Source organism: Sander lucioperca, chromosome 14, assembly GCF_008315115.2.
Source record: "Sander lucioperca isolate FBNREF2018 chromosome 14, SLUC_FBN_1.2, whole genome shotgun sequence".
Taxonomy (NCBI): domain Eukaryota; kingdom Metazoa; phylum Chordata; class Actinopteri; order Perciformes; family Percidae; genus Sander; species Sander lucioperca.
This window is the reverse complement of record NC_050186.1, coordinates 18,075,857-18,147,945: the sequence shown is the minus strand read 5'-3', so window position 1 is coordinate 18,147,945 and position 72,089 is coordinate 18,075,857. Positions and strand designations below refer to the sequence as shown.

The following is a 72,089-nucleotide window of genomic DNA, read 5'->3' as shown; positions in this document are numbered from 1 at the left end:
TAATGCACAAAGATACCCCTAAACTCACTGCTGAGTCGGGCCATTTGCTCTCATCACAACTGGATCCATGAAAGAGAGCTAACACTAGCTTGACTTCTCTCCTGTGTAAAATGTGGTGCTGGTAATGACTTGTAATAACATGTATAACATGAATGCAAGCAATGTTTTGAAGGAATCATTGCTAACATTAGCAAGATAGGTTAACTAGCTTCCACTGGGACCAAAAACGAAGAAGTGAGGAAGCCTGTGGAGGCTTTTTTGGGAGCCATTTTTGAATGTGGTATCCAGTTCTCCTTTAATACATCCATGGTCCGAATTGAAGCAAGTTAGTCTAACTTACTTTCCAAGTGGAATACAAACTTAACAACACAATAGGTCCTCCCAAATGTTGAAGGAACAGAAATGGCCTCTCACGGTACATAACCAACACTATTTGGCCTTGTTGAAAAAAGGTGGGAAATGTCTTGTATAAAGTAGGACACCATTTCTCCAAAGCTCTACACAAAAGGACCTGGTCTAAATACTACAATACTATTAATATAAAAATGAACCTCAGCCACCGTTGCTATGGAGTAGGAGCCTGTCAGAGGAGCAAATCAGAGTTGTAGCAAATTCAAAAGGCTTCATTGTTGCAATTGCAGGCTTTAGTTGCTGAATTCATCCAAAATTGATTCTCAAAAGTGTAATCTTCAGCTTCCGTAACAGAATTATTTGCTAGGTGATTGGATGTTTCTTCTGAAATGCACCTTTGGGGTTTAGTTATTCTTCTTCCCCCTTAAGTTTCTATGTACCTGGGATTGAATATTCGACTTTTTGTTAATGTAACACAGTTGCTGACCTTCTGTACTGAAGATTCAACCGGGAGAATTTCATGCCCATCCAAGCCGTAGAAGTGCTCTAATTATGAGTCATGTAATGTCTATGGGAAAAATAAATTGAGTATTATGAATAGCACCCAAAATAGCTTTCCCACTGACGTTAGATACAATACGGCAACTGGATGGGAGGATGATAATGGCAGAAACTGGCAAAACAGTTTAGTTATTTAGTGGCATGTTATTTCATTTTTTTCCTGCTGATTCTGCTCAAGAGGTGCTTAGCCTCCTACGAGTGGATAGTAGGTATTACGATCATTGCTAGCATCTTTTTTGAAACACCTTTTAAGCTTAATAAGATGGATTTTTCGATCATCTTAGACTTTAGATGCTATGTGAAACAAGGCCCTATTCCACAGATGAAGAGAGAGAAAAAAATGACAGAGGAAGGAGCTGAGCAATGTCACAAATGTCATAAAGAAGAGGAATGAGTGTTGATTATGCTCCTGGCTTCTCTATTTCTAGTTATTCAGATATGTCGTAGATCTCACACACTCTTTAATGGCATTTTTCTGTGTTTTTAGGTATCAAGCGCTTTCTTTTTCTGATGCAGTTCTGAGCTCCCTGGTTCTCTTATTACCCAAAGCAAGTGGTAACGACTGACTGTAAATCACATTTGTAGTGTGGGAAAGAGTGGGTGTTAGAATGTGAATAATCTTTTATTCCTCTACTTCCGTGAAAAAGCGAATATATTTCTTCTTTCATTTCACAGGAACATCAGATAATATTCTAATGCTCTGGCTCCCTCTTTGTCTCTTCCTCTGCCGCCCTCCACAAACGGAGTTGTAAAAGCAAGGCAAAATAAGCAAGTCTAATACTCATTACAAGAATCTATATCAGGATGCCAAGTTGTTCAAAGAAAAGATCAGCGCTCGAGAGAACTTTCACTTGTGATGTCAGCCTCTTACTAGCAGTAGATTGTTCAGAATAGCTCAGAACATAAAAGACAAAACAAATCCTGGGTTGTTCTCCAAGCAGTCAAACCACAACATTAGAGTCATGAATTTCATTTTTTATCAACTCATAATGTTTGATGTATGCCACCGAGGATGGATGAGGTTTGTGTGTGTATATATATATATATATATATATATATATATATATATATATATATATATATATATATATATATATATATAAAACTGTAAATACAGAACATTGACTGATTTATCATAATCCTTCCAGCAGCAGACTGGACTGTCAAAAGTACAAGGAGTTACTGGTTGTGATAGCACAGCATGTGATTAATAATTTGCTGATTGCACTACAGCTGTTTCCACAACTGCAATATTCACTACTGCTAATATGAGATCTCTTAAATGTAATAGGGTCTACTGGTAGTGGGAAAACCCAGAGAATCGGACTGACTGAAGGAGCGTTTTCCAGCCCACAACTTCACTGATTGGGTTCACACCACTCTCATAGTGTCATTTACGGCTACAGAAGGCAGCTGTTTCCAGCAAAAAAAGCTACACAACCACTGTTTAGTTTCAGTTATATGTATTAAGTAGCAGATTTGATTGTTTCTTCACAGTCACCTTTTCTTTATTCTTTTGTTTGGTCCACAATGCAGAAATGTTTGGGGAGGAGCCGCTCAGCAGCATGGTGTATTTGTTATTTAATGTATTATGTCATCACTGACATCATGAGACAGAACCAAGTCATGGGGGTTTTCTGTGTGTAGTTAATTTTCAGGGCTGATTGAGAGCCCTATAAAAGCAGTGGCCTTTTGCTGTGATACAAACACGGGCTTAGGAAAGATTTGAGTGTTGAAAGGGGGTGAAAGCTTTGTCGGCTGAATGTTTCACCTCGCTGTATTTGCGGGGTTTTTCTGCGTGGTGTCCACCATTTTCTAGCTTCCTCTTGGATGCGTGCTTGCGATCTGGCACTTGGTCCTTATATTTTTATAGAGTCCAGCCCTCACATCCTGCTGTGGCTGGGGGCTACACACCCAGTGCCCAAAGGCTGATGCTCAGAAACGTCCTGAACACAGCAAAGGCTGATGCTCAGAAACGTCCCAAACAGCAAAATGAAAAGAAAAGAGAAAATATAGGCCTATGTTTTCTTTTCATTTTGATTTTCTCTTTTCTTTTTATTTTGCAGAAGGCAGTGTCTATGCAGATACAGACACCATTACACACTTCTAGTGCGTCATAAATGAGGATTAAGAGGGATTATTTTTGTACGAGTCTATGATCTATACATTGTTTTTTGGAAACTCCTACTCATTCTGCCTTTAGGTATAGGGCATGACAGTTTTTGTGTCACTATTGGCTTTGTTAGGATTGCTGTGTTCTAAAGTGCTGCAATAAACACACAGGACAATGTTTTCCAGTGTTGTATTTGAAATGAAAAATTTCATGTAGTGCTAAAGTCACTTCAAGCAATGACTATTCTGAGCTCAAACTTTCGGTTTATGCTCTCAGATGTTTTGTCTGGGCCTAGTTACAGATTACAGTTTTCAGTCCAAAATTGCTAAAGTTGTTATGTTTGGACCTTGACTCCACCCTGAGCCATAGCACCAAGTCATCTCACCCTAACCCCCACCACCCTCACACCCATCTAACTATACCCTACTTAGAGAAAATTGCATTTCTTGCAAAAGGCACTTAGAGAAAACCACTCCCTTGTAAAGTTCTAGTGGTTGCATGCAACTGCTTGTAAAAACAGACAGTGGCCTATTAGCACCAAATTAGGCTTTTACAGTGTTATGAAATGGGGAGGCTGTACACCCATTTAGTTTTGCCATGGCAAGTTGACACTTAGAGACAGGTAAATAGTGGTCATAGAACATAGTGTTCGTACTGAAATTTGTTTCTTTTTATTTCCATCCTTCTTCACCTTCATCTCTGCTCTCTGTCGCCATCTCCATGGTTTTTGATTGATATTCATCTCCATCTACAGCCTTGCTTTTGCTCGTGACGCCCACCCTTGACTGGTCCAATTTATACATACGAGGACAACCTTGCCTCTAAAAAGTATTGCAACTCTGCCCAGATGGCTTCAAATGATGTGTTGGGATAAATGTGGTTCCACAGGGAAAATGGTAAAACCTTTCCAGAAACAAAATTCTGTTTATTTTGATTGTCCCTAACTGCAAAAATCTTTTAACTTCAATCTTTAAATCAAGAAATTGTTGTCTACTATTCTAATCCACTTTTGTAAAAGATATCTCAGTAATAAGAAACGTGCAACCTGTTTCCAGTGAAAACAAACTTGTTAAAAAAAAAATATAAAGTTTTAATTATATTTCAGTAATTATGCCTTCCTCTGTCTTTTTCCAAGTTAAGTCGACACATTTTTAATTCTTGATTTGAATTGATAACCTTTATGCAGATCTTTGTGCACCTGTATTCAGAAAGGTGTGTAGGGTAATAAGTGATGAATCAATGTAAATCAGCTCATGCACTCACTCTCTACTTTCAGATATTTCAGCGATGATGATGAAGAAAGAAAAAGAAAAAGAAAGATGGTTGTAATCCTGCTGGAATGGCAGACTCTGCCACTAACATTATATAGACAGGTAACAACTGAATGTAAACACACTGAATGGCTATTGCTGAATAAAATGGCAACCATAAACAGTACTAGAAAAGTGGGTTTGATTTCATGAACATTTTAAGAATTTAATGGCTCGATAACAGAAAAAAACTTTCATCATACTGCAGATTTTTTTTAACTATGACTCCTCCTGGTATTGGAAAAATCTGCCTACTTTGATCTCTAAAACAAACACAACCTTCAACCTGTTTGCTTTCGAAGAAACCCCTGGTTTTAGAACGCCGATAGCGATGCACTTTAACCTTCATTCCAGTATTAATGCACAAACAAACCAGCAGGTTCATAATACAAACCAAAAAAATAGGACTGCATATTTATTAGCCTGTATAAATTAACTTCAGCTCCTTTGGTAAACATACCTGCTCTCTATTTTTCCTCTTATTCAGACTACCTTATGCATTTCAACCAGCTGGCTTACTGCTGAGAGACAGGCCTCATATATACACACACAGATGTGGAGCGTGGTTCTATTGTTACCAGAGTGGGGAAAAGTGCCCAGGGAGCAGAAAGGCGCCTTTGTTTCTCCTCTAGACAAGAAAGTGGGTGCACCATCACTTGAAACACTTCTTGTCTGGGCTGCATACCCAACATACCCTAATAAAGCTCTCAGGTTTTGTATTACATCCAATCAACATACCATGAGGGTGTGATTCAGACACACTTGAGCAAAGGATGGAGGATGAATCTGGGTTTCTGCTTCTAGTTTAGAAGGGAGATTCCACTCAAATTAATCCTCTTTCATCTGTGTTTTGTGTCAGCACTTGGTATGTACAGAGTGAGATTACTATCTAAGGGGAAAGTTCCGTAAGCTATATACAGTGCATGCAATATACCTCCTATGGCAAATGCTATAGCTTCATTTACTGGAAGAGAAGTGTGATAATGTTTTGTGGTAGAGGAGGTGTCATCAGACTGAACACCGGTTTTCGTGATCTATCTACATACTTTCACATAAAGTACACCTGTGTTTTTACATTGAGTAATAGGGAAGACTTCAAGTGTGTAATTGAGAATCGCTGGTATTCATGACTGTATGCAGGGATGGGAGACACATTAATCAAGACACAGACACACACAGACACACACACACACACACACACACAGGTTTACAAAGACACACAGATCTCTGTGGACTCTCAGCATTTTGTAATCAGTGCTGTGTGACAGGCAGGGCTAGGGCAGCATTTTTGTGACATGTGTTATGTCACACAGAGACGCTTTCTAATGAAGATGGATGTGATCACGCTTTGGATCAAATTAAAATAGACGAGACTAATGAAGTCTGACATCAGCTAAATCAAATCTGTGTGGTTATTTTTGGACTTTACAGGTAACAATACAGGATGTAATCAAAATTCCCTTTCCTTTTCTGTCTACTAATTTCCGCTGATTTTCCAATACTGCCAGAATTTCTATCTATGCCCCTGTTTTCCCCACCAAAGGTACTTTGAGTCATTTTAGCAGTATTGCCCATACATGTATTGGTCCATTGGAGTGTTTTTGGTGTATTCTTTTGCTGAGAAGTTGACAATTCTTCATTGCAGCTGCATTATAACGTGCTACTGTTGAACAAAGTACTGCATTTACTGTTCGTCTATCTAAAATACTGTAGGAGTGTTTTAGTTCCTCAATCAAAGAGCAAATGCTTTACACGTTTGCACTTTTTTTTTTTTTTTTTAAGACGAAGTACATCATACTTTAGTGGCAGCGGAGCTGGCTATACATGTGCCTACGTTTCATTTAAAGCAGTGAGATTACACCCTGTCTCTAGGGACTCTCAACACTCATTCTAGGAAATGTGGCTAAATGTAACTTTAAGTAGAAGTAGATGAGGTGGGTTGAGGGAAAGTGGGTGCACCAAGAAACATTAACTTCATCATGCACATCCCAAAATAACTCATAGAATGCATTAAAGCATCTCAAATTGCAGATACATTACATCGTAGTGTAGGTGTACCCCAAAGTGGAGTTTTCCTCTAACAGTTTGGTCTAATACAGTTGTTAGAGAAGCATGGTTGCTGCAATCATATGTCCTTTCTGTGTGGAGAAAGTGGTTAGACATTTCTCTTTCATAACTTAAAGGCAAAAAACAAGGCTGGAGTATGAATTTTAGGAACAGCTAATTTTTGTCCAGGGGGCCCTTAGCAGTTTAATCCACTCATGCAAAAATCTGTAACTTTCAAACTACAAAAAACCTTTGTATTTAGAAGTGGGGTGGATAAGTTATTTCAAGTTATTATTTTTGGCAGTTAAATTGTCATAGACCCTTATATGAACATTACAGAAGAATGATTGAAGTGATTAAATTAATTGCTTGAGCTTGTATTGTCAGGCAAGAGATGTAAATATGATCAGTTGCAATATACTGTATGTTGCAAGTAAAAAGTAAATTAACTTATTATGCGTTTCTTCAACTCTTCCATACAGATGACAACCCTGTCTCCAGTAATTTCATTTATAGACAACAAATTTGGAGCAGCACATACGTTACAAAGGACACGTAATGCTGCCTGGATTATTTTTCCATTAACATAATTAGGAAAATGTAGGTATTTAACCTATCTGGCAAGTCACAAAAATGTTAAATCTGAACATATATATATATATATATATATATATATATATATATATATATATATATGTGTGTATATATATATATATATATATATATATATATATATATATATGTATGTATGTATGTATGTATGTATGTATGTATGTATGTATGTATGTATGTATGTATATATATATATATATATATATATATATATATATATATATATATATATATGTATGTATGTATATATATATATATATATATATATATATATATATATATATATATATATATATGTATATATATGTGTATATATATATATATATATATATATATATATATATATATGTGTGTATATATATATATATATATGTGTGTATATATATATATATATATATATATATATATATATATATACACCGTATATAGTATCCCACAAAAGTGAATATACACCTCACATTTTTGTAAATATTTCATTATATCTTTTCATGGGACAACACTGAAGAAATGACATGTTGTTACAATGTAAAGTAGTAAGTGTACAGCTTGTATAACAGTGTAAATATGCTGTCCTGTGGTCTAATGAGACCAAGATAAACTTATTTGGTTCAGATGGTGTCAAGCATGTGTGGCGGCATCCAGGTGAGGAGTACTAAAGACAAATGTGTCTTGCATACAGTCAAGCATGGTGGTGGGAGTGTCATGGTCTGGGGCTGCATGAGTGCTGCCGGCACTGGGGAGCTACAGTTCCTTGAGGGAACCATGAATGCCAACATGTACTGTGACATACTGAAGCAGAGCATGATCTCCTCCCTTCGGAGACTGGGCCGCAGAGCAGTATTCCAACATGATAACGACCCCAAACACACCTCCAAGACGACCACTGCCTTGCTAAAGAAGCTGAGGGTAAAAGTGATGGACTGGCCAATCATGTCTTCAGACCTAAACCCTATTGAGCATCTGTGGGGCATCCTCAAACGGAAGGAGGCGGGGCGCAAGGTCTCTAACATCCACCATCTCCGTGATGTCGTCCTGTAGAAGTGGAAGAGGATTTCAGTGGCAACCTGTGAAGCTCTGGTGAACTCCATGCCCAAGAGGGTTAAGGCAGTGCTGGAAAATAATGGTGGCCACACAAAATATTGACACTAGGGACCCAATTTGGACATTTTCACTTCGGAGTGTACTCACTTTTGTTGCCAGCGGTTTAGACATTAATGGCTGTGTGTTGAGTTATTTTGAGGGGACAGCACATTCACACTGTTATATGCCACCACATTTTTATGGTAATGTTGAGGCACTTAGAGCTCTTGGTTATGGAAAGATCATAGCTTAATATAGAAAACGTTCACAGTGACTTGAGAAACAACGTGTATTACCACTTAACCAATACTATGATCTTTCTCTAACTTTAACCTTGAAAGCAGGTTGCCTGAATCTAACCACACACAGGAGTCTGGATGCAATGAGTAAGTTGGTCCTAATTGGGAAAACAATGTAGTGCTATATAAACGTAATTTCTTGGAGATAGGGTGGCAGTATAGTGATTAAAAACATTGGCCAGTTCATCTTTGTCACCAATATTTAAAAGGGAGACTGTCATTTTAGCTGAACAGTAGCCACCAATTTTCACAGCAATGTCTATCTTAAGGTAGCTAACATTAACCATCATAAGCTACTGGTTACCAGACCAAGTAAGAATGTACCAGCAAATCATTTGATTGTATTTCATTGAGCAAGGGTGTGTTTTATTGCTTTATCAATTCAACTCTTCATTTGTATGAGAAAGATTATGTTGTCAAAAGATACAGTCACGCTGTAATGCCGCCAAACAAAACACTATCTTTGACTTGCGCCAGTCAACAACACAGTGGTTGTACGAGGCAGCTTGTATTAAATGATGAATCAGGGTATAGCTAAGAACGAGCATGTGTACTCAAACATTTTAATTGGATAAATACAGGTTAGAGGTACTATCCCCCCCGTCAGCATGCTGCCTATCCATTCCAGCATTTACCACAAAAGTGGCTCTCTCATTCAAGACTTGTTATAAAGCCTGTTCCCAGCAGAAACATCTTTGTTTTTACTACCGTATCTTAGAGGCCTCGCACATACTGCACACATTGTGCTTTAAAATAGTTGCATAAGATGCTTTTAAATGTCATGCATTTTCTTCTAAAGTTAAAATTATTACTGTAACTTTTAAAACTCAGTACACAGACTACTGTCGGTCGAAAAGAAGCTAGTGGTGTTAAGTCAGTTATCCAGACATGCAGCTTTTCTCTGCTGTAACTGTGCTGATTTACATCCACTGTTCGGACTTTGGACTTCTGAAAAAGATGGGGTTTTAAGTAGTTTTATAAAAGCAGCTGAAGCAAAGCATCATGGTTGCTTAGTGGGTTAAGAAGCAAACCGGTTATCTGCAATATTAAATTCATTAAAAAGTAAAGTGAAAAAGGCACCTGGGGCTAAGAATAAATTGGATCCCAAGAGAGTAGCTTTTTACTCGTGCTGGTGCCAAAACAAAGTGATAGGTGGAGAGTCACAAAGTCAGTATCAACCACTTCTAAATAAGGTGTAACAAGATTCTACATTCAGCAATACAATGTCTTATGACAATATCATAAAAACATTAAAAAAAACATTGGGGAAATCTGACTGCTGCTGTGTATAATAAACTAACATTTAAGTAGTTTTTTTGTTTGTGATACATTTTCTGTTTGTTTAAAGGTTGGTGTAGATGATGCCATTGTTTAAAGTAAATAAATGCATTAATGCAATGGCAGAAATATTGAGAACATGACATATTCGTTATTTATTAAAACAGCGAATCAAAGGAACATGTAGTATTTCAGTCCTTACAAAAAGATGGAAAGATGTACTTGGTGTAGCAGCAGGATGCAGCACACACACACAATCTGCAGATGAACAATAAAAACACTCCAGCAAAAATTCACACACACGCATATAACCTCTCATAACCCCTTGCCTAGCTCAATTCCACCCACACACACACAGTTATACAGCAGCAGGCGGGATTAGAGCAGGATGTATGTGGCTGAGCCCAGCTGTGGTGAGCCAGCCAGTGGATGTGGTATATCAGTCTCTCAGCCCGCTAAATGAAAACTAAATGAAAGGCTCTCAGATGCTGTGAGCGTTGCGTAAGCGAGGCGCCGAGCAAGGTCCCGGGATAAGCTGATTACGTGGCAGACTCATATTCATTTCCCCATCCCTTAAAGAGCCAAGCGGTGTGGCTTAGCGAGACCAGTTCCTCTCTGCTCTGGCACCCAATCTGCTCCTATCCTCTCTTTGTTCCATATCTTTCTCTATTTCTTCTCTTTCTAACTCTAACTAAGTCAGTGTGTGTGGTCAGTGTGTGTCTATGTATGTGTGCTGCAAATTATCTCCTCTCACATGCTTCCCCTGACCGAAATGAGTCAAAGGCAGCTGCTAAATCTGCTTTGGATAGCTGCAGCAACAAGGCTAAAAAACATGTGCCACTGACACAACACACACACGGTTGTGTATATATATTAGGGCTGTCAGCATTAACGCGTTAATCGCGATGCGATTAAGGGCCGAGCATAATGCGTTCATTTTTTTTTATCGTATTAATCGCAATGCGCCATTTATTAATTTATTTTTACTTCACTCGGCTTTGCGTCGTGCCTAACAGGCTACTATTTTGACGTACTTCCTCATAACACATCCTGCTGCTGCAGGAATAGCAACGCGGATTTCGGTGCCTCATTCTGGTGCCACTGATATGTCTGCACTTCTCTCTAGTGCTCTGAAACAGACGTTGCAGGCAACAGAAACATTGCTGCACGTAACGCTAGTTAACACTATACTCGACAGCAGCTAATGTTAGCCTACCGCTAGCTAGTAGCTGGATTAAACACGGTTACAATGCTGACAGCTAACGCTAAACGGTGTAAAGTTTGTCTGTATTTCACTGTAGAGGATTCCGACACCGGGATGTAACAATCTGCAGCTGCTGTTGTCGGAAAAACACAGATGGTGCGTTCAATGAAACTGGTAATTTACAGCCTTATGCTGCATTCAAAGTTGTTGTTAAATGCCCTTTTCCCATCTGGTCGTTGTTTTTGTCATTCAACAGCTATTTACTAGTGAAATAAGTTATTGTTATAGTGATTACATTATTATTAAATCATTTAATTTTGACGGTATGGCCTTAGCAATAAACAAGCCGTTCTTTAATGTCGCCAACTGTTTAGTACCCTTCTTTTTTTTTAACTTTCTTAAAAAGTATCGGTTCAGGCACCGTTAAGGCACCGGTACCGTTTTAAAAGTACCGCTCTAGCACCGGTATCCAAAGCAAACAATTCCCAACCCTAATATTGACTCTAGATTCAAATGTGTGACTAGATTAAATATATAAGAAACAAATACAAATCTTAAAATCAAGTTCATAAAGTCATTTTCTTTGCATTCATTTGATTCTCAATCAAGATACACTGGTAAGAATTGCTGTCCATTGTTAATATGTACTTAAAAACAGTTCTGAAATGCAAAATAATAGAATTTTAATCATGTGATAAAACATGCTATTAATCGCGATTAACTATAGAAATTCAATGATTAATCGCGATTAAGAAAATGTAATCGTTTGACAGCCCTATATATATATATATATATATTCATGCTCATACACAGACATAAGCACAATACTTCACATGGCTTAGCCTAATGTAATATACACACCAAGGCTTTGCAGCTGTGAAGGTGTAAGCAACATGATGTTATCCAATTGTCAGCGTATGTCCTGTATGCCACCGCATGCCTGCTTGTGTGGTTAGTTCAACAGTAGCCGTGCTGTCAGGAGGTCAGAGTTGACGGCCCGGCAGTCTATGAAAGTGTCAAAGTGACTTGGTAATAATTGTTTATCTCCATGTGAAGAGAGAGAAGGAAGAGGGGCTGATGGGAGAGTGAGACTGTGACTGGAAATGATCTTTAACAGGTGGTAACACTTCGTCTGTCCTTTTTCTCTCATTATGGGATATGCCTATGTCAGTGTGTGTGTGTGTGTGTGTGTGTGTGTGTGTGTGTGTGTGTGTGTGCATGTGTGTGTGTGTGTGTGTGTGTGACACAGAGTCTGTTATTGTACAGCTAATCCTCCGCTGAGGCCACAGCGTGTAAACGGAACAACTGTGCTCACAGGACCAAGGAAACACCAGCGCTTCCTGGTTTACGTTTAAATCACAGTGAATAGTTCAGGAACAATGCCTCCATTTTGAGCACAAGGGGCAAATTGTCTTCTTGAGCATTTGGTCACACTACATGAACCACCATTAAAAAACTTCTTACATGTACACATTAGAAGAAAACAAAATCTTGCCATGACGGGATAAAGAGAAATAAGCGAGCCTAATGGCACACTGAGAAAATATTCTTGTTAACTATCATCCAGCTTGAACAAAACAATGAATATGTGTGTATGTATACATATATACATATATATAGTTTTGTTCAAGCTGGATGTTAGTTAACAAGAATACTTTCTCAATGTGCCATTAGGCTCGCTCATTTCTCTTTATCCCCTCAGCAGCACTTTGTATTTATAATAGAGAGAATAGGCGCTATCATCCCTGCAGTATAACATTCTGAGACACCTACCTCTGTAGATGGTTCAATTTATTTCAAGCATTTCCCCCTACTCTCCTGCTCACTATACTGTAGTTCCTCCCCAGCTGTAACCACACAGTATCCTGTGCAGAGTGAAGGGGCAAAAAGCTCAGAATATAGTAGAGAATAAGTAAAAACAATAGACATAACACAATAAAAGTAAACACAATTTGCAAAACAAATCATCAGCTATACATCAGTATATGTGCAGTAGTTGATACAAGATATTAAATCTCCTGGCATGGGGACGTTAAGTGCTATTTGTTCATTATATTAATTGCTCAAGGTACAAAGCGTAGGCTGCGAATGTATTATTTCTCAGGGGGTGACACACATAGTTGGCCTGTGGTAATTTAAAAAACATGAAAGATATTGCAGTTGACAGGGACCAAAAGAAAATTTATTTTATTTTTTCTGTTATATTATATAACAGAAAAATGGGTGCTCCAGTTTATTGCTATTTTGGTCCTAATTTTGTAGCTTTTGATAAAAAAAATTGTACTCACTTAAGTAATTGCTGAGATTTGCAAACGCAGCAACGACACTAAACCAAAGTCCCACAAGGGAAGAACCACGGGCGTGCAGACGATCAGAAAGGTTGTAAACAAGTCAACAGTTTAGATTATCTAAACCACTTTATTTGCAAGTAAAAAACAAAAGTGTATGAATCAATGATGATAATCCCTCATTGCACAGGAAAACTGTTTTGTATAGTGGAGAAAGGACTTTGTGGAGATGTCTTTCAGCACTTTATTGCATGACACCGGCATAATTTGCCTGCATTTGGCAAAAGTCGTTAACAAAAATGTTTTGTAAATTAAAAGCTTCTCCACTTCCATTAAAAAATATATATATATTAGCAACACTTTAAGAAACTTAAAGTATAAAACACTGCTAACACTGCTACCATGTACCCTTCAATATTAAAGTATCTGTTTAATCTACAATGATAATTAAGTATTACATTGTTTTCTTTTCTAAGTAAGACTTGGGGGTTTGTTCAAAATAACAGGGTGAGTACAATGCTATTATTACCAATATGCATGATAGCAGAAACCAGGTTGTATGAAACTGTGGTTTCCTTTTTTGTACTGTATTATCTAGTGTCTAGCCTGTCTGTGACTTTCCTTTTTCTCATTTTCCTACTACTGTGATTTAAGCTCTGTGTCACTGCTCTCATGACTCAAAGTCAAATTCCTGTACGTTTTGAATAGAAGAAAGATTTTTTTTTTTTTTTTTTTGGATTACGGTTCTGGGAAAATACTTTTCTGCTTTCCCTTTTCAATGTGTCTTCCATGCGACTGACACTGTGCTTTGTGTTTGCTGTTTGTTACCTGCCAGCCAGCCAGCCTATTCCCAGAGCAGTGACCACACTGTCACAGTAACAGGCCTTTATCCACACATACAGATTCACGTTCCCACCAACCTCCTCTGTCTCTTACCACTGCCCCGCTCTGTGCCGTCCGTGTCCATAGCAACTGAACAAAATAAGTTACTTATTATAGGAAAGGGGCTCAGCTGGCAGTTGGTTTTCAATGAGATTTGTCATATCCTCTTCCAAACAGGTTGACAACACACAGGGTACAGGAAGTCAGAGGTTGAGGCTCAGTTTTCAGTAATGAGTTTTCTTTTGTTCTATTACAAAATTGTTTTGTTTCCTGACGCTCAATACTACGCCAATGCTTATTTTTTTCAATGATTGTCATCTGATTTTTAACAGAAACAACTAGCTCCAACATATTTAAATCAGATTAAATTTGTAACAGTATAGTTCTGTGGTAATGCAGTTCTTGAAAAGTCTTATGGTGTGTTTATGCTCTAATGAAAGGTCCCAAAATCAGAGCTATAACAGCAGTAATTAATGATTTGACATTAATAAAGATACAGTATTTACAACTTATAAAACCTTTATAAAAGGATGACTTATGAGAAATATGTAGCTGTCTCAAAAATACAGATAAATACTAACCTCCCTGAGCACCCTCAGTTTCTACTTTGCATTATCTGCTGCTTTTATCTTCTTACTATGTCAACTGAGTGACACTTCAAATGGCTTCACAGACTCCAAGAGAGTGAAGGAAAGAAGAGGAGGAGGGCTGTCGGCTGGTAGGAGCTGCGGTTGAAGATTGAGCGATAGCGTTGCAGATTGTCAAATTCCTCCCCTATCCCCCCCCCCTCTCCCCTCCCTCTGTCCTCTGAAGCACATCTGTGTGGAGGCCTCAACAATGGAGGACATTCAGCGGCTCAGATAAACTCTTCTTCTGCTCCCACCGTACCACCATCATGCTGTTATCTCAACACGCTCCCTCACCTCCTCCTCCTCCTCCTCTGCCTTTATGCTCCTGTAGTACATTTACACCTCCTGCTTCCTCTGTCCCCCAGATCTCACCACCACCTCTATATCGCCGCCGCTGTTCCCTCTCAACCCTTGATAAACTACTGCCTGCCCTCCCCTTCACCACAGTCACTCCTGTTATCATCCTGCTGTTAAACTACACCATGAGGCCATAACCAGATGTTACATGCTGGAGCAGCACTTTCTCTTCATTACTGCAGTCATTTTTTTTGACTTAGCATATCTTTGCAGCCAATGTCAATGTTTTGTTTTTCTTAGATGATAAAATGATATCATAAAAATGATATTTTACTTAAGGTCCACATTTTAGGGGTATTTCCCTTAAAATAAGTTCATTTTGGTTCTTACAGATCTCCTTACATGTGTTTATTGTGTTTTTTCTATTGGCCATCGGTTTATTATGTTGCCAATAAACTACAGCATTATTCACAGTATTCTGTAACTCAGACAGCTAAATTAATTGAGGCAAACAGATAAACACATCAAACTAATGGACTAGCAGCTTGTTCACCAACAACCAGCCCGTACAATGTTCTTTCTCCCTCCTTTTAACTAAAACTCTGACCATAAATTGACGACATTCATTCTACAACTGCCCAAAACTTTTCTGAAACTAATCCCATCAATAGTCTTTTTGTCAGCAGTAAAGACATTGAATTCGTAGCTAAATGTTTATAGATGCTGGATATGGACTGTCACACAGCACCAAGATTTAGGACAAGACTATTGTATTTGCTCTGTTCTGTCAGAGCAATTAAAAACAGCCAATCAGGGCAGCCGTAGCTTTATTACCAACATGCTGGATTACATGCATCAGCGTCAAAACTGTAATAAACCGAATCCTCCCTATAATGAGCACATTAATCCCTCCCAAACCCTTACCCCACGCCACCCCATCTCCCTTCTCTCTGTGAGCAGTGATAAACCTGTAGAAACAGATACCACTATCAGACCCAAAGACTATTTAATCATAGGTTGTTTCGTATAGATCACAAACTCCCTTGAGGTGTTTGACTTCTTTAACATTTTAATTAATGCAGCAGGCAAACAGACATTATCCTACTGATAATCCTGCCTACTGGTTACCAGACACTTACTCCTGAAGTGTGGCTGCAGGTTGTGGAAGTTCACACACTAGGGACAAGCAGGTACATATGGAGACCAGAGTGTGCCACAAACATAATTATGGACTTGTAAGTCAGTCTTTAGTTGAATTAATGAATTGGCACATTTATAATAGCATTATTACCTTATACAATATATTTATGTATCTGTTTTAGTTTTTATTCTGTAAATAATAAATGAATCATTGACTTTTAAAATGGAATTGGACATTCACCTATTTTGGACAAAACAGATTTTAAATGCTACCTTTTGTTATTCCAACATCCAATCATGTTGAACCAGCTGTGAGCCCAACGTACCGACATGCTCTGCTGGTTTGACCGCATTAGACGTAATTACTAATTATTTAATCGAACAAAATCTCAAAACTGCAAATGTTAAAGTAAGAAAATAAACTGTGAGATGGAATATGATCTTGTTGAACCTGTTACATGTAAAAAAAAAAATTGAATTGAAAATTTTAAATTCAATTTTGCAATTCAATTTTTAATGTTTGATTAAAGACAAAATAAAATTATTATTTATCGTAAGATATATTTCTTTTACTCTAAATTATTTTAAAGCATATAGTTACTGTGTTTTTCTTTGTCATCTGTTACTAATTATTCACTAAAAGTTTAATTATTATTCTGGTGGTACACTCGACTCTGTAGAGTGCACTGTATGTGCAGCTACCATGGTAGCAATGCCAGAAATCTTTATACAGTATGTGCAAAAAAAACACCTAATCCGTTGTCATTTTAGCACAAATTGTGACAACAGAAGTCATTTTTGCTAACATAACAGGCTGACAACAGATTGACAAGAAAGACAGGCTTTTAGACAAATCTAAACAAAAAGTAAGTGCAGACAAAAGTTACAAAACTGGTATGCAGCCATTGTATTTTGTCATTACTGTACCCCTTTTATTCGGTCTCTTTGTGTATGTGTGTATATATATATATATAAAAAAAATATATATATATATATCTATCACAGAAGGAGGAGGTATTTAATCATAACTGCTAACAACACAGTTGTTTTGTGCAGGTAAATAAAGTAGCTTTTGAGCCATTTTATTCTTCAACTGCAGAGAAAATCAGAGCAATACAATTACTCCATTAGGCCCAACTGGCTTACAAAGGCCATACCCTTGAACACGGGGATGGAGAATGATGTTTTCTATAGGACTGCTGTCGTCTCAGCGCCCATTATGCTGCTCCCATGACGACATCAGGTTTGCCCTGCAAATTAAAATCTGGTTTATGGCACGAATCGAGAGTATGCGTCACACACAAGGAATAATGATGTGTGTTATGTGCACTAAAACAATGAAGTTAGTTTGGAGCTAAATTCATAATGAGTAAAACAGCGAATCACCCACATTATGGCCCTCAGTAGCATGATTGCTAATAATCCAAGAATGTACAGTACTGTAAGGTTGTAGCATATGATTCAATCAGTCAAGTCAAGTCATCATGTCACTTTTTTGTCATTTTGAACTTTTTAAGGATAAGGTGAATGTTACTGTTCTATCTGCAGAAACATTTAGCCACTGGGCCTTTGGGCACAGACACTAATCCTCCAACACCACAAATTGTTTCTTTTTGTGGCTTTGCATGTTTTTTTCTGTGGTGTTTTACAGGTTTACCTTATAACGCAAAAGTTCTGATGTTGATTGCAACTATGTTGAAGATGAAAAACGGCTCTCTAAATCCTCTCCAAACCTCTCTGCCACAGATCCACACTAACATTCCTCTCTACAGATGTCATCCAAAACGCCACAGCATACGATTAAAAATATAAAAACAAAAACAAAAAACCCAAAAAACGGTGATGCAGGTTATATTTTGTACTGGCAGGGCTATTCTGTTGCCAAACAAAGTGCTTAAAGTGCCCATATTATGAAAAAAACACTTTCTGGGATTTGGGGTGTTCTTTTGTGTCTCTGGTGCTTCCACACACATACGAACTTTGAAAAAAATCCATCCATGCTGTTTAGAGTGAGATACGGTTTCTGAATGTGTCCTGCCTTCAGTCTCTGGGTGAGCTGTTCAAAATCGGCACGGCTTGTGATGTCACAAGCCGAAACGAGCAGGCTAACCGCAACCATTAGTTCGTAGCGTTAGCATGCTAACGCTAATGCTAAAGCTAGCATGCTAACACTAGCATGCTACCTCGTTCTCAATAGCAAAGCACTACTACAACACACACAAGTTCATCATAATCTACAAAAGAACTACTTACATGTGCGCCCTCATTTAGAAGTCTCCCAGCTAATCCTGCCTTGTAACTGACCGAAGTTGTAGAAACAGCCTTTCTTTTACTGTCTATGGAGCTAGCTAACTGACATGATCTACATCTGAGCTACTGGGTGTAAGCAAAGAATTTCTAATATGGGAAGAAGTTCCACTCTCTCGTTACTTCCGGCTTCTGAACTGGTTGCAGTTCCACCAGAGTTCCATATAGGGGGCGCTCACAGGCCAGTGCAGAATGAATGGGACTCTATGGAGCTATACCCCTCAAAATCCACTTTTCTCAGGATATAATTTTTTGTCTAGTAATTTGAATGTTGCATTTGAAAGGGGAGGCTAAGAAAATATACACTGCTGGGTGTTAGATTTTTTTAAAGTGGCTTTTTTGTTCTAAAAAGCCTTTTAAAATGTCAATGACGTCATACACATATACGGCCAGAGATTCTGCTTTACGGCAAGCTCTGAGTCGCTTAATTTTTTCTCTCTCGAGGCATCGACAACACAGCTGACAGATTAGACTCTCCCTGTCAATACACATGCTAGAAAGAGGTTTGCTAATGTTTTAAAGACCACGCCAAAATATTCACTCTGGCATTCTGGTTCTGCTTCGGATGCCGTCAAGCGGGATCTCCGATCGTAATCAGTCCTTCACTGACCAATCAGCATTCATTAGCAGAATGCTAGCGTGTTATGGGCAACAACGACTCAACCTGTAACAAATCGAAAGGGCATAAGTACTCGTTCATTCAACTTTTGACCTATAATCCATGTTGAACTTGCAAAAACTACAATCAAATCTGAGATTTCTCAACGACAATCAGGCGAAAGAGACAAATTTAGCCGTCTAGCTCCATAGGGTCCCATTCATTTTGCACTGGACCGTGATCACCCCCAGTAGAACTCTGGTGGAACTGCAACCAAAGTAGGTACAATGGGGCTTAATAGGGAGTGGAACGGCTTTCCGTAGACGGGCTTTGGGGTAAGCTTCTCCTCGGACTGCGAACCTCCTATGGCGCCATTTTGATGCTACAAAGCGATCACCCCCCGTTAGCATCCCATTGACTGCCATTCATTTTGACGTCACTTTGACAGAGAATAACTTTACATCTGAAGCATTTAAATACTCTATTTGTCCATTGTTTATTTCTAAAGAAACACGACAATGTATAAAAGGCTCCATTACCTTGTACCTCACGTTATGGCTCCGTAGCAGACGTTTTTGTAAAAATAGGCTAACGATTGTGTCATAACCACGCGACTTACTGTCGCATAGTAGAGGAATTACCGTATAGTACAGGAGAAGTGCTCAGGCAGTTTCGTCTCACATTAGCTGTTTAAGTGTAATTACTAATGTTAACTATCATTTTAGTGATCAATAATTAGCCTGTGCCTATGTTATCTCCTTACATATACCTACGCTCTCCGTCTCTGCAAGATTGGGAATGATTGAGATTTCTCTTGGCACAGCTACCAGAAGACTTACAACTTTCAGACACGTTGCTCATGGCACATTTACGTCGTCTCTCTCAGTTGGAGGCTGCGCAGTAACACTCAGCGCTCACCGGAAAAGTGCTTCTAACGGCCTTCACTGGTCTCCGTCCAGAGCAACGGGATCTGTTGGTCCATTCTTATATACAGTCTATGGCTACTGGGCATGTGCAAGTGCAATCAAAGATAGTACAGAAGAAGAAGAAGAAAAGAGGTCTCACTCTGTAGCTAAAACAGAGACCAGCTGAAAAGAGGAGCTGCAGCAGTGAGAGAGAGCACTGCAGTACAACAAAAATATGGTGTTTTTTGAAAGTTAAACCATGCAAACCTATTCTGGTACAACCTTAAAATACAATTAAGAACCTGAAAATGAGCATAATATGGCTGCTTTAACAATTTCAATGTAGGCTTACTGAATCCTACACACTGCAGTTTTATTGGGCAAAATGAACAACACCATAACCATAACACTTGTGAGGCTGTACTTGAGCTAAATGCTAACCTTAGCACACTAACATGCTGATGTTTAGCAGGTAAAAGTTTTCCCCAGGTAATCTTAGTTTAGCATGCTAACATATGCAACATTAGCCTGGTCCTACCAGACTCTCGTACATTTCATTTGTACAGAGAGTCTGGCCTCTCTCCATTGACAGTTAACTTCCTTGAAGGCGGGTATTCTGTTGAAGTTTAAAACTATTGGATCTGCCCAGAGCCACTCTGGATCTGCCATAACCAATCGCTAACGTTTGGTTGTGACGTATGTCATGCGCATGTGCAACAAGTGGGGAGACCGACAACAACTATCGGCTTATATTTAGCATTGGCATCGCTAGCGTTAGCCTTAGCCAACTCCTTCACCACTAACGGAGCGAGCTGGAAAGTCAAACTTTTCCCGAACCCCGTGGGGAGGAGGGCCACAACATCATGGCCACCAACACAACTCAGCAAAGATTGTTTTGCTCGGGCTTTAACTTCTGGATATTCGGCAGCGTTGCTGCCACAACGGACCGAATGGCTTCGCTCGCATCTTTCTAGTGCACGTCCTCAACGTCATCGTTCTCCCTCTGTTCGCTGATTGGACCTACAAATATTTGACCGGAGAAAACCTAAGAATATACCGCAAACCCAGACGGAGTACTGAAGGGAAATGAAAATTGAGCGGAAGTAAGTAGGAGGGCGGAGCCAGGCTAATGCAACATAACTATATGGTTATCACAATTAATCCAGAACTGTACATGCATACCTGCAAACTCAGAAGAGCTGAAAAAGGTGACACAGGGTCAAAATTAAATTATTTATTAAAAATGGAATAACAATAACTTATAACAATAACTTATTTCACCAGTAAATTCCTGTTAAACGACAAAAACAACCACTGGATGGGAAAAGGGTATTTTATAACAACTTTGAATGCAGCACGAGACTTTCAAGTGAACGCAACATCTGTGTTGTTTTTCAGACAACGGCAGCTACAGACTGTTGGAATCCTCTCCAGTAAAATACAGACACACTTTTACACCGTTTAGTTGTCAGCATTTTAACCATGTTTACTCCAGCTGCTAGCTAACGGTAGGCCAACGTTAGCTGCTGTCAGGTGTAGTGTTGACTAGCGTCCCGTGCGGCGATGTTTCAGTTCCCTCTAACGTCCGTTTTCGGAGCATCAGAGAGAAGCGTAGGCATTTAAGTGGCACCTAAATAAGGCACCGAAATCCGCGTTGCTATTCGGTCCGGTAGAGAACGGTCGTTAAGCCGTATTAGCCCCGGGTCTCGGACCCCCCCAAAATAAAAACTCTTCGGATCTACACGATTCACGTGGATGACATTTTCCCATTCAAAACGGCGATTTTCGCCAAAAAGTGACTAGTTTGCAAGTATGTACATGAATGCCTGAAGCAAACTTTATGGTAATACGTCCACCAGTAGTCAAGGTATTTCAGTCTTGAGCACCGTCAACATTTACTGTAAGTAGTTTTTTTGTTTGTGATACATTTTCTGTGTGTTTAAAGGTTGGTGTAGATGACGCCATTGTTAATAGATAGATGCATTAATGCAGTGGCAGAAATATTGAGAACATGACATATTCGTTATTTATTAAAACAGTGAGTCAGTGATGCATTAAAGCGGTCAAAGGAACATGTAGTATTTCAGTCCTTACAAGAAGATGGAAAGATGTACTTGGTGTAGTAGCAGGGTGCAGCTGATGCAGCACACACACACACACACACACACACACACACACAATCTGCAGATGAACAATACAGCTCTGCTGTAACTGTGCTGCTTTACTTCCGCTGTTTGCCATAGAAATGACAGAGTTCACATAATTTTGCCAAAAAAGTTTTTGTAAAAGATGGAGAGAAAAAAAAAGTGCTCATTTGGACTTCTGAAAAAGATGGGTTTTAAGTAGTTTTATAAAAGCAACTGAAACAAAGCATCATGGTTGCTCAGTGGGTTAAGAAGCAAACCGGTTATCTGCAATATTAAATTCATTAAAAAATAAAGAGAAAAAGGCACCTGGAGCTAAGAATAAATCGGATCACAAGAGAGTAGCTTTTTACTCGTGCTGGTGCCAAAACAAAGTGATAGGTGGAGAGTCACAAAGTCAGTATCAACCACTTCTAAATAAGGTGTAACAAGATTCTACATTCAGCATTACAATGTCTTATGACAATATCATAAAAACATTAAAAAAAAACATTGGGGAAATCTGACTGCTGCTGTGTATAATAAACTAACATTTAAGTAGTTTTTTTGTTTGTGATACATTTTCTGTTTGTTTAAAGGTTGGTGTAGATGACGCCATTGTTTAAAGTAAATAAATGCATTAATGCAATGGCAGAAATATTGAGAACATGAAATATTCGTTATTTATTAAAACAGCGAGTCAGTGACGCATTAAAATGGTCAAAGGAACATGTAGTATTTCAGTCCTTACAAGAAGATGGAAAGATGTACTTGGTGTAGCAGCAGGATGCAGCACACACACACAATCTGCAGAGAAACAATAAAAACACTCCAGCAAAAATTCACACACACACGCATATAACCTCTCATAACCCCTTGCCTAGCTCAATTCCACCCACACACACATTGTTATACAGCAGCAGGCGGGATTAGAGCAGGATGCATGTAGCTGAGCCCATAAAATTGGGCTAAAAAAAAACAAAAGTCATTTTTGCTAACATAACAGGCTGACAACAGATGGACTGTTGACTGTAAGACAAGTTAAACAAATCTTAACAAAAAGTTAAGTGAGTGCAGACAACAGGTACAACTGGTATGCAGCCATTATATTTTTCCTTATTGTCCCCCTTTTATTCGGTCTCTTTGTGTATACTGTATATATTGCATGGAGGTGGTTGTACTGTGAAAAACAAAAACTCTTTGTTTACCCTGATCACCTCATGGTGGCGCTAGAGGAAAAGTAAGCAGATCATCAGAGTCAGTGTGATTCATCCTCTGGGAGCCATGAATGTCTGTACAGAATTGTTTGCCCATCCATCCAGTAGTTGATGAGATATTTCATAGAATATTTGACAAATCTGACCTGTTGGAGTCAGGGGATCACCAAAGACATGGATATCTGCACCAGATATGGTAATCCAACTAATAGTTATGAAGATATTTTACAAAAAAAACACATATGCTAACCTGGCACTACATGTAAGGTTAGGGGATCACCAAAGTCTGGAGGTTTCATCCTCAGTGTACCATGAATTTCTGCATACAATCTAATGGTAATTATGGTGAATATGTTACATTCTGTGAGAACTCTGAACAAAGCCTCTCTCATCTGTTTTAATTTGTATCATAAATTGTAACGATGATTTTCTACCTGAAGATTTATCTGTGTGAACAAACTTTGAACCAATCCTCCTGTGCTTGTTCTTGTCTTACTACTCTCACTTCATCTAAGTGAATGGAGCGATTGATAGAAAATATGTATATCCTTGTGTGTTTCATTAAAACTTGTGAACTGAACCCTGCTTTGTGTCACTTTGTTCTCCGAGCACTTGCTACTGCTTTCAGAGTCAACTCACTCAGGTCAAGCCAGTAGATGAAAGGATACAAGCCACAAAACAATTGTGATCAGATTGTTTCATAACAGCAATCCATCCAATAGTTGAGATATTTCAGTCTAGACCAAAGTGGAGGACTGACTGACAGACAGACTGAGATTGCCATCCATAGAGCCGCCCTGCTAGCGTGGCTAAGAATCAAAATGAAATCAGACTCAGTGTCCGCTGATGCTGAGTATTAAAAGATCATTCACGGCTGGAGTATGTGTCGATCAAAGCACATTTTCCCACAACTTAATATATTTACATATGAGCATAACTCTTGGGAGATATGGCTGGTGTGCGAGTGCTGAGGAATGCTTGTTAAAGTGTGTTATATCTCATACCTTCCAATCAAAGCTAGACCTGTACGGCCCTATGGTGTAAAAGCTTCTTCACACTGAATATTCCTAACAGGGGTCGTCGTGTAATGACAGCATCTTTCCTATACAGATAGATCTAACACTTTCCCTCCTTTAATCCTTTCATCCTCTCCTCTCCTCTCCTCTGCTCATCTGACTCTGATCTTCCTTGCTTATCTTATTCAAGGGGGTCGCTGAGCGATGGCATCCTTTTGTGGAAAGGACGGATCTAAAGATAAAAGGCAAGTTTAAAATGCCGGTGACTCAGCCGAGGCGCTGTCAAATAAATTGGGACGACACCTCTTTCGTCCCATCAGACTCTACCTGCTTCATTTCGATTCCTGGTTCAGATAAGTGAGCGACCGCTAACGAAGGCGTAATGTTTCTTTCCTCGCAATCCTCATAATCACTCATGTAGTTTAACTCTTTCGCTCTCGCTCTCAGACCTCCATCTGAGTTTTTTTCTCTCAATATCTCTGCTTTAATCAGCTCTTCATGTGCTTATTTAGAGTAAGTGATTGCCGGTAATGTGCTCCGGCACCAAGAGGCCAGAGCACAGGCCCTCCTTGAAAACCATAGATCTTCTCCCACTGCTATCGCTAGCTCTCTAGGTGTGAGTGATGATCTCCATATGCCCAGGCTTACCCCTATTCTCACCAGTAAGGCTCTGTGTATTAGTCATGCCTGCATGCCATTATCACCATGTGTCAAGTGCACAGTATGTGTGTGGATGTGTGTGTATGTCCGAATACAAGCAGTGTGTGTGGTTGTGAGGGTTAGAGTGTCCAATTATACAGTATGTGTGTGTGTGTGTGCGCCCTGTTGCTGTCGCCTGACCACATCACTGCCTCACCTTCTTAGTCATGTTAGCTTTTTGCCACAGCTGCTCACTGCGTGCTTACACTGACCCTGTCTGCACCTCTCAACTCACCTGGGCTGCACTTCCTGCCATATGCAGAAACTGCATCTGTCTTAATGTCATAATACAAAAAAAACAGACATACAAAAGGTGACACACACACACACACACACACACACACACACACACACACACACACACACACACACACACACACACACACACACACACACACACACACACACACACACACACACGGTACATCTTGTTAAATACAAAAACGTTTAATACAATCCTCCAATAAGTCTTACCTTAATGAAGGTTATAATGCTCAATTTCTGGTTTAAAGAGGTGTTGATTCAACTTGATGGCTGAAGGTTGTATTAAGTTATAATGTGAAGTGGTTGTAAAATGACAACTAGTCTGCTTTAAGATAGAAGTGATTTATACACATAAATAAACACTTTGAATATTTTTGCAGTGACACTCCCCGCAAATCTGTCTTTTGAGCATCAAACACGAGTTGGTCCTTTAAAGAGAATGCCCGCCATCTTGAATAAATGTCAATAGAAACTGCTAACGCCACTTCTGTGCTACTGCAGTCCACTTCACTGTTTCTATCTTTATCTGTTACAAACAGATCTCAGTCCTCACAGATGACCTTGTCAAACTAATAAGCTTGCAAGTGCTTAGATTTGCACAGTTTAGAGTGCTTGCAGTCTACTCTGACATTGGTCAGAAGAACCTAACCCAGCTCATTTGTAGACCCTAATGTATTTTATTATTCATTTAAACTGCTTCTTCCTCAACAAACATGAGAATCAATACAGACAGGTCTCTAGTCTGTACCTTAAGTACAAATTGATAGCATGTATGAGATATGTGTATTAGTTTAATGGTGCAAACACAGCTGCACATGAACAAACGCTGAATTGTATATATAGTTACATATATCCATCCATCCATCCATCCATCTTCGTCCGCTTATCCGGTCTCGGGTCGCGGGGGTAGCAGCTCCAGCAGGGGACCCCAAACTTCACTTTCCCGAGCCACATTAACCAGCGCCGACTGGGGGATCCCGAGGCGTTCCCAGGCCAGGTTGGAGATATAATCCCTCCACCTAGTCCTGGGTCTTCCTCGAGGCCTCCTCCCAGCTGGACGTGCCTGGAACACCTCCCTAGGGAGGCGCCCAGGGGGCATCCTTACCAGATGACCGAACCACCTCAACTGGCTCCTTTCGACGCGAAGGAGCAGCGGCTCTACTCCGAGCTCCTCACGGATGACTGAGCTTCTCACCCTATCTCTAAGGGAGACACCAGCCACCCTCCTGAGGAAACCCATTTCGGCCGCTTGTACCCTGGATCTCGTTCTTTCGGTCATGACCCAGCCTTCATGACCATAGGTGAGGGTAGGAATGAAAACTGACTGGTAGATCGAGAGCTTCGCCTTCTGGCTCAGCTCTCTTTTCGTCACAACGGTGCGATAAATTGAATGTAATACCGCACCCGCTGCGCCGATTCTCCGACCAATCTCCCGCTCCATTGTCCCCTCACTCGCGAACAAGACCCCAAGGTACTTGAACTCCTTCACTTGGGGTAAGGACTCATTCCCTACCTGGAGAAGGCACTCCATCGGTTTCCTGCTGAGAACCATGGCCTCCGATTTAGAGGTGCTGATCCTCATCCCAGCCGCTTCACACTCGGCTGCGAACCGATCCAGCGAGTGCTGAAGGTCACAGGCCGATGATGCCATCAGGACCACATCATCTGCAAAAAGCAGCGATGAGATCCCCAGACCACCGAACTGCAAGGGTTAGGGTTAGGGATCCGGGATCGGGATATCAGGCACACCCCAGAATGTCAAAGTATATGGGAGCTGTACCACTTTTAATTTGGGTATGACGTTTAGACCAAAAAGCATGGATTTCAAGTGTTTCTTCAGCCACTTCTGTCTACAACAGTCGAGAACCCTTTTGCAATTATGTAAGCACATAATGTAATCTGAAAACTGCTGCTCTGATTAAAAAAAACAATCGCAATAGCAATCATTTCTGTATTCTTCTAGTAATATTTTTTGTGCACAGTATAATACATCCATGATTGCAAATGGTTTATAATGCCAATGTCAATATATTATATTTCAAACATACATTTTGTTATATACATTAAGGTTTATCCACTACGTCTTAAATCTCAGGGGTCGTGAGTTGATTAATGGGATAGGAAAAAAAATCACTTAAGCTAAACAAAGTTCATAATTTTTTTATATCTTTTTATATTAATCTTTTTTTTTTTTCCTTCTTGTGAATAACCCGATCATTTTACCTTTACCAATTTAAAAAAAATTAAAATAGTCATATTCTGGTCATAACCCATAGACATATAGAACTAATGATAATGGGTCACAGGGGGACATGGCTTCATTATATGGGCTCAAGAGCCAAAAAGGTTTGGGAACAACTGCACTACGCAGTGTTCTATGAGCACCTCTGTTGGGCATGTGCTAGAAGAATTACAGTGAGAATGTTCAGATTTATTGAAAAGTGTATTTGGCAAATAGTCTTCTATTAAAAGACACTTCTTGTTAAAAATCCTTTTTAAAAAGGTTATGTATTTGGTAACATGTTCTGACTTGTGCTATGGAACAAAAATATCAGAATAATGGTGGTAATATGTGATACTTTTATTGTCAGGAAGAAAAATATATTATTAATTTACTTGCTTGAGGTTGCAGCACAGGACGCTGGCAGGGATTCAACATCTTGTTCAATAATACTTAAGAAGGAAGCTTCAGTACTTCTACATCACAACAAAGCCCTGCTGCCTGTTATATCACTTATTAGAAACCTTCCTCTTGCTTCATGACAGCAGACTAAAGTGACAGTGTGTGTGTGTGTGTGTGTCTGAGTTTGTCACTGTCAAGGGCCAAACTATTTCTTGTTCTCTGAGAGATTTGTACTCTGCTGCTTCAGACATCATAGGTCTTTGACACCCACGGCTGTGGCTCTATTTTGTCAGATGCTCCCAACAAGTAGCGCCAGAGTGGCAGTCTCCACACCGACACATGAAAAATACAAACTTCTACTGAGGTAAACCAGACTAAGAGGGAGAGATGAAAAGGAGCCAGGAGGGAGGGAGGAGGAAAATGGGACACAAAGAGATAGAGATGAGGGCAAATAAGAGCAGAATAAAGCATTGCGATAGAGGCTCACAAGCGGGAAGAGGATTGTATTAAATAATTCCCCTCTTGCCAACATTTCACAAAGCTTCCAGACTCAAATTACCTTGGCTGCTTTTTCAATTTTTTTAATGCCAGCATTGCTTTACGTTAATGTCCAGGCTCCTTTTCAGTGTGCTGTACATTTTTCTTTCAAGACCTGTGCCTGCTACACATATAAACACATCGCAGGACACACACTCATAGACAAATGCAGGCAGTTTAGAAGAAGAAACTGGGTTGGCTATGTTGAAGTTATTAAAACCAAAGTATGTGGTGGAAGGCCAACGAGTGGACGGTTATGGGATCAATCAGAGCGCAGAACGGGATCTACAGCTAATAAGCAGTCAAACACAGGTACACACACACAGTGACACAAACACACACACACGTCTGCACACACACACACGGAAATGTGAAATATAAGCCAGCACCACCACACCCTGAGAATGTGCAGCGCTATACTCCCTGCCACAGACCGCATTTAATGAGACTGCAAGGGACCACTAGTTGAGAGTCTACCAAGAGACAGTGCACACACACACACACACACACACACACACACACACACACACACACACACACACACACACCATACACAATTCTCCAATGGATAATTACTCAGGGCTGCATGCACATCACTATAGAAACGCTGCTATAGAATTCATATAATAGGTGGGGTACACAGTGTAATACTACCATCCCAGAGCTGAACCATTTAAATAAGAACATGAAGCTGCACCACAACAAGCTTTATATTATTCTAAAGGAAAACAGGTATCATGGTAATCACTTTCTGTGCAATGTATGCGTAACTATGCTTTTGCAAGCAAGAAACTCTGGTTCCACTTGCATGTCTGTGTTTATATCTTTGTAGTACAACACATCATACATGTATGTATGCACGTAGTGTTTATGTCTGTGCATTTGTTAGTACAGTATGTGAAAGTGGAGATGTGATGCCGTAAACTCCATCTGAGGTCAATTTAAAAGAGCTGCTTTCTTTAAAAAAGAATGTTTTGCGGATTTTACAAAATAACATGGACACTGTGAATGTCTGTAATACCATAGACTTTAAATGGTAATAGCGCATACTACAATACTACATACTTATACTAAGCAGCTTTTGAGTCTGTAGTGGGTTCACACTTGAAAAGTAATAAGTATACTCAAAACAGTCAACACATTTTGATTGATCTCTTGATGTACACTATTTCCCCATAATGCAATGCTCAGAGAAAATGGGGAAGATACTCAGCTGAAAATAGTTAAAACTAGTTGCGGATGGTGATACAGGTGATAGTGTAAAACAGTTCAGTGTGTTGATTTCTTGTATAACAGTATACTATAAATATTAGTATATAGTACAAACTGTATATAGTTAGTATGTAGTATGGCATTGTGACATATTTGTCTGGAAAGCGATGATGCTGCTGATTTTGGTAAAGGTCATTTTGACTAAAACAAAGCTTATTCAGCTTTATTGTGGTCACTGCAGTGAGGGGTGAAGAGAAGGAGGTTTCAGGATAGAAAGATTAGTGCAATTGTTTGGGCTAACAAGCGATGGAACAAAAAAGAGGAAGCTTACTGAGTAGAGAGGAAGGATTAGAAGTAGTGAGTACAGGCATTGCCCATCTCAAGCTCTTACTAGAATCATTCTCCAAAAAAGTTTAGCATCACTGTTGCCCAGTTGTGAAATTCTATATTTCAAATCCATTGCCTAACCCTAACACTACTGTTACTTTCACAGTACAAGTGTCATTAAGAGTAATTTTAAGCCTTTTCTAACTTTTTCACTCTTCGTCATCCGTCTTTGTTGTTTTCTCATAACTCACCTGACATTAATCCCTCCTCCCCTTTCTTTCTGTCTTTACCCTGAAATCATCCTAAAGCTTGGGCACTCAGCCAGGATAGTGAGCAGAGGGGTTTCTGGGGGTTTGACAAATGGCAATGAGTCAGGAAAGGGCTTTGTATACAGCCAGCATTATTCATAAAGTACTTAAATTGTTCGGATCCTGAATATTCAAATACCTGCAACTAAATCTGCAGCTTGGGAGCTTTTCAGAGGCACTGAATGTATGTAGGAGAGGAAGCATCAGAGATGCCCTGGAATAAACAAAGCATTACTGAAAAACTGCTTCTGCTTCTGTGAATGCATTTTCATGAGATCATTACAGATAAATTGGCACTTAGTTTAGAATGCATTCATGGATTTTCTCACTTAAACATATAAAGTGGAGCGGACGAAAGAATAAAAACACCTTTTCGATATGACTACTTTGTAAAACGGTAGGGTTACAACCCAGATGGCATTAAAGAATGGGCTAATAACTTTCCAGCCACAACTGCTCCTTTCCCAAAGGATTTCATAATAGAGCGAGAGGTTCCAGGCAGCCACGGAAAACCTAAACCGATCTATAAATTAGCTTGCAGGTCTTGTGGTCGGCTAAGCCAGGACCCTGACGGCACTGATTTGTGCCAATAAGTCTCAGGACAGGCTCTCTGCTGGGTATCTGTGTCATTTTTTCACCACATCACTTTCTCATTTCCTTGTACTTTTTGTCATACTATTCATAATATTTTTTCCTCCCTCTCTGTGTCTTTAATATTGTGGATTTTGGGTCTCTGCTGCTATTGTGGTTCATAGATGGCTCCTGCTGATATTTATCATCCTGTGGTCGCATTGATGAATGGGTAGTCCACTGTAACCCGATGCCCGTCTCCTCCCTGCATACCTGAATAATAACATGTATACGGAGGAAATGTAGACAGGTCACTAAGGCTGTGACCTGGTGCCTGTCCGGGGTCGCAACCTCTGTGTGACTTCAACTTAAGTTCTAAACATAACTCGTGGTGGCACCTTGGGAAAAAAAAAAAAAAAGGACAGTGAAGGAGTGTCTGTAGTAGATGGTATTTTTAACCATAATGCCCCAAAATAACTTACAAATCATTGCAACACAGAAGTTGAGCCTGACTACAAAAGCTGTTTGTGGCAACATCTTGAAACTTTTATGAGGCAAAAAAAAAAAGTCAACTCTTTGAAGAATCGAATAGACTTAATAACACATTTTATCATTTATTTTTCTCAGCATACACTGGAGGAAAGACACTGTGTGGCTGACTGATCTGTCATCACATTAAATCACTGTGTTGACAATCATGCCTTTAACTAATTTACCCTCAAATAACCCCATCTTTAAAGACTCATGTCGATTGGTTCTTCCTGTGCTGTGACTAATGATGACCCAGGCTCCGGTTGTCTCTTTGGCTCCAGCCAGTTTGAACTCTGACCTCTGTGACATCATGATTGACTCTGTGTCGGTACCAGCTGTTAGCATAAATATTTATTACTAATCATCTGCAATGAGACAATTTTGGTTCTCTTTGATCATGATAGAGACAGAGAACAGAAAGAGTGCTATTTATTTGGATTGTGTCTATCCTTGTGATATATCACTTAACCTCTGGCGAGTTTTGGCGAAAAAGAAGATCCCATCTTAACTTTTGCCAGACTGCAACAAGATGTCATTCTACAAGGCACTGCAGTGGCCAATCAAATAAGTGCAAGAGCACACTCTTTAAAATCTGGAGCAAGTGAATCAAAAAGTTTCTGGCTTATTTGGGAAGGAAGTGAAAATGACCCATATTGTTGTTTAAGTATGAGGACTTGCTGTAAATGCATATCAAACAATGGTAGCAGGTCATGGTAGTTTCAAAAGTAAAACAAGTAGAACAAATGCCTTAACTAAAAGAAGAAGTGTACAGCCTATGATCTTGTCCTTCCACGTTCACTGTAACCTGATCATCTAACCCTAACCCACACAGATCTGACTCCCCTCACAGCATTTTTTTTGCGTATCTTTCCATTAGCCTTTTTACTGGAATACTCATTGACTTAATTGTATACAACTGTCAAATTCAATTGATTCAATTTACAAGGACTTATTGGAGCACATAATAAAAACAGTGAAAACCATCATCATTACCAGCTTTTATTCAACATTTATTCTTTCTTACCCCAGATATTTAACAACCATGACGGTTTTATTACCATCCCTGTACTGTAATAGGCCTCACATTGTTAAGAAGCCATGTGGCCTTGGGCTAGAGGGGTTTAAAGATGGATCTGGTCGATGTGGTTGATGTGGGCTGTTAATATAATCTTCTACAGACGTCTGTGAAAATGTCACCATGGCCTGGAGCTGCACTGTGTGTTCTCAGTTTCACTTTGTACCTACAGGTAGGAACTGACATCACTAAGAGGTATAACTGGTACATGTAAAATCTAATAGCATCATTAAAAAATAAGTGGAATGCGGTTCATTGGCAAATGTAGCAAAGATTTTCATATCTTTGTGTTCTGTTGAAACATGATATAGTGGCTCTTTTCATTAGGCACATTATCACAGAGCATTGTGCTTCAAGCTATTTGCTATCATTCTAAGCACTCCGCAGAGGAAAACTAGGGTACATGCTAGCTAAATGTGTTCTTGCCCTTGACAAACAGCAAGACATGGGGTAGCCTTAGAGAATACAAATATGACAACTCCTAATCGATCTGTGCTTTTTTCCTGCTAACTTGTGCGGTGAAGCAAATGCTCAGAATAGATGAGGTGACTTGTCCTGAACAGAAGACATTCACCACCTTGTCCTCGCTGCAACTTTCACCTTTTTTTTTGGGGCACTTTAGGTTTACTGTCAACAGTCAGTAATGTCAACTTATGACTTCGGGCAAAATATCTTTTTCTCTTTTATTGTATTTCAGCTCGATTATTTTATCGTTTTGCCCGTGGTGCCTATATTTTCAATTTCACTGAGAGACATATTTTTACGATAAACGTGTGTTTCATGGAAATCCAATAGACAATAAAGAGACCTGAATTTGAGACTGTATACTCTCGGCACTAGGTCTCTGGGTATAACAGAAATACCAGATGCAGTCAGGTGTGTAGTCAGTGCCTCATGCAATGTCAAATGTTGGGGCGTGCTGCTACTGTCCCATGAGACACTGGACAGTCAGCTCAGAACAGGTTAGAGTACATTATGTGTGTGTGTGTGTGTGTGTGTGTGTGTGTGTGTGTAAGAAGATGTTTGTGTGTGCGGTCATGTGGGTTCAGGTATGTGTGTGTGTGTGTGTGTGTGTGTGTGTGTGTGTGTGTGTGTGTGTGTGTGTGTGTAGCTTTCTGGAAAAATTTAATAAAACAAACAGAATCAATATTGCAAAGGCGTGGGCTAGAATCTGAAGGATGTCCTCTTTTGCTGGCATGTATGAGAGTTAAGAGTAATTCAACAGTAAGTTAATGAGCAAAAACCAAGAAAGAAGGGCAAGATGTTAAGTGTGCAACGAAAAAAAACCTCCAGGAATAGTTCAACATTTTGGGAAAGTATTTGCTTTCTTGTCGAGTTAGATGAGAAGATCAATACTAGTCTCATGCCTGCGGGTTGAGTACAGACGTGGTTAGCTTAGCTGGAAGCAGGTGAAAAAACTCACTAATATGCTATATTTGTACACAAACAGAATGTAAAAACAATAAGTAAGAGTAACTATTTATATTTTTACTTTTCTTCTGGTGTCTAAGTGCAGTGACTTCCTGGAGTCACAGTAAGGTTGCAAGGAGACTCCATACCATGCCTACCACACAGACATTAACAGCAATAAACACTTTTGCTGTTGGCTGTGGTTGGATGACACTTCAATTGAACTACAGCACTTAGTTTCGAGCATACCCTGGTCCCAAAATGTCAATATTACATTGCCAATATTATTTTAATATTGCCTTAAGACAGGCATCTTATGAGGTTCCACATGAAATAATATAAAATTATCATCCTTAGCAGTTCATGATGATTAAAGTATTACCATCGACCCTCAAAACCGATTACTTCATGAATAAAAAATAAAGGACTTGAAAATGATTTTAAAGTGCCCATATTATGAAAAAATCACTTTTTCTGGGATTTGGGGTGTTCTGTTGTGTCTCTGGTGCTTCCACACACATACACACTTTGAAAAAAATCCATCCATGCTGTTTAGAGTGAGATACAGTTTCTGAATGTGTCCTGCCTTCAGTCTCTGGGTGAGCTGTTCAAAATTGGCACGGCTTGTGACGTCACAAGCCGAAACGAGCAGGCTAACCGCAACCATTAGCTCGTAGCGTTAGCATGCTAACGCTATGGCTAACGCTAGCATGCTAACGCTAGCATGCTAACGCTAGCATGCTACCTCGTTCTCAATAGCAAAGCACTGCTACAACACACACAAGTTCACCATAATCTACAAAAGAACTACTTCCATGTGCGCCCTCATTTAGAAGTCTCCCAGCTAATCCTGCCTTGTAACTGACCAAAGTTGTAGAAACAGCCTTTCTTTTATTGTCTATGGAGCTAGCTAGCTGACATGATCTACATCTGAGCTACTGGGCATGTGCAGTGCAATCAAAGATAGTCCAGAAGAAGAAGAAGAAAAGAGGTCTCACTCTGTAGCTAAAACAGAGACCAGCTGAAAAGAGGATCTGCAGCAGTGAGAGAGAGCACTGCAGTACAACAAAAATATGGTGTTTTTTGAAAATTAAACCATGTAAACCTATTCTGGTACAACCTTAAAATACAATTATGAACCTGAAAATGAGCATAATATGGCTGCTTTAAGTGCTAGTTTGTTTACTTAATACCATATATGCTCCATTTGAAAACAATCTCATAGTTTAGCAGAAACTATAGGGATATTTGTTAACCAGACAGAGTTAAGTACAATTTGTGGGTGGTTATTCCCTGTCTGATCGTTGTTATTTCAGGGCTGTCCTGATGTCAAATTGAATCACTGAATCCTCTTTGATCTGGGTTCTCTGAAGCAGCCCATATGGCTTAGCATTCAGAGGGTATATTTACCTCTCTAAATGAGGTGAAAAGTGTCCTCATTAATAACAGTGGATTGTTTTGTCTCCAAGCTGTCTGCCTGCCTATGGTTGGCTGCTAGTCTCTGAAAACAGAGAAGTGCTTCCACCAAGAATAGGCTGTTATAGGACAGCGGTAGCACATTTAACTTATTTTGCATAAGAAGCGGAATGAAAGCTGCTTATATTTTGAAAGAGACAGGGTGTGTGGGATTGAACTGGATAAGGTGTGTTTGTGTGCGAGCACTCGTGTACATACATGTGTGCATACGAGGTTGTTTGCAAAAGTTTTTAACATGCATATCGGTATCCCTGCGCAGCTGAAGAGAGGGGAGATTTGCAGGATTGAATGTCACCAGTTGAACTTTGCAGTCTAATACGTTTTGGTGAGTGAGGTAAATCACATTGAGGGGTGACCGCGGTCAGGAAGGTGACACTTCGAACAGCACCAAGGGTCATGAAGGAGAGTAAAGAGGCCTGAACACTTTGTCTCAGACATACATGATCATTCGTTTCTAATCATTGACCTGTAATGTATGCTCTATAATCCCTTCTGAAGCACCAGAGAGCCTGCTGTCTAATCTCCCAGACCCATGACTCATTGATTTACTGCCACACTACAAGGCAGCTTTTTATTATCAGACTTTTTCTTCTTCTCAGTGTGTCGCAATGGGTGTCATTTTGATTAAAGTGTATCTGTGTAGCACATAGAGAGAAAAAATAAAAAACTGAATCTATGAATTATAATACAGAGAACCCCCTATTTGATCTGTGTGCTAAATCAAGCCACAGTGGGATGTATGCTTATTGCAGCAGGAGGGGTTGGCTTACTAGTTCACCATGTGGAGTGTATTGTCCTCAAACCCTACAATTGGCTTTTGTGTGTTCATTACGCTAATATGAGGTGGTCCTCAGAGAGTATGTTGAGTCTGAGTGTGGCACTGCTGTCATTTGAAAAGTGACAGTGTTTTAAATAACGAGCATGTTTTCACAATCATAAATCCAATGACCATCAGTCCCATATTCACTCTCCTTTTAACTGTTTTCGGTCTCTACCAACTACTGAGGAAAATCTCTAATTGTTTATCAAATTGTCCAATACGTTCACCAGCTAGTTAACACTTTTCCACTGAAAACAGCTGCCTGCCACGGCCAAAAATGATGCTATGAGAGCTGTGAGATAGTAAAGTTGTGAGCTGCACAGCTAAACAATTAGCTGAAACATGCTATAAAGCTCTGTAGAGCTGAGGGGACATGCAGAGTCGGGCGATCATTTTGTGTGGGTTTATCACTACGAGCGACCCCTTCACAAACAACAACTGATGCAATCCATTGTTAATATGAAAATATTGATTATAGCTGCTTTAAAGCCTACAGGTAGATTATAGTCTAGTTGGTTGCAGACTTCGTAACAACAATCTTGTAATGTGAGGGGGCGCACTTTGCATAGGCTGCCAGCATGGCAAGCTAAGATTTTGAAGTGTTCAAATAGAGGATTATGATGTTGTTCAAGACAATATTTAGTCGGAGTGTGTGTTTGTGTCTGTGTGTGTGTTGTCACAGTACAATGGCCCTGAAAAGGAGGTCTGTTACAGTGTACATGTCATAAAAAAACAGAACTCCAGACACAACATGTCTGCCTCCAGCACCCTTGCACAACCCAGTGCACAGTGAGGCGCAGGTGTGTGTTTGCTTTAAATGGGGCTTTATTCCGAGTCCCTTGGGTACCTATTGGTTTCCTTTGTCTGATCCCTCAGACCCCATGGGAGCTCAGAGGCTTAGCTCTGTTTCCTACACATGCGCACACACTTGTCCGGTATTGCTGTATAGATCTGCTGTGCACCTCTTCCTCCAATCGACACCACAAAAAAGGGATCCCAAGGGACCTATGTCAGCCTCCCTATTCATTCACTCCATGCCTGACATCGATAAAAAATGACCTGCAACCACTCAAACACACCTTTCTGTCGCTTCCAATTTCCTGCCTGCTAAGTGATAAGACCCAGACCACAAGGAGTACTGTATGAAGAGCAACGTGCTCCGTGGCTTACAAAATACTGGGAGTGAAAGCAACTGATTCAAGGTGACATTATGTGTTTATACTTATGTGTTAGTAAATAAATGAGTAATGAGTAAACCATAGCCTCTAATTGCCCAACAAAAATGTATATTTTCAGTTAGACAATAACGTGATTATTCATCTGAAAATACTCATACAATACTCACATACATGCATCATACATACTTCATACTGAAAAATCCCCTTACTGGTAGAAGAAATAAGGAACCAATATATTACTGAACATGAAGTTTCAGGCAGGAAGGACATCATTAAAGTGCCCATATTATGAAAAAAACACTTTTTTCTGGGATTTGGGGTGTTATTTTGTGTCTCTGGTGCTTCCACACGCATACAAACTTGGAAAAAAACAAACATCCATGCTGTTTTGAGTGAGATATGGGTTTCTGAATGTGTCCTGCCTTCAGTCTCCGGGTGAGCTGTTCAAAATCGGTAGGGCTTTTTACGTCACTAGCTGAAACAAGGTGGCTAACCGTAGCATGCTAGCGCTAGCATGCTAGCTCGTTCTGAATGGCAAAACACTGCTACAACACACACTAGTTCACTATAATCTACAAAAGAACTACTTACATGTCCCTATTCTGCAGGTATTCCACGTAAAGTTGGAAGTGTACCCTCATTTAGAAGAAGTCTCCCAGCTAATCCTGCATTGTACTACTGAAGTTGTAGAAACAAACAGCTAGCTATATGATGTGATCCTTACTACTGCGCATGTGCGACTGACAACAAAGATGTTAGAGCAGTGTGAGGTCTCACTTTGTAGCTAAAACAGAGACCTGAACACAGTGTGAAAAGAGGAGCTGCAGCAATGTGCAGGACAACAAAAATATGGTGTTTTTTGAAAATTAAACCATGTAAACCTATTCTGGTGCAACCTCAAAATACAATTATGAATCTGAAAATGAGCATAATATGGCCACTTTAATAGGTAAAGAGACCAAGGTAAAGGCAGAGGATCTGACCTGCTGAGTAGCAGAGAAAGCACCTGCTGAGGCCAATGGGAACATCCCAGAACACACTTGGACCCAGGGATCATGAGTTAACATGAAGCCTGAAAGATAACAAGCTGAGAGCTCAAAAAATGTTGCCTGCTGGTACTTAGGAATGGGTTGCCTAAAGGCCAGAGGCTTGGTGGGCTGACGCTGGCTGTGGGTTGGGGATAAGCTAGCCGCATGAAGTTCAAATACCAGGCAACAAGAAACTAGACAAAAGAAGCAGAAGGCTACTCTACCTAGATGCAGGCTGGAAACAAGCCAATGGAGTTAACGCGAGGGATAAACTGGGACGTATCGTCAGATACTGACCCTAATAAGCGGATCGGGTATCAGCCATTGCATGACCAATCCACATTAAATATACTTTCTATGTCAATGTCATCATAAAATTCAGTGTTTTCACACTGAACAGTAAAGATGGATTTTTAGTTGATTGTTTAGGGTTTTTGGTTTAGCTACAGACCTTACGCATGAATCTGCCACAGGTACGCCATAGCTGACGTGCACCTCCACAAAAATATGTTTAGATGAAGACACATTAAAAATACTACCACCAATGTGTAGCGCTCACCTGGGTGATGCACGGCACGCAGACACTGGGAGAACATGCAAACTCCACAATGGTTAGCACTGTGAGGCCACAGTGCTAACCATTGGGCCACCGTGCTGCCATTGCTCTGTATCTCAGTAAGCAATAATTAAATTACAGCATTATAAAGCTGGATCATGTATGATATATCTGGAGTTATATCCATCTGGTTGTTTGTCTGGTCGACTTCCGTTAACCCCTTTTGCCAACATACATCCAACTTTGCATTTATTCAGTCACAGTGGCCTACACGGACTTAAGTGCTACAATGATCTCTGATCCCATGTTACCTTAAGTAAAATGTAGTTACACAAAGTGAGACATTCGATTTTAAATTCAGGAAAATGAGTGCTGGTACAGGTATTGTTGTTGGGAGTGAACAACCTTTTCACTCCCAATAACGAAGTGGAAGGCACATCAGAAGCTCTGGAAAGCTCTAGCAAGGAACTGGAACTGGGAGACTCTGGAGAAGCAGTGAGAGACAAAAGATCTGGAGCAGGGAGTCTGCTGGGTCCATTTTTGGCAAGTGCACTCTGCTGTAAGTTCAGGTTAATAGCTACAAGTTTGAGGAATCAAAAGCAAAAATTTAAAATTAAAAACACTATGTTTTCTAGTTTGTAATGAATCATGAAGTTCAGTTTACTCCTTTCTAAGTACCATGAAACAGCACAAATTTTACATAAGCTTGTTTTGCATCTGTCTCTTTAAATGTTAGGAGATGAAATTATGACAGAGAGTTGAGATGCTGGCGTCTGGCATTTTCCAGGCTGGGCTGACAGAGTGAGTACATTGGTTTTAGCAGCTTTTTCTTCTGTTTGATCAAAAGCCACTGGTGAGAACAGATGGAAAGGGAGGGAGAGGAAGACGAGAGAGGGCGAAAAGACTGCAGTAATATTTTGAGTGCTGTGGTGATCTAATAAGTGATGAAAAGGTGTAATAAATCAACATAAATAGAATGCAATTTGTTGGGATTCATGCAGGTAAGCAGTGAGAGGCTCAGCTGCTGTTTGTCCTGATAGGGCTGCACACTGAGGGCTGAGCTCAGTTTGGCAGGGGCACTTAAAGACACACAGAGAGCTAAATAATAGCAAAAAGTGTTTTGTTTTTTTGAGGGCACAGCTAAATTCATAACAGGAATCCTATTATGTTATCAGTGTTGTATAACGTCCATGACAGCATTCCTGTGACAGGTGGGTAATCACACGATAAGAGTTTTGACAGTCCATCAAAACCACAAGCGCTTGGCTGGAGTCTAATCCTTTCGGTTTCATTTTGAATGTCTTTCTGTTTTGATTTTAATCTGTTATATGAAAGCCCCCCACCTCCACCACTACCGCACACTCTGCCTTCGTCTTCGTCTTCCTCTCGCCATCTTCGTCTTCCTCTCCACCAGAATTGCCACCCTCACCTGGCAGGGCCACATCATGATCTGTTCTCAGTATTTGTCCATCTCCTAGAGAAGTAATAACCTCAGATGTGCTGTTAGATGAGAGGCAGATACAGAAGCAGTAACAAGAAATAATCCACAGTGGCTTCATTATCCTACTGAAGTATGAGCCTTTCACCTTTACTGCTTTAGGTTAAGGATTGTACTCTTTGAGGAAAATAGGCAAATGTATCTCCCAAATGTAAAACTGAAACAACAACCCTGGATTATTTTATTTTATTAGTTACTTGGCTGCAGTCTCTCTTGGAAATATCTCATTCTTCTTTACTCACTAACAATGCCGCAGGACTGTAAAGTACAAGGGATAAAAGTGGTCCACCCATTTTCCATTAATTTTCTCCTGATACAGATTCCAATAGCCAAACTCAGAGTACTCAGATACCAAGTACCGCTCCAATACCAGTACACTCCGTGTTTTTTACTCCAGTATCTAAAAATTGTTAATGACATGTACCATCAATCCTTATTTTTTTGTGCCATTCTACTTTATCAAGCTTTGTTAAACAGTTAATTAAATCAAATGCTACTTCATCCATTTAATGTTTCAAAACAACTTTTCAGAAAATAGTGCAACAAATTTAATTTTCCAAAGTCAATATTTGGGAACGTTAGCCAACAGCAAATGTTTCACAATACAGTAAAAGGCCTACTACTGCCTTCACATTAAAATGCCTTTATAGTAAAGCACATATAGAAAGTGATGAGTATAAATTGCTATTTAACATGTCATATTAGCTTACTGCAACAACATGAAAGGAACGGAACATTGTATTTATTGTCGGGCTGCAACCATAGACTGTATATTAAATGGACAGTGCATGTGTGACGTCCCCCATTGGTTTGTGGAGATCTGCTATCCGTCGTCGAGTTTGCCGTTACGGGCGCAGCCATCCTGGTTGCGGATGTGACGATTTTAGACGAGAGGGAAGAGTGAGGGAGTTACACACTTTCACTGGCAATCACATCATAGCCAAGCCCTAAAACACCCCCTGCTTTATTGTCGATTTTAAAATCAATGAGACCATAATTCAAAAAATGAACGTCATTCTGTGTTGCAGAAGACTTAAAACTAGCGATTGAGACCATAAACTCATTATGAAAATGTTTACTGAGGTAATATATGAAGTGAGAAGTGGGTCACTTTCTCATAGACTTCTACAGAAACCGACCTCCTTTTGCAACCGCACGTGTCGCCCCCTGCTGGAAATCAGATAGAATGCAGGTTTAAGGCACTTCCGCATTTGCAGCACCGGATGCGTTGGCCATTAATATTAACAGTCTATGGCTGCAACTAATAGTTATCGTTATCGTTCGGCCAATAAAATGTTAGAAAACAACAAAAGATTTACCTCGTCATTTTCCAAAAACCAAGGTAACATCTTAAAGTCCATCCAGCAGTCCAAAACCTAAATATACTCAGTTTATTATAATTGAAGTCTAAGAAAAGCAGCAAATTTTCACACTTGAGAAGCTGCAACCAGAGAACGTTTGGTATTAATTGATTGATTGTTTCAGCTCTTATTTAAAGTGGATTGTCATTATCACTTCTAGCCGATATCTGATCCGACCTGAACCGGACCGCTCATGTACATTCGTATTCTCTGGTTTAAACCCGACTTGTCCTGCTACACTCACGTTGTACAATAACTGGAGTTAGGAAATGAGGTGAGAAGGCAACTTCAATGATACACATCTACTGTAAGAACAATACGATTTCAAGTGATGTGATAATGACATAGTAATGATCAGAATGATAATATTAAAACTTAACCCAGCATTACATAATAGTGTGGAATTATTTTATTCCAACTGAAACTAATTGTATAATGTACAAATTAGTGATAAAATATATAGTCTCGTTTTGCCCGACCTTCCTCCACAGCGCTGCGGAGGAGGGTCTGGCTAATCCACACAGCATTCCAGGATGTGAGAATAACATGCTTTGGTTTATTGGCATTTCTTTAAAACAATCACAATCATCAGCTAAGGGCCAGACAGAGCCACAGTGCCGCTGCAAAATAGCCTCGGGAAAGATCTTGTTTTGGTGGAACGTGTACGTTCAAAAGTTGTTTTAGTCATGCAACAGAAAACTCAGATTGGACAGATAGTCTAGCTAGCTGTCTGGATTTACCCTGCAGAGATCTGAGGAGTAGTTAACTATAGTCTTTATGAATCAACCAGAGTTTAGAAAGCGTAAGGTAACGGACATCCGGAAGGAAGGACGTCCGGCGGAAATTCAGGCAGCACCGGAGCAATCCCGGAAGGGGAACGTTGTGGATATAGACTATAAAATATATAAACATAAGTGACTGAGGAAACAACATCCCTTCCTCATATCACAATATCTGAAAAGTTAATTGAAATTATGATCTCATTTACAACCTCTCAATCAATGGAAGCAACTGATAATTAACAACTCAGTGCAGTGTAATAAAATAAAAAAATGAAAAAGTGAATAAACATAAAAGGCAGTTCTTCCTTTGTTAAGTGTTCTCATAAGCCTTATTCTTTCTCAATCTCCCCCACACACATTTACACACACACACACACACACACACACACACACACACACACTTTAAGCATGGTCTCTGTAAGGCCTTAAATAGCTCTCTCTTTCACTGATCCATCACTTAAGGATACAATGTGCATGAGGTCCAGTGAGCATGCTGAATGATGGCACATTTGCCTTGTTTCTGCTTTCTCTGCCAGAGTTTGAAGTGGCTCTCCTCCTGGGCCATGTTTGCATCTTCTCTGTTGTGGCCAAGATAGATTAATCATTAATCAGTCCTCTCTCTGTCCCAGCACCATTTGTGTGGGCTTATCCTCAACCAAAAAGACCCTAACTATCCCTCCATTGTTCTACTCTTTGTTGGGACTTTTAAGTTTCATGCTACAAACAGTGTTTTTTAATCCTCCTTGGATAGCAGACATTTTGAATCAAGGGCTGAAAATGTTGCAAAATAAATCCATTTGCTTTACACCAAGGATGCAGGACGCAAACCTGTTTAACTGTAATCTAATAGGAAAACATTTGACATTTGCATAAGTGTTTACCTCAGAATGTAATTAATGAAAACTCTTAAACCGGGATTTACGGCTACAAAGTCTAATAATCCAATTATCCCAGCCAGCAATGCATGCATAGCTATTTTTTCCACACTTACATTTTATTTCAATTCTTGTCAGCCTTTATTTAAAAAATCTGTCCCATAGTAAGTTGGAATCAGTCACAATGAGGACCTTGCAGTCCCTCACATTGGTATTGTTGATTTTCTATATCTTATGTCAACAGTGTATAGCACTTGTGGCACAAGGAATGCTAGAATCACACTCTAATCAGCATTTAATTACAGCCTGTCACTAACTACAGTGTAATTTTCTGTTTTTACTCATTAACCATGCAGTGTTAGTAGAGTTGGCCCTCAGAGGCCTTGCACATTGGGGGAGCAGAGGACTTCAGCCCCACAGCTGCTTTTCCCATTCTCATTTTTCGAAAACTGTTGACTTTCCTGTAGGCCTCGCCCCGGGACACTTTTGTCTGCTTTTTCACTCCTCTGGTTTTCTATTCCTTCTCTTTTCCTCACCGGTTCTCTCTGGAGATTTGTTTCTCTCTGTGTGTCTCTTGCTGTGTCTATTTTTCTGATTTTTACCCACTGTTGTTTCTACCTTTCTTTGTCAACTCCTCTCTCTGCTACGACCTGATGCTGACCCACCTGAACTTCCCAAATCTCTCCTGTCCGTCATGACAAAATACTCACAGGAAAACTTATCAAAAATGAAAACTGAATATAAAGATGAGACATCATCTCCATAACCAAGCATGGAAAATTACTTTTTGGTTGTAATATGAACTACATGCCTTTGAGCACTTGTCTTTCATCAGGTCATTGCTGTTGCCAGATTGAACCTTTTATTTGCTTCTATTTAAGTAGCTGCAAAAGTACTGTAGTAAGGTATTAAATATTAAACTTCTGACCTCACGGAAGTGCATGAACGCATATGTGTGTGGCCGCTGCTTTAGCTATTTAAATGACTTTTTTAAAAGCGGATGGTTCACCAGCAGGTCAACCTCGAAGTGACATGTGATTTATGGTGTCTACAGGAGGGAGGAGGAAGGGGTGAGAGAGGGGGGGGGAAGAGCCATCTAATACCCCATCCAGAATGGGATGTTTTGGCAGCCTGCATGTTTGGTGCCCCTGCCGTGACAAACTGTGTTGACGCCATGGATAAAAAAAAAAAATAGGCCAAGGTGCTTTCAGGAACACGGAACTGTGAAAAAACAAAGAACGATGATTTTTACAGAGGCCTCATCCCACTTTATTGTACCGCCTCCACCTCCATTTTCTTTTCTCATATTCGACGACAAAGTGTAACATTTACTTCTCAACAGATCCCCATCACATGCACCGCTAATTTAATACTGATTTAGATACACAAGCCATTGCACACATACATTTAATTGCTTAAAACTAGGGCTGGGTATCGTTTACAAAATTACGATATCTGTACCAAATACCAATACCCTTAAAGTGATACCGATACCAATAGTACATTCGATACCCATCATGTGAATGGAAGCATCTTGGTACGCTGCACTGCCAACTCTGTCAAATACGCCGCACTGGACTTCACCACATAAACTGTATGGCTTGGAGCTGCTGTGGTGCAAGTATCGTTTGACTGGAGAAGTTTCGATCCTACTTTGTACTGGGTTAGTTAAAACTGAGTCAGGTTTACTGCCCCCCTACTGTGCTCCCCTCCTACACTCATGTATTACTTCCTTTCATCTTGGGCCTCGCTTTAATCACAATCACTCCTGATTTCCTCTCCATTTTCTCCTTTCTGTCTGGCCCACTTTCATGCTCATAAATCTGTCATGCCGGGGTCTATTAGTTGTGACATTCAGTACAGAAATTGTAGTATTTTCTGTGAAGAGATCCTACTGCCGCCAAGGCACTCTGTACTTGCACAGCAAGGGAGTTAGTTTGGGTGATACTCGAGATGTCAGAGAAGCTTCTGTTAAAAGGAGTCATTTGTGGTGAGACAAGGGTAGAATAAAGTTTAAATACAGCAATTCTGTGTTTGTAGTGTTGGCAATTTCTTCGCTGTTTTCTCGCTTTTTGCTCACAGGTTTCTCTATAGAGCTCCCCCTACAGCTTCGGAATAGATATTTAGCAACACTGTTGTAAAAACTCATTGGCGACTCTCCCCCCTCCCATCTTCTCTCTTTGGTCATGTGCATTTGTTTTCATAGAAGGGTTTGAGCCATGACGATAGTGTGAAATCTTCCATCGCTACCTTGTTATTATAGCTAGCCGGTTCGTGGATGTGTGCAGTGCCATGAAGCAATTCGTTACATTGCGATACCTGATATCACGCGATACTTCCTGACGCTGAGGCTGGCGGCTAGCTGGCCAAAAGTTGCAAGGGTGGTTTTTCCACTCACAGGCGCTAGAGGGAAGCGAGACGACCACCATTCAACCCGAAAAAAGCCATATAACCATTCCAATAACTCCGAAGCTGTTCAGTTAAAGTCAATTAAGCTAAAAAGAACTGCATAGTTCCCCTTTAAGAGGCAGCAGTGTGCTTGCGTTTTAACTTTCACTTTGCTTGTCATCTTGTTAAAACACACCAGTTCAAATGCATGCATGAAAGGGAATTTACAATAACTTAAAAGAAAACTTTTGTTAGCTTGCTCATTCATGAGCTGTTACAAGTTAGGAGTATAAAAGTTGAGTATATGGTTGACACATCTGATTTGACACTTGATTAAATTCTGTTTTAAAATGGTGTAAACTGGGAAGATTCTACATAACATTTTACAAAAATAACACAACACACTTCAAATTACAAGACGTTTACCTGATAACGCCAGCTAGGTTAGCATAATCTGATACTTCCCACTTTAAAACGGCATGAATATACTACTAACTCAGAAACACATATTTCTCTATGTACGCATGTTAATAAAAGTAATATTTCCATTTCCAAAAGAGATTAGTAGTTTAACATTTTGGAAGTAGTTTATTACTTTGTTTAGCCCCTAAACCCAGTTATGCTACAGTGACTTCCTGTTTACATAGTGGATTGCTACAGGTGTTTCCTAGGTCTTTGGACATTAAGATTAATATTTATTTAAAACATTGTTATGTAAAACAACAGCAACTAATTTTCGAAAAATCACTAGTTTGAAACTAGTTACTAAGAACTTTGGAAGAATTTTACACACAAAGTTAGTGATGGATTTATAATCCACAATCCTAAAGATACAAATGACAATGTCTCATCAGCTTAACTTCACCAAAACAGTTTGTAATGCTTTATATCTTGTTATGTATCTGGAAAACTTGTTGGCATTTTATCTAAAAACAAAAACACCTCATTGTTTTGGACAACTTCACAGAAATAAACACAGCTGCTCTGCAAAATGAGTAAGCAGTTTTAACAGGTTTTGCAGATTTTCCCAAATTCAAATCCTGTTGACTTACTTTTGGTCCGAAATCATTTCCCTAAAAACACAATGAATACATCAGAGTATATTTAGAGCATAAATATTGAGATTAATTTTGGTCTTCACCCGTGGTCCTGTTTACCCCTGTATTTTTGTTTTTCTCTCTGGATGCATCAGCTCAGTGCTTTTCCTATGGGTCTAGTGTTTGATGTGGAGTAAAAGGCTCCAGGAGTATTTATGAATGAATATTTTAAAAGGGATTCAGCGAGGCGGCGGGGCACAAAATGGTTCCTGTGTCCTTTCTACAAGCCAGTCAGTCATGCTGCCGCAAGCCCAACTCTGGTATCTCATAAAAGCAAAGCTGCATCACTCTGCTGGGAAGGGGAGTTGAGTACAGGAAAAGTCCTGTGTATGTATGGGTGTTCAAGAGAGAGAGAGAGAGAGAGAGAGAGAGAGAGAGAGAGAGAGAGAGAGAGAGAGAGAGAGAGAGAGAGAGAGAGGCTTGAGGGAGAGAGCTGACAGACAGAAAGAGTGTGAGACAGAAAACAGACGTTCAGGGTGTGGGAAAAAAGGGCGAAGGAAAATGTGTGGGCAAGGGTTTCTAAAATGGGAGCTTGTGCTGTATGAACCTGTAGGTTGTCACAGCTATGTGTTGATCAGTGCAGAGCCAGAATCAGATGGCTGTGGTAAAGATGCCCATGTCTCCTCTCCACTTGAAACTTACTTAAAAACGTAAACTACTTAACATTGTTTTGGAAGTAAGCAACAGAAAATAGCCATTTACTTTTTAGAGTGTCGGAGACCCCAGCTGTAATGCATGGTTAAATACAATACATTTTCATATTCTCTGTATCTGTGATTGTTGTACTCAACAAAGAAGTAAAGCCAAGGTTTTAAATATTATGCAAACTGTTTACAATACAAATAAGTATGCTAAGAGTACTCAGACTTTGAGCAGGAGTCTCTTGGATTTCCCAATGCAGTCAATGTTTTCTGTACTCCCTATTGCATAAGCACTTGTTAGCCAATCCTGTAAAAGCTTACAATGAGGCTGGTATCAGAAACTACATCTACATGCAATGTGATCTCTGTTCTAGTCTCTGATTTTTGGCCGCAGTGATAAAATTCCTCTTTGTCTGGTTCTAACCAGTCACCTGTCATTCTCTGTTGGTATGGGAGAGGAGAGAGGGAGTTCATGGTGGTGTAATTCAAGATGCATCAGACTATGTCTGCATTTTCATCTTTTTCCATGTGCTGTACGGCTACAGTGATAACATCAGAGGGCTGGTTCAGAGGATTGTCTGAGGAGGACAACTGGTTTGGGTGCAGGGGTGAAGGACCATGATTTGAACTCTTTAGATGCAAAAGAGAGATTCCAATAAAAAAAAAAAAAAAAAAGAACAGTTTAATTTAGGACATACAGTCAGGTCCACAAATATTGGGACATCGACACAATTCTAATCTTTTTGGCTCTATACACTACCACAATGGATTGGAAATGAAACGAACAAGATGTGCTTTAACTGCAGACTTTCAGCTTTAATTTGAGGGTATTTACATCCAAATCAGGTGAACGGTGTAGGAATTACAACAGTTTGTATATGTGCCTCCCACTTTTTAAGGGACCAAAAGTAATGGGACAGATTAACAATCATAAATCAAACTTTCACTTTTTAATACTTGGTTGCAAATCCTTTGCAGTCAATTACAGCCTGAAGTCTGGAACGCATAGACATCACCAGACGCTGGGTTTCATCCCTGGTGATGAAGCATTTGGCTGAATATGAGCAGATAATATTGCCCGAAACACTTCAGAATTCATCCTGCTGCTTTTGTCAGCAGTCACATCATCAATAAATACAAGAGAACCAGTTCCATTGGCAGCCATACATGCCCACGCCATGACACTACCACCACCATGCTTCACTGATGAAGTCGTATGCTTTGGATCATGAGCAGTTCCTTTCCTTCTCCATACTCTTCTCTTCCCATCACTCTGGTACAAGTTGATCTTGGTCTCATCTGTCCATAGGATGTTGTTCCAGAACTGTGAAGGCTTTTTTTTAGATGTTTGGCAAACTCTAATCTGGCCTTCCTGTTTTTGAGGCTCACCAATGGTTTACATCTTGTGGTGAACCCTCTGTATTCACTCTGGTGAAGTCTTCTCTTGATTGTTGACTTTGACACACATACACCTACCTCCTGGAGAGGGTTCTTGATCTGGCCAACTGTTGTGAAGGGTGTTTTCTTCACCAGGGAAAGAATTCTCTTCCGGGTCTTTTGGTGTTGCTGAGCTCACCGGTGCGTTCTTTCTTTTTAAGAATGTTCCAAACAGTTGATTTAGCCACACCTAATGTTTTTGCTATCTCTCTGATGGGTTTGTTTTGTTTTTTCAGCCTAATGATGGCTTGCTTCACTGATGGTGACAGCTCTTTGGATCTCATATTGAGAGTTGACAACAACAGATTCCAAATGCAAATAGCACACTTGAAATGAACTCTGGACCTTTTATCTGCTCCTTGTAAATGGGATAATGAGGGAATAACACACACCACTTAAAAAGTGGGAGGCACATATACAAACTGTTGTAATTCCTACACCGTTCACCTGATTTGGATGTAAATACCCTCAAATTAAAGCTGAAAGTCTGCAGTTAAAGCACATCTTGTTCGTTTCATTTCAAATCCATTGTGGTGGTGTATAGAGCCAAAAAGATTAGAATTGTGTCGATGTCCCAATATTTATGCACCTGACTGTAATTCCATCTTCAGCAAGTGAGATTTGAGCCTTAGAGGCATTTCTGATGTTGGTTGAGATCAGTGCTTATGCGCTACCTTTGACTGCTGCCTCAGAGATTATCTTGGGGAAATCCCATCCCTTAGCTCATTTTGTGCTAAACGTCCTGAGATGGAGTTGAGTCTGGGAATGCTAACATCTGTGAATGCATCGCCTCAGACATCTCAGGAGAGGCCAGGGGGCTGTCGAGCGGGTAGGTGTGATAAACACACATAATGCAGGAATGCTATTTTGTCAGATGAACCTCCCTGGCTCTGTGTCATGACTTTGGAGTGATGAAATGCGTTACTCTTGTTCCTCGCTGAGACATATAAAGAATGTAGGTTATGTTTGTTAACAAGGACCGTCTCACTTAGGGTCTCTGGAATGTTTAGTCCAGACTGATGGAAAATGTCTGTGGTGGGCCGACTCTTTGCCTCATATGGCTGCTGTGTCAGCGCAGACGCACACATACACATGTATGCAAACACACCATTTCCCAACTGCTACTCACCACATTGGCAGGTTCCTAAAATTAAAACTTTGTATCAGATTTTCCACAGCAAAGGTGAGATCAGTGGATTACAGTACAACAGTGCATTTCAAAATAAGCAGAGTATTAAAATGTCTTTATCTGAGTCACTGGCTAATACCCTGTGGCAAAATCAATAACCAGCATGACCTTCCGCATGAACAGCGGGTGGCAAAAAGGACAAAAATCAATATTAAAAGCTGGCTCTGAGCAAACGTGTAATGAAAAACTGCTATTGGACAAAATCAAAATCAAGTCATAATTTGCTGTAAGAAATATTACCTTTGTCTGAATTGACTGAGAATAACAATATACTCAGCAAAAAAAGAAACGCCCTGTCACTTTCAACTGATTTTATATTTTAAGCAAACTTAACATATGCAAATATTTGCATGAACATTAAAAGATTTAACAACTAAGGCATAAACTGAACAATTTTCACAGACATGTGACTAACAGAAATGGAATAATGTGTCCCTGAACAAAGGGGGGTTCAAAATCAAAAGTAGCCCTCAGTATCTGGTGTGGCCACCAGCTGCATTAAGTACTGCAGTGCATCTCCTCCTCATGTACTGCACCACACTGGCCAGTTCTTGCGGTTGTTTTTACCATCCTGTACCTGTCCCGCAGGTGTGATATTCAGATGTACCGATCCTATGCAGGTGTTGTTACACGTGGTCTGCCACTGTGAGGATGATCAGCTGTGCTTCCTGTCTTCCTGTAGCGCTGTCTAACGCGTCTCACAGTAGGGACATTGTAATGTATTGCCCGCCACATCTGCTGTCCTCGTGCCTCCTTGCACCATGCCTAAGGCATGTTCACGCAGATTAGCAGGGACCCTGGGCGTCTTTCTTTTGGTGTTTTTCAGAGTCAGTAGAAAGGTCTCTTTACTTTCCTAATTTTCTTTTAACTGTGACCTTAATTGCCTACAGCCTGCAAGCTGTTATTGTCTTTTTGACCGTTCAACAGGTGCATGTTCATTCATTGTTTATGATTCATTGAACAAGCATGGAAAACATTGTTTAAACACTTTACAATGAAGATCTCTAAAGTTATTGTGATTTTTACAAAAGTATCTTTAAAATACAGTGTCCTGAAAAAGGGGCGTTTCCTTTTTTTGCTGAGTTTAGTTTCATGTTTATTAACTCGCCAAATCCATTATCTATGAGTACACCATGTAAAATGTATGGATTTTTACAGCTTCAAGGGAGGTACAAAATGAAACTCAGGGTGTATGATAACAATAAGAATACCTGAGGGATTTGTATTAAAATGTTAAATCATTCAATCAGCTTTATCAACTATTCCAGCAGGTCCAAACGTGTCAGCCTATCTATCCACTGGTGCTCTTTCTGAAATATATGTTTATCATTTACAGCTAAACTCATTTTCATTTGCAAAGAACAATTTTCAATCTTTTTTGATTTAGCACAAAATCCAATTTTTTGAAAGCATGAGATATGATCACTTTTGCAGCACATTTTCCCTGAGCACTTTCTCATTTGAGAACACTTGAGGTAGATGGTGTTTTTCCTCTTGGTCTTTCTAATAAAGCCTTGTATAGAACTGCTGATTTCCCCTAAATGTTTGTTGATTAAGAAAACAGGAAGGCAGGCATGCCTTGGTTCATTAGTTACGCAGTGAGCAAGGCTTTGGGTAGGCACCGCCCGAGGGCAACTCTCATTCCAAACTCAGGACTGTAAACAAATGCTCACACACATGCTGCAGTAAAGAATGTGCATATTCTATAGATTAATTCACAAACTTGGAGTACTTCATACAGAGTATTCCCAAACACACACACAGAGGTGTGATCTGCCAGGCAAGGTTGCGAAACGCTGCTATGTGAGAAAACACCACGCAAAGCAAACAGAGTCTCACAAGGCAACCGCTTGTTCTAAGGCCAGAACCCGGGGCAGCGCTCCTCACATCTCTGTGAGAGGAGAGGAAGGAGGTGAGGGAGCAGAGAGGAGAGCAAGTGATCAGATGAGACCAGACTACACATGATAGGATGCATTAAAAACATGTTGAGGGAGCAAGATAGAAATAAGGCAAGAGCAAGAAAAGAGAAAAATAAAGTGAGAGTACAGGGACGATTGAGGTTAAGGGTTCCAAGAGAGGTGGCATGGAGGGCTGGAGGAAAGATGAAGAACTATAAGACAGCTTGAAAAATATATAGCAGTAGGGAAAGGTAAGTTGAAAGGAGATAAAAAAAAAAGGTGCATTAATAACAGGATAGACAATATTGAGAAGATGCATTACCGGAGATAGCGAAAGGTTTGTCTGCCTGTAAGACTTCTTTTAAAAGATTTACAAACAAGGTATAAAAGTAAGCTGAGCAGAGAAACACAGTTATGCTAGAATGAAATGTTGCGTTTTCCTTATTTCATACTTTTACTATTAGGACTAACTAGCTCAAAACAATGCAGCTTGTTTATTTCAATATCTTTACAGGGGTCATCAATTGTTGTGAATGCTGACTTTTTTCCTGGGACAAGCAGCTTTAGCTTCAGTCTATTAGCACGATATAATGTATGTAGCCAAGTCAAGTGCATATTTAAGATGAGAACAGAAAGCTTTACAAGTGTAGCAACAGTAAGTACATGTAAGAGGGTGAGGTTTAGCAAACACTCAATTTCTATGAGCCACGTAAAAACTACCAATGGAGAAAGTTTGACTGTTAAGTAAGACTACATCTACTCTGTATCTCTGGATAGTTTCACACCGAGTATATGGCATTTTACTTTCGTAGGCGACTACGCAACGGGGCCCCAAATCTTGCTTTGCTTTCTGCAGAGACAACAATGAGCCTGGAATCCGACATCCACCAGAATATTTTTTCTCCCCCTCTCCTCTCTCACTAAACGCTTCCATTTTTCCTCAAGCAGAAGCAGACTGTTTTGAGAAATGTGAGCTTGTTATGCTTTATGATTTGCAATCTGGTGCTGTATTGACACGTTGCATCCTCTACCACAAGAGAACCCTTCGATAACATACTTCAACATCCCATGCAGCCTCGCACGTAAACGGTAAAAGGTTGGTGGAGGCCATAGATGTGGCTTTTCTTTTCTTTCTTTTTTAAAACTTAAGCTACTTTAGGACGTTTCCAGCTCAGCTCATTCTGGATGACTGGTATTCCCCTCTCTGGATGTGAATCTTGCTCTAAAATTTGTCCACACAGGCCAGCTGCTGCCAAACATTGTGACTGCTCTAATGCCAGGGGAAATTTGTACATGAACAGTATTTCAGATAAAGCCAATCTTTTGTTTTTGCGGGCAGAAAAATACCCAGATGTATAGTAATGACATTAATTATCTACTTGCTAATGTTTATGAAGAAGCTTTTCTTTTTTCTTAAATTCTTGTTCAATTTGCTGCTTGAATTGCTTTTCTCTCCAAACTATGATAATTGTTTGGGACACTTTTTCCAGTCTGGAAACCTTTACTCTGATTGGATGACGAGTTGCCCGAGTGCCTGGTCTCTGTTCTGTTGCCATATACATTTTGGGTTGCTGCGATGCCTGGCACCCGGAGTACAGAACTGGTTGTTCATGTAGGTTATAGAAGACCTGCCAGCTAGAGGTCCTGGAACTGTAATGAAACGCTACTCTGAATATTTCCCCTCAAAATCAAAACCGACATCAATGGCACTTTGAAATCCTTCTTCTGCATTGCTATGCATTGTAGATGTTTGCTTTATAGGCAAGCAGAACAGGCCAACACATCGTTCACAGTGACATGTTTGTAATGATAATGTTGTTGTTGATGATGTGCATTAAACAGGCAGTGTTCTCACATTTTTAAATGGCATCCAGCTTTCAGAGCTTCCAGAGTTCCTATCTGTTCTGTCTCTCCCTAAGCATCTGTTAACCATCAGCGAAACACCATTTCAAAAGCTATAAAATGGAATGAATAAACAGTAATCAAAGTATAAAATAGCAGGGGAAAAATAATTCTTATTTACCATCTTGACAGTGTTTGTAGAATGTTTGTCTTTTTCGCTATTAAAAAACAAACAAATGAGGGAGTCATTTGTCTTGTTGTATTTGGTGTGAATGAGTTTGTGTGACAACTACATGAAACCAAGACCACAAAGGAACTTAATTTGAAAGCGTATTTTATGTTACAAATTGGGGGTTGTCTCATTTTTCTAGAGACATACAGTATCGGGATATTTTGCACATCCACATATATCAAAAACCCCTTCTGGGGCCATCATAGTGTCTCTGTGCTCTTTTTTTGCTTGTATGTCACTTGATAATGTTAATTTCTTATTGCTTCATAGTTCTTTTGGAAAACCCATAACTGTTTATCAAGTTAATCAACTACAGATTGCTTTATTTGTATACAGATCTCTAAACAAGATACTTGATTCTACTATAATCAATCAATTTTTACTGTTACCAACTTCATAATCATGCCACTCGAAATAATAACAAACTTTGGCCTCCTATCTGTTGAACATCTCAACCTCAGTTTGGATTAAAGGTTCAGTCATATGGAATGCTTTGCCATCAGATTTTTTAAAGCTGACACCTGTACAATTTAAGTAAGCTCTGTGAAATGAAGAACTTTGTAAACAACCCACGTAATTCCTAATATTGTTTTACTTTTTGCATTTGTACTTTAATTGGATTATGAATTGGAGAGTGCCCAGATTTAGCCGCTTCTGAGGGTTTTTCTCTCCATCACATCTTTTATTGATTGTGTATATTAATTGGTAGTATTTGTATATGTGTAAACCAATAAAATAACTAAAAAGTAATTGAAAAAAATAATTGAGTTAAAGTTAGATAGTTTTGACTTATTTTCCTGGTTTGAGGGCTTGAGGCCTGTGTGTTTGTTTGTGTGTGTGTGTGTGTGTGTGTGTGTGTGTGTGTGTGTGTGTGTGTGTGTGTGTGTGTGTATGTGTATGTGCACCCACATGTGCATTTCTACTTCTTACCTTGCGCACGTGTAGGATGTCTACAATCTGGGAGCCGGATCTGGACCTTGCTTCTGCAAGACACCCGCTCTCATTTAGATCCAAAACGACAGATTATCTCTGGCATTCCACATCTGGAAGCAGTTGAACGCAGAGGAGCCGCTTCTTCAGAGAAATATACAAAATATGTAGGACAAAGTGCACATGAATAGGGGGATATGGCTCCTTTATCTATGCCACTGTATCTAACTGTGTCCTCATGGGCTTTGAGGTTTGGATTATGAAAAATGTATTAAGTCTTCTTGCTTTATCATTTTAGGAACTATCTACAAACACAACACGGTATATTGGTATGTTGGTGTTTACTCTTATTACAGTGGTGTGACCATTTAGCATTTTATCCTGCAGCTTTTGAAGGAAAAGCTTGAGGTTTGAGATGCCACCCTTGTGTCTTTGTGAAGCTGAAGCCAGGAAATAGTAAGCTTAGCTTAGCATAAAGACAGGGGGAAACAGCTAGCCTGGTTCTGTCCAAAAGAGAAAAAAAAACATTAGTTTAGGAGCTTAAGAGGTGCCAGTAGGCAGATTTAGTTTCCTTAGGACAGACCTATGCTAGCTGTTTCCACCCGTTTCCAGTCTTAATGCTAAGCTAACCATCTCCTGTAGCTTCATATGTAGCAGACATGAGAGTGGTATACATCTTCTCATCTAAATCTCGGCAAGAATGCAAATAAGTGCATTTCCCAAAATGTCGAACTATTCCTTGAACAACAGCATGCCACAGTATCACCTGATACTTTGACCAGCTTGACCTCATGCACTTGTGCTGAACCATCAGCTGTAGGGGCTCCTGATGACTCAGCTAAAACAACAGCCTCCAGAGGTTCCAAAAGGCTCATGACCTTTTTTTTTTTAATCATGATATATTCCTCTGTTTATTAAATTACATACTCCGCATCAACAAGAGGGGATCTGCTAAACCCATATCCATGTCTTCATCTCATACCTGTTGTGCTTTTTATATATATATATATATCAAGGAATGCAAAGAAAATTGCAGGTTTTTATCAAATTCAGTGTGAAGTTAAGCGAAGAGACTTAAATGTTCTGACAGGAACCTCTGTGGTTATTATACATAATGGACCAGCATATTATGTTTTATGTATACCAGCATATTCACAAAGACACACTGCGTGAATACACACACGCACACGCACGCACACACACACACACACACACACACACACACACACACACACACACACACACACACACACACACACACACACACACACACGTAATGATAATATTCAAGCGTTTGTGGATTAATTAACTCCCTACATGTGAATTTCCATACCACGTGCTCTCGCTCTCTGGAGGGTGATGTGTGGCTTAAAGCCTCTTATTTTAATGTGAGATGATTCATGTGAGCACACAGCATGGTAATCACCAGCTAGTTGCCGTGCATCAATCAATTAGGAGACTCTGTCAAGGCCCCATAATGGTTTTAATACGCTGCCTCTTCCACTGGCTGGATAATTGCTACATAATTACTCAAGAGTCATTTCAGGTGGATCTCTACCTGGTCAAGTCAGGGCCTGAATATAAATGCGTGAAAAGTTAGTTTCAGATGGCTTGTTTGAAAGCAAAACACTTCTTGGGGGGCTGCTGCCGCAGTACATAAAAACCTGGATTAATAAAGTGATGATTGGCATTACAGGAGGAAGGGACTGAAACCAGGGAAGCACTTCTTTTGTGGCTGACAGATATGATTTGTGACTGAGAGAGATCTTAGCGTAAATGGGGCAGTGTTGAAGGAAGTATTCAGATCAGTTACTCAAGTATAAGTAAACAGTACTAAAACATGCTGTAAAACTACTTAATTAAAAGTAAAAAGGTCCTGCACTGATAATGTTTATGTAAAAGTATCAAAAGTAAAAGAAGTACTCAGTGCAGAAAAATGTCCTCTGTGACTATTATGCAATTAAATTATACATTATGTGTAATGTATGTATTAATGTGTAGGCAATATTTTACTGTTGTAGTTGGCTGAGGTAAATGTTTTTAAATATGCTATAGTATATAGGACTGCAACTTGTGATTTTTCTCAATACAGAATAATCTGCTGATTATTTTCTCAATTAAATCGATTGATTGTCTGGTTTGTATAACTTGCGAAAATAGTGAGAGATGCCCATCATAATAAGTCAGAGCCCTAAGTGACAGCATTAAAAGGCTTGTTTGTCCAACCCTTAAAATCATTTAGTTTACTGTAATTTAATACGAAGAACAGCAGCAAATCCTCACATTTGTGAAGCTGAAACCATTTTTTGGCATTATTGCTTAATAAAAACATATCAGCTATCAAAATAGATAAAAACAATTAATTTCTTGTCGATCAACTAATTGATTAATAGACTAATCATTTCGGCTCTAATCTTAGAAACTGTTGATTATAATGCATTAGATTTTATAAGCTCTGCATATGCTTTGTACGTGCAACTTTAATTTTGCAAAGTAACTAGTAAGTACAGCTGCCAGATAAATGTAGTAGAGTATAAAGTACAACCTTACCCTACTGTATATTACCTAGTCTTCATCTCAAAACACGTCTAGGTACTACATTTCGCGGCAAACTATTCGATTCTAATGCTAATACATTTAGCCAAATAAAGCCAAGCCTAATTTCCCCCACAATATCAACACGACGAGACTGCATGCTGAAATATTCAGAGTGAGCATGAGTCACAGCCTTCGCAATATACTGACATTCAATTTGGCTGTATTTGCCTTTCAAATGAGCCTATTGATGGTTTCAAAGTCACAACAGTCACAATCCAGCTGTGCCAGTTGGAAGTGACAATAGCATGGTTTCCGCTGCAGAGTAAAAAGCAACAAGCAGGGCTGAACCTTTGTTCGTTTCATACACCCCTGCCTCTTCCATCCGGTATATTTTTATCATTCTTCTTTCAACTTGTTGTCAACGGATTTATCAGGAGAACGATGATAGACAAAGGTCTTGTTTCCAGTGAGTTCAGCCCCAGTTAGTGCTGCTGATTAATGCTGTCTGGCCTTGTTTGGTGCTGACAGTGGTACCCGCATTCAGGGCCCCTTAGTCTCTAGGCTAATTGAAGTCATTCTTCAGTAATATTTCTAAATCAACTGTTTCCTCTTGCCTATTTGAGACCTAATTGGAAGCATGTGCACTCAACCCGAAGGGCTCCTTTTAACCCCTGACACTTCAAGAATGTGTCTGTTGCGGTCATTGATTTCACTTTGTTGTTTTCTTTCTTTATTCTTGCAGCCAAAAAAATTTAACATTCGTCATTTTTGATTCTGGCCTTGTTGTGTGGATCTGGTTGTAGATCTTTCTGGATGCTATTTGGGGGGGGGGGTTATCTTAGCGTTATCGGCATACGTTTGTGTCAACACATAATTGTGAGCTGAGCCCATGCTTCGTGCTAAGAGGGTTGAGCTTGGGTCATGACATCTGCTAAAGGGAGTGATACTTCACCAGAAAATGCAGCAGAAAGAATACAGGATTCACATGGATGTTTTACAAATCACATTGACAGAACAAATATGTCTGTCTGCAAAGGATTTGCTGTTGTTGAAATGCAAAGTGCCTTTTTTTCACACCAATTTCATCATTATGATGACAATTTCATCATCATGATGGCACCTTGTACATATTCTCTCTGACACATACACTTTACTTTGATTTGATACTCCTTGTTTACAACTTTGTTTTATATATTACACACATGATTAAACATCTCAGGAAGATTAAAGCATCCAAGGATGAAACAACCTTGTGTGTTAACTAACTCCCGCATACTGGCATTATACCTCTCATATTGTACACTGTGATTCTAAACACTCACACTATACTGTAAGAACACTGGGTGCAATGTTATTAGTATTTCCTGTAATTTATTTTACATTTCTTGTCTGTTAAAGCTCTTTTGTTATTTAAATGTTGTTCTCCATTAGCCAAATCGTCTCCCACCTGACTTCACTGTGTGAAACAAAACAGGCTGCTGCTTCAAGCCCATTACCAACAAAGAACGCGGTTAGGAGTGGTCTTGCAAACTTCAGACACTTGAGAATACACTTTTTTCTTTTACGGTTCGGGGCCCTACAAATGTTTAGCATCTGTCTGCTGCTGTAAACAATGGCTTTGGTGTTTATCTACAAAGACTGGTTGCCTGTGAACTTGCTTTAATCATCAATGTTGCTCTATTCCAGTGGATCTGCAGGATGTTATGGATTTAGATTTAGCATCCAGCATTGCTGCCTTTTCTCCCCGCCTCACAAAAAAAAACCACACACACACACACACACAAAAACAGGTGGAAATCTCGATTTGGATGCGAGAGATAATTTCAAAGAAAAATGGTTGTGATATTTTCCAGGGTGTTTATTGGTTGAATGGAGCGAGTCGTTTTCACACGGAAAATGAAAATAGGGATTGGAAACAACTGGAGGAGAGGGGAGATTGATTTCCTAGCAACCATTTCTGAGCCATTAAGCTTTACCTATCCTTTTCACTCCTGATCTGCCTCCTCTCACACCCCTGCTTCCTTACGGGACATTAGTTGTGTTCAGAGGGGAGATAAGACACACTGCCTCTTAGCCTCTGTTGGTCAATACATCCATCTTGTGCATATAGGCGCTCTGTGAGCGGCAAGCTATTGTACCTGTGCAAATTACTGTTTACCGGCAGACGGTCACGATTGTTTTTGCTCACTGGAGTGCCGTCATACAGTGAAGAGAAACATACTGCAAGGACAGAGAAAAGAAAACAGAGAATATAAAAGGTACAGTAAGTGCAAGCAAACGCTGCCTTTTGTCTCTGTACACAGAGACATTCAACCAGCAGCAACAGAGGATGTTACACAAGAGGCCCAGCATTATCAAAAAACACTGGTACTAGTGTTGCACTGTTGCAGTCATAACCACATATACAACACAAGTCCATATTCAAAACTAACACAAACAAATGCAATAAACTACAGAACCAACAATATATTAATTGCACTTTAGTAAAGGTCAATGCTTTTTTGAGACTGTTAAGCGTGATTTCTGCTTCGGCGTTAAATCTACGCCATGGCTACGTATGTAGGTATGTGGAGACACGACCCTACACTGTAGCCTGACGTGCACCTCTAAAAAAAATGTAACTACACGTCGCGGCGACGCACGTTGCTCGGCCGTGGCTTGGTAGCGTTGCATTCCCCCCCCAACCCCACCCACCCCCAACTCATTTCCACTATGCTACCACAGTCGGTACTAGCTGAGAAGCTAATCACCGTCATTCTCACTCGCTCTACCACACACTCTCCACGGATACAGACATGCCGGCTCTGCTATTCTCTTAAAGAGATCGACGCACACACCAACGCACAAGTATAAAAACCGTTGGACCTGAGGACAGTCAGACCACGTCCAAATAGTAGACCAGAGGATAAGTAGTGTGGCTGAACTAAACTGACCCAAACAGAGAGAAAACCAACAACTGGCAGAATGATGCGCTACAATGCGGTTCACAATTTTTTTCAAGTCTGTCTTAAAACAATACTGACATGGCAATTTGCAAATTGAAAGAGTCGCTGTAATTGTTCCCTCCTGTAATGAATCACACCTGTCCTTTCTGGCTGCGAAGGAACACAGTAGGGATAGACCGATTATCGGCCCTGGCCGATTATCGGGACGTTTTTTGGCAGTTTGCAGATTATCTGTATCTATGTTTTATTTGCCTGATAACCAATAAAGTTAATTATTAAAAAGTGTGTTACTTTGGCTCCGCTACAGCTCTGTGTCTGTCCCCCGGTTCGGTTTCAATCAATACTGAGTCTGACTTAATGTCCCGCCAACAAGACTATCTTTTACTGTGTGTTATGTTGAAAGTTTGTAATTTATTAAATAACTCCTTAAAGCATTTAAACAAAGTTTTGTGTTGGAGTATGTAACATTCCAAAATCTTAATTTTAACTTTGATTTTCATTTTCACTGTCAATGCATTTCGGTTCCAAATATCGGTTATCGGTTTCATTAACAACTAATAAACGGTATCGGCCTTGGAAAAACCAGTATCAATCAATCCCGACTACACAGTCCTCATTCTTTGCAAAAATATATTCAAATGTCTGTCAAAAGTTATTTTGATGCTTTGAAGACTTAGTCACACCAAGTGAGCATCTTCGCAAATTACAGTCTAACTTACTAGGAACTGATCTTTGAAGAGCTCGATTGTCAAGTAATGATCACATTGTCTCTTAATCATGAGCAGTGTTGGGCAAGTTACATTTAAAAAGTTATTCAAAAATTAGTTACAGTTACTAGTTACTTCTTCCAAAAAGTTACTAAATTTGTTATTCAGTTACAAATTATGAAAGTAACTAGTTACTTCAGAAAGTAACTATTGCGTTACTTTCAAGTACATTTTTAAATGTAAAATCTGTAGCAGGAAAAGTTAACCCTCTCCTTGATTTCATAACGCCATACCTGTCTCTCTCTCGTTGACTGACTCGCTTGTGTTGTTCTTGTGTGTCCGACTATGCCCCACCCAACTCTACCTCTGATTGGCTAACCATGACATTTTACTCAACCTCAGCCAATCGTCAGCATTTATGCGCTTGCGTCGTGCACTGCCCATTAACCAAGGAAGAACATTAAAAAAAGGTATTTGCCTCTCGGCTCAGACTCAGAGATCTAGTTGGTCTGATGAAAAAAACAGCTTCAAATATAGTAACGTGCCACATTTTTTGGCAGTAACGGTAACGGCGTTATTAAGATGGGAAGAGTAATCATTTAGATTACTCGCTACTGAAAAAAAGTAATGCCGTTAGTAACGCCGTTATTTATAACGCCGTTATTCCCATCACTGATCATGAGGATCTACTTGTGACCCTGTGCTCCTTTATGCTTTAAGAGCTATTTCCTTCTTTTTATGCATGTGTTGTCATGAGTTTTGAGACTTTTCCACAATCATTGACAACTGGTGTAAAAGCAATTTGTCTTGCCTTTAAAATCCACTTCCAAAAAAACACTCTGTTAAGGACACATGCTGCTAAACACTAAATTTGACATGACTCACATGTGTGCAGCAGTCTGTGTATCGGATTTTTCAGCATGTCGCTACAATCGCAGACGCAAAGCTGTATCATGTAGGAGCATGGAAATGTCTCAAAAATCATGACGACAGATAATTATCAAACATATGCGCAAGGCATATTGCGTTGACAGCACAACAATCTACAGCCTCAAATATGACCATGAACTTCAACATTTGAAGGGTAAAGAACAACAGACAGTACGAGCTTCACCAAATTCCCATTTACTGCAGAGCCATGGTGTCGCATTATAAGGCATTTCTGAGTGCATTATTTTGAGTGCTAGGTGATTTAGCCAATTGGCATCAAGCTGAGGTCACTAGTGTGTCTGAGAGAGAGAAAAGATGTCTACTGATGTCAAAGGTCTTGTGAAGATGCTTGGCCACAGTGGCCTCTGCTGGGTGGTAAGGGTAGAGCATGCAGGGGTAGAGCTCAATGATTCAAGTGTGGAGTAACGCATCCGTATTATTTATTCATAATTGGGCTAACAAACGCTAATTAGCTTAATCAAACTATAATGAATCACAATCAGCCAAATGTCACGGTGGATTATAATTGACGTGGATGGATCCCAACTGCTTACTGGGAGAGGCTGTGGGATGCATCTGTCCTGCCTTTGCACAGCTGCTGGAGAATGATGACAGCAATGTTTGGCTTTTTAATTAAAACTGGAATAAGGGGGTGTTTGTGTGATTAAATCAAAAGTCAATCGTGAATGAAGCTCATCACATTATACCTGGAATGTTTTTATAATGTGGGAATCAAGTTTAAACTCGTGTACAGTCATATCATTGAGAGCGAAATCAAATTAATATGACATTAATTAGCATTTCCCAGACAACAAACACACTAAGAACAGAAGCTGAGAGCAACAGGAGAGTGCAAGAGAACAGTAAGACATTAAGACAGTACGAACACACAAATATACCTAACATCCATAAAAACATCTCACTGTTTGAAGGCAAGCTTTAGGACAATATGGAAACACTTGTTATAATAATAAACGTCAACCACAGACAGAGAAAACAAATGAAACTGGTGTTAAAGACTCAACTCTCACGACAGCAAATGGCATTTTCTGAGAGCAGAAAAACAAGCCTACACATACAGTACGAGATGTTTTCCCATAAACTGCTCTCAAAGACCTCAGTAAAGCTATTTTCAGTCTGTTTAAAAGTAGCCAAGCTCTGATATAAATCAAGTAATTGCTAACAGTCCCATGATGTAATTTTAGCTTTAAGCTCCAAGAAGTAGAGATCGGCCATAAAGTGGAATAAAATGATACCATTTAATTTGTCTCTATTGAGTGGCCTAATGCCTTCCTAAATCAAGAGTGGGTGTCGCTGTTTCATGTTTAAAGAAGTGCATTTTAATTGGCAATTTACAGGTTTTTATGTCACAAAGTGTTTAGGTCCAAAGCTAGCGCTGGCGGATTAAGCCCAGACTATGACAGAGCGATATAAAGAGAGGGCATTTCACAGAGAACGTATGAAAGCATTTCTTGGATCTTAAACGATAACTTTAATCTTTGAGCCAAATTTTCCACAACAACCTACAGATAGACTGGGCTTATGTCTCGTCATTACGGATTTGGCAAATTCTACTACTGTATTCTTACAAAAAAAATTACTTGTGTGCAAGAGTGGCAGTCAAGATGCCAGCATGAAACTGCTTTTGGTATGTCATCCGGTTACAGTTCCACATTAAAATGGGATTAGACAGTAAACTTTTGCTAGGGGGACAACTTAATCTGGAACGAAACGAGGGGAAAAAACATTCATCGTACTTTAAAATGTTCTTTTTTGTGCTTTAAATCAAATTCTATTTCTCTGAGACATCTTGATTGTGTTGTTCCTTCTGTCCCCGGTGGAATTTCCTATCAAAACATTTAAGTATGAAAAAAGTATAACCTTTGAATAAATGGCAAAAACATTCCCATGAGATCAGAGAAGGCTTGAGAGCAGCCAAACCCGCCAACTAACCAGAAAACCAACATCACCCTCCATTACTGCCATGTCATGACATCATCCTGCTTCCTCTCTACTGTTGTCCCTGTGGTCTGGACTCCTAATTCTCTGGCTCAAATACTGATGCTCTCAAAAAAGAGTAGGTGACTTAATCCAACGCTGAGAGACAAGAAAAAAAATAGTGCTCGGCCCGTGTCAACGTGAATACTCTCCCTCCAAAGAGTGCAGTGATACAGCCTGACATTACCAGCTCAGATTGCCCCCAAATTAGATAGAGTAAGTTTGCTTTGGCTGCACTCACCGCTCCACAAAAACCTGGACACTGTATAAACTCCAGAAATGTCTCTAATGACAGACACATGGCACTGAAATGTGACCTCGAGCTAGAGATAATCACTGTCATTTAGTGTTAGAGCAAATCAGTGTGGGGCATTAACACCAAAACCAGACCTACACCAGCGGTAAGGGATCACGTTTGTTATATATTGCATTTAGGGACAAGACTTTAAACTACTTGTGTTTGAAAACTTCTAGATATGAATTTGGTTTAAGTGCCTTCATCTCGGAAAAATAAAAGTACATACTTTATACTTACAGTACACATTTTTGGGCTTAGGTTTGGTTTTATATCAGACAGAGTATAAACACATCCCCATTAGATGGTTTTAGTTTTTCAAATGTGAGAATTTGCTACTTTTCAAAAAAACAACACCTGGAAAGTGTTACCCAAACTGTCCATTGTAAAACAACCATGACAGTTTACATACTGACCTCCTGATTCAACTTTGATCTACTGTACTGTACACCAGTTACAGTTGCAATTACAATTGCATGACCCGCCCTACTCCCCCATTTGACTGGCTAGTACTCGTTGTCTTTGTTGGTTAGTCCAGATCTAAGCATAACTTGAACAAGTAAAAACAAACTGATAGAAACCATATGGCCAAAGATATAACAACGAAACCAAATTAATTGGAATTATCCTTAAATTCACACTTTTCACAGCTGATATTATTTTCATGGCAGGAAAAGCCAGGTGGAACTAATGTAACACGTTAATTCATATATTTGAGTTAATTTACTAAAAATATATTTAAAGTGTTTATACAGTTAACGATTTACATATTTGTGTTTAAACAGTCAGTACTTGCATATGTATACATGTTTAATTATTTACATCAGCAGTTAAGAATCTACCTCTGCAGAGTGACTGAATCTGAGTCTAAGTTCTGCTATCGTCTGATTGGTTACTTCAGCTACACGTGATAAAGTAAAACGAGGAAGTGTTGTTGTTGTTGTGGAGCTGATAAAAGCGTAAAGAAGAGTAAAGTGCTGCTTAACAAAGCTATCCGTCTCCATCCAGCTGTTCCTTCTTATTTCAAGTGATACAACCACCACATATATCAAACCCTCACGTTACACTTGTCGGTACACGATCCGTTCTGCCCAAGGGGGTAAGCTTCGCTTCAGAGCTCGAATCTCCTATGGTGCCATTTTGATGCTACAAAGCGATCACCCGACGTTAGCATTCCATAGACTGCCATTCATTTTGACGTCACTTTGACAGCGAATAACTTTACATCTGAAGCGTTTAAAGACTTCATTTGTCCATTGTTTATTTCTAAAGAAACACGACAATGTATAAAAGGCTCCATTACCTTGTACCTCACGTTATGGCTCCGTAGTATACGTTTTTGTAAAAATAGGCTAACGATTGTGTCATAACCACGCGACTTACTGTCGCATAGTAGAGGAATTACCGTATAGTACAGGAGAAGCTCGCAGGCAGTTTGAACTTACATTAGCTGTTTAAGTGTAATTACTAATGTTAACTAGCATTTTAGTTAGCAATAATTAGCCTGTGTCCATGTTATCTCCTTACATATACCTACGCTCTCTGCAATATTCGGAATGATTGAGATTTCTCTTGGCACAGCTACCAGAAGACTCACAACTTTCAGACATGTTGCTCACGTCACATTTACGTTGTTTCTCTCAGTTGGAGGCTGCGCAGTAACACTCAGCGCTCACCGGAAAAGTGCTTCTAACGGCCTTCACTGGTCTCCGTCCAGAGCAACGGGATCTGTTGGTCCATTCTTATATACAGTCTATGGTTCTGCCTGCACGATCCGTTCTGCACATGCGCAAAATGTTCGCGCATGCGCGGTTGTACGAGGATTTACGACACTGCACGATCTCTTCCACGCTTCCAGTCGACAGCCAAGCTAACGTTAGTTTAGCTAACAGCTAATTCGGCTAACCGCTAGCTGATTGTAGCGGTCTGCCGTTAGCCTCCACAGGCAAGCTAACGTTAGTTTAGCTAACGGCTCATTCGGCTAACCGCTAGCTGATTGTAGCGGTCTGCCGTTAGCCTCCACAGGCAAGCTAACGTTAGTTTAGCTAACAACTAATTCGGCTAACTGCAGCATGTAATAACTTTAAAAGACCCTCAAAATAAAACTTGAAAATAAACGTTGACATATAACAGCTGTTACGTCAGTTCTACTTTACTTGTGCTCATTTAAAATACAATCACTCAATACTTGTCTTTATTGTTATTACTGTGAAGTCTTAATTTAGCTGTAGCCTGCTTTTCCCATTACGTTTGAGTTAACGTTATTTTAGACTGAATCTAGCTGTCAGCTAGCCGAATTAGCTTTTAGCTAAACTAACGTTAGCTTCCCGGTGGAGGCTAGCCATAGGCTAGCGTGGAACAGATCGTGCAGGTCGTATCCTCGGTAAAACAGTATTATCTTGCGCATGTGCAGAACGGATCGTGTACCGACAACACTGACATCATAAAAAAAAAGATGGCCACACCAGCTAACACAGTATGCCAAATACCATGGCCTTGTAAATGAAATAAAGAGCTCCAATTAATGCAATTAACTACACATGTGCTTTTCTTTCTGGCATGTCAAGATGTCTGATGGGAAAAAGATGTATTTTACTCAACTGCATTTAATGACAAAGTCATGCAGCCAACCAGTATTATCATTTCTTAAAGCCTTTTTATAATGGTAGAAATTTAAAGCCATTCTAAGAAGAAAAAACCGTATAGGAACTTGATCATGTCAATAACCTAGGGCCAAGTAATTCAGGATCATGGTACCATAGGGAGAGAGGGAAATAAAAAGGAGTAAGGACAGTTTACGATGTGAGCCACGTTTGACTGCTGAGGATTGTAACACTTAAACCCGCAGTGACAAAGAAAACTAAAGGAGTGAATGTAGCCTACTCTCCTCTTAAGCTAGGAGCAATTCACCGCTGCAAACCTTATTATCTTCGCCATTATGTACTTTTCATGTTAAATTGAATAGTTTTTACCTTTCACCTTTCATGATTTTGTTCCAGCTATAGAGTCACCTGCCATTTAACAGTATGGGTTCAAACATTTCGCCTCCCATCGCCTTTGCTTCCCTGCAACTTCCACAGTCGAACCTACGTGTATTGATCCATGTGAGCTCCCTTACTTGACGGTTTCAGGAAGTAGCTAGCTGCTACACTACCAAAACAACAGCGTGTGTAACGCAGTTTTCTCGCCAAATTATGACTATTTTTCAAAATTGCTTTGTAAATCAGGCCGTAACACGGGATACTTGTAATGTGACAGTCCGCGATCCCGTTTACTGCCGGGATAATGCGTACTTTATTCCTTCATTTGAACTACTTTGCTAACGTGTAATGTTAGCAGGCTATCAAGTTAACGTTAGCCAAAACAGCTAACGTTAATGTTAAAGTAACTTCAGCAGGATAACGATTCACAACAAGACTGAGCCAAAGGCGGATTTAAATGTGTTTTCAGACCGTTGTGAAAGTGGAATAGTGTTCATATATAGAGGTGGGTGGATAAACTAACGGCTAGTAATTTATGTACTGTGTCTGTAAGGTAGTCCAAGGAGTTGTTTACTTTAATAAGGACCTGGCATGTTTCATGTTTTCAATGAATTCATACATTAAAACATTCATCTCATTTAAAGCAAGTGAAGGTTGCTATTACACTTTAAATTAATTTGATAACGTTACAATAATTTACTTGCAACTCACAGATTGTCCCAAGGCAGTGCCACAGAAAATTACTTTTTTTTTTTCTCAAATATTTGCTATCACCTTGAGAGTCACAAGACATGTTTACGTCTTGAAATCTTTGAAGAGCATTCAAATTCAAATAAAACACAATGATGGAAAAATCACTCTTTGAACTGGCCTCCAGCTGTAGACTGATGTAGGCCTAACCTGTGATAAGGGGTCACAAGACGAAATAAGTTGTTGAAGGGGTTATAAGCTAAAATGCTGGGGATCACCGTCATAAGGCAATTTCAGTAATCTTAAAGGTAGAGTGGAAAAACATAATTATCAATTAAAGAAGAGAAAAAGAAAGAGAGCAGGGATGTGTGTAATAAAAAAAACTCTAAGTCCCACTTCACAAAAAGAGTTTGACACCCCAATATATCACATTGTCCTTAAGGTCTTTTTTTGTAGAGGAGGGCAAAATTATGTTTCTTTCAGCTTCAGGATTGATTCTCAACTTGGCCTGGCTGTCAACAACGATGTTTGTCCGTCAATTCATTACTAGGTCTATCCAGTTGCTACATCTGGTAAAGTGGGTGTCTTTACAGTTGCCTTGATTTAATAGATTTAGCCAATTTCTGATTCAGCATTTAGCTAAAATGTCAAAGCAAAAATGTCAAACATCCTCTATTTCCACCTTCTCCGTTGTGGGGATTTTCTGCTGTCTTTCCTGCTTGCTTTTCTTAATAGTAAACTAAATATTTATAGATTTATAAGTATTAGTCTTGGGAAACAAGCATTTTAATATATCACCTTGGGCTTTAGGAAGTAGTGACAGGCATTTGATAGACTGAAAGACTCATTCATTAATCAAGAAAATAATCAACATATAGGCTATTGAAAATAATCGTTAGTTGCATCCTAATTAACACATAAACAAAGACTTGAGACCATATTAGCATCAGTGTGGTTATGAAAAAAAGTCCTGGTTACTCTGCCATTTTAAGACACAAAAGTAGTGTCAGTTCACCAATTTCATACATAGCTAATATTTTTACTTTTTCTTAATTTTACCCATACAGGAAGATGCCACGCTTGCAGTCCGGTGTTTGGAAGCATTTCACCCCGGCTATCAAAGAAGGGAGGGAAACCTTCATGTGCAACTACTGTTTAAAGACCTACACAAAGAATGCTACCAAGATGCAGATGCATTTGGACAAATGCAAGGAGTACTCTGTGGTTTCGCAGCAGTCACCGGGCCCAGATGGGAGCTCCTCTGCCTCCATTCCTGTTCCCTCCTTCTCGTTCTTACCATCTGCCACTCCTGGGGGACAGTTCCTTATTGATTCAGTGGATCAGCGCAGCCAGGCGCATGCTGACGAGTGCCTGGCAAGAGCTGTGTATGCCACTTCGTCACCCCTCACTCTCACAGACAATATTTATTGGAAGCGATTTTTCAGCGTGCTCCGGCCTGCTTACTGTCCGCCCACCAGAGAAGTTTTGTCCTCTCATCTCCTGGACTGTGAGTATGACAGAGTACAAAGCCAGGTCCATGAGGCCATAGGGAAAGCAGACTGTGTCACCATCGTCTGCAGTGGCTGGTCTAACATAAAAGAAACCGGAACTATCATTTATGTTGTTGCAACCCCTGTACCACTGTTCTACAAACGTGCAACGACAAAGGAGCAGACGTACACAAGCACTTTTATTGCTGAGGAACTGAAAGATATTATAAATGAAGTGGGACCACAAAAGGTCTTTGCCGTTGTCACTGACAACGCCCCGGAAATGATGGCAGCTTGGGCTCAAGTAGAAGAAGCTTTCCCGCATATATCAGCTATCGGCTGCACATCATGTGGCGTCCAGCAGCTCTTCGATGACACAGTTGCAACGCCGTCTATGACAGCTCTGTGCAGGAGAGCTGAGCAGGTGGTGAGGTATGTTAAAGAGCGAAAACTACTAGCAGACGCCTTTAGGTGCTGGCAGACTTCAAATATAAGAAACCACACTGCTAATGGGACAACATTGGCACTGCCTATTAACTCTGACTGGACTGGTGTGGTTAACATGTTCACCAGCCTCCTAGAGGGTCAGAACTCTCTACAGGAGATGGCAGTCTCACCCACACTGGATGTTGAAGCATCCATCAGGGCCACGGTACAGGATGCAGCTTTTTGGAAAGGATTAAGCGGCAGTCGTAATCTGCTCTACTTGATTGGGAATTACATTGATTACATGAAAAGAGAAGATGCCGTACTCTCTGGTGTTGTTGACCTGTTCAGTCAGTTAAGATACCACATTGGAGCTTCACTGTCCGGGTCTGTGCTGCACAGCGCAGAACAGAAAGCCGTCATGGCATCGTTAGACAGGTGTCAGGAGTTTTGCGTGAAGCCAATTCACGCAGCGGCGTACATGCTGGATCCAAAGCATTCTGGACAGCAGACACTCTCAGGGGAGCAGATAAACAGCGCTTACTATGTGATTTCCAACCTGTCGCATCATCTAAATCTTGATGAGGGTAAAGTGCTTGGCAGCTTCGCCAGATTCTCAGCCAAGCAGGGATTATGGAAGGGTGCCGGGATATGGAGCTCATGCCAGCATGTGTCCGCATCCACCTGGTGGAAAGGGCTGTGTTCCTCCGAGCCGCTGTCCGCTGTGGCCTCTGCGATACTCCAGATCCCGCCAGCAACAGGTGCTTGTGAGCACCTGCGGTCACGTTTTTGCAATGTAAAGGGGCAAGGGTCTCTCCCAGCTGACAGGCTGCAAAAACTGGTAGCATTACAAGCTAATCTCAACCTTTTAGAGCCAAGTGATTGTGAGTATGCTCCGCTGGAGAGTGAGGAAGAGAAGAAGGTGTCATTTCAATCTGAGACTCAATAGTAAGACATAATGAGATATCTAAAGCTATGAAGAGCCAACACATTCTCACTCCCATCGCATAAAAAGAAAGATGGTGAGTGGGCTTAAAATGGTGTGTTTAAGTAACACGCGGGACAAGAACGGGACAGTTGGGTTTAGAAAAAGAACGCAACAGTTGGGTTTAGGAAAAGAAAAACGTTATAAAATGCATGTTTCTTTGACACGTGGGACACGAACCCTGCTCTCCTGGGTGAAAGTCCAGTGTTGGCTGACCCATCCACCACCCCATCCAACCTCCCCACGCAGAATTTCGGGCTTTAATACTACTCGCTACCATGGTAGCTCTTAATACTACGTCATCTTCACGAGCTACAGAGCTGCTGCTCTGCCCGGTGCGTTCCATACTCATGCTGAGGGGTGCTTATTGCGTCGTATCTGACGCTGACAGCCAATGACCATGCATATTTTACGAAATGGGAGTAAGAACAGGTTGGTAGAGCAGACCACGTGTGAAGAAAATAAAAAAATTAGCCTCACAGGTCAACAAAGTTCAGACTGTAAATAAAATGCCTAAGGAGTGACTGAATCTGATGCCTTTATGTGTTTTGATCATATACAATGCATACTAATTTTTTTTAAATTATAGTTTTCAAATAGTATGCATCAACCTTATAATGACGATATGGAATATTAACAGAATAACAAGAGGTCTAATCTTCTCTGTTAAAGTGTTTACATGGTGTTAATAAAACTGTTCTAAGTTTATACTGTTATGTGTCTGTTCCTAATGAACAACAGGAATAGTTTGAGAAATATGAATATTCACTTTCTTGCCGAGAGTTAGATGAGAGGATTGGTATATCTCTCTGTTAAATTTAAGGCTTTAGCCAAAAGCAAATTAGCTTAGCTTAGAACTATTTCTTGGCCTGAAGAAGTAACATCCCGGCACATAATCCTCTGTAAAACAGTAACTTTGAAGTAACGTGTAAATATATATATAATAAGTGAGCTTTAGAGGTGCTGGTCAGCTTTAGTTACCTTCTGACAGGGCCAGGCTAGCTGTTTCCTCCTTTTTCCAAAAAAAAGAAAAATCGTCTTAGCTTGTAAGCTGAAAAGAACTG

The 72,089-nt window shown here is 39.9% G+C and overlaps 1 protein-coding gene and 2 long non-coding RNA genes across 3 annotated transcripts in view; 2 read left to right on the top strand and 1 right to left on the bottom strand.

Moving 5' to 3' along the window:
* The window catches only part of LOC116047506, a 17,432-nt gene extending 12,987 nt beyond the window's left edge, over positions 1–4,445 (top strand). The window contains exons 2-3 of the long non-coding RNA XR_004104395.1: positions 3,780–3,921; positions 4,302–4,445. This is a non-coding gene — a long non-coding RNA (uncharacterized LOC116047506). The remainder of the gene's footprint in view (positions 1–3,779; positions 3,922–4,301) is intronic.
* Positions 4,446–17,103: 12,658 nt separating this feature from the next.
* On the bottom strand, positions 17,104–67,635 carry LOC116047245. Its single transcript, XR_004104356.2, has 3 exons — positions 67,426–67,635; positions 55,041–55,184; positions 17,104–17,340 (listed from the first exon to the last, which is right to left on the bottom strand). It is a non-coding gene; the product is annotated as an uncharacterized LOC116047245 (long non-coding RNA).
* Positions 67,556–71,733, top strand: LOC116047243. Its single transcript, XM_031295901.2, has 2 exons — positions 67,556–67,939; positions 69,192–71,733. The coding sequence occupies exon 2, from the start codon at positions 69,196–69,198 to the stop codon at positions 70,987–70,989; it is 1,794 nt and encodes a 597-aa protein (XP_031151761.1). The 5' UTR covers positions 67,556–67,939; positions 69,192–69,195; the 3' UTR covers positions 70,990–71,733.
* The last annotated feature ends 356 nt before the right edge of the window (positions 71,734–72,089 follow it).

Excerpts from the sequence above, each read along its gene's own strand:
- LOC116047243 (XM_031295901.2), top strand. The coding sequence starts at position 69,196 with ATGCCACGCTTGCAGTCCGGTGTTTGGAAGCATTTCACCCCGGCTATC.